General features: G+C 39.1%; 1 protein-coding gene across 1 annotated transcript; it reads right to left on the bottom strand.

The window, feature by feature from the left end:
* Positions 1-22,106: 22,106 nt before the first annotated feature.
* TINAG (tubulointerstitial nephritis antigen) lies at positions 22,107-64,916 on the bottom strand. Its single transcript, XM_034436662.2, has 11 exons — positions 64,505-64,916; positions 58,714-58,777; positions 57,713-57,802; positions 55,709-55,823; positions 53,983-54,106; positions 53,039-53,189; positions 42,085-42,262; positions 41,697-41,742; positions 37,707-37,821; positions 25,088-25,133; positions 22,107-22,626 (listed from the first exon to the last, which is right to left on the bottom strand). Exons 1-11 carry the CDS (start codon positions 64,854-64,856, stop codon positions 22,510-22,512), a joined length of 1,398 nt encoding a protein of 465 aa, XP_034292553.2. The 5' UTR covers positions 64,857-64,916; the 3' UTR covers positions 22,107-22,509.
* Positions 64,917-65,593: the final 677 nt, after the last annotated feature.

The raw sequence follows: 65,593 nt of genomic DNA, 5'->3' as shown, positions 1-65,593 counted from the left end.
TCTGTTGGGTTTTCTCATTACATTTCTGAAAATTGGATTATGGGTGTATATTCTTGAAGAATTTGGCAAGGGGTTACAGTCTGATCACAGCCGGCAAAATTTTGCCACAGGAATGAAAAAGCTACCCGTTCTTTTTTTTGAAACAGAAGCTTCAAAGGTTTGCAACCTGGTTGTGGAAATGTGAAAAGTCACCTACTATTTTATTTAGGAAAGAAGAGAGGCATATTTATGTTATTCAAATTTAAAAGTCTTCTGGAATTTACATTTGTGGGGGTTTTTTTATCTTTATCTGTAGATCTCAGTCTCCGGCAGCGTTTCATGAATAATGAAGATGCTGAGATGCAGGGCCGGATTTTCCTATAGGCTAACTAGGCTTCAGCCTAGGGCCTCAAGATCAAGAGGGGCCTACATTCAAATTGTTAGCAAAATTAAAATTACACTTTCACTATAGGTGAAAGGGCCTCATAAGTGGAATAGCCTAGGACTTCTTTTCATCTAAATCCGGCCCTGCTGAGATGGCAATGTCTTGCTTATTTGCCAGTTTTGATTACATCCTTTCCTCATCCCCTTTGAACCAAGAGAGGCCATTCCAGTTCTTGTCCTATGTAGAACTGAGGTGGTTACCCAGTCATGACAAAATGTCAGCCCACAATATGGACCAAACCAATAAATTGACTCCACAAGACAGCTCAAACTACTCATGTTAATACTGGCTACAGTAACAGAATCTTGGAAGTCTGATTTTGTTTCAGTTCCCACTCCGCACTTATATTCATGTAAATTAGGGAGGTGCCTGTCTGAGTCTTTTGAATATGCCTTCTTGTTTTGCACCTTTTTCGCCTTGTTATTTTGATAATGGATCAGGCCTACCACTTTAAGGTGTTCACATCATTTCCAGGTGCCCAGAGGGGGTGTGGAGACACAGCAGACAAACCAGCCTCGAGAAGCTCAATCAGTGTCCCAGAATCATACTTTCCCCCTGCCTGAATATCTGGCGATATACTTTGGAAATGGCAAGAAATCCCAGACTTGCATACTCATGTATCAGGCTAATATCACTGAACATTGACTTGTCACAGTTTCAATTTGACAAAAATATTGTAGGGGGAATAGGCAGTTCTAGAGACTTTATTGTCTGCATTATCTCAATAAATTTGTATTTTCCTATCTTTTTCTCTATTTAATAATAATAATGATGATGATGATGATGACACATTTTTAAATGTCCAGTTGACTGAGTCTCATGTTTAATGAATAAAAGAGATAATAATATAATTTTAAGAAGATTCTTGGTTGATACCTAGGATGTTGGCAGCAACCTTTATCAACCGTCAACGCCAGTCAATAATATTTGTGATGCATTTTTAAATGTTCAGTTGACTGAGTTTCAAGTTTAATGAATAAAGGAGATCATCATCATCATCATCCTTTGGTATTTGCCACCAGCATTCCACCGTGTATCCACTGACTTAGAAATAAGCCCCATTAAATTCAGCAGACAAAGTTCTGAGAAAGAGAAAGAGGGGGTATTTGTGTCATATTCATCCAAATGAGTCTTCCTACTGTACTGATAAACTTTTACTTCAAAGAAATTACTTTCAGTTATCCATGTTAAGAACTCGTGGACTCAACAGAGAAAACTTTAAGGTTGCTTGCTTGTTTTAACTGGTTATTTGCTAATTTTTGGCTTAGAAAGAACACTAAAAATGGCTTATAGTCCTATATAGAAATAAAAAAATATTAATGGGGGGGAATAAAGATAAAATATAAATGATGGATGTAGATAGTGTGTACTTTCTATTGATGAGGAAGATTATAGTATTATTAATTTAAAATAGTTACGCTTTAATTTCAAATCTCACGGTTCAGTTGTGTTTTAATATATGTAAAAGAAACATTAATTATATTAATGCTCCATTGTCCTTGGTATTTAAGAAGTTTCTTTGCCTTATATTTAACTTTCTGATAGACATATTCAGTGAAAAAAAAAGTATGTTCAATAATATTGATCAAATTTGGGTGACATCCTGATTAATGAAGTTGCTTCAATGTGAATTAGCTTCTATTTGCCTCAGCTGACTGTGAAATGTGTTACTCTTAGAGCAAGCTACATATTTGAAGAAGATGGTATTCATATTATTTCTGGTATCTAGAGGCAATGCAAAGAGGTGGATTAGAGAAATAAGATGATGATTTAACAAAGCAATTATATAGTATTATGAGATTGAGGGAAGCAGCTACATCTCCTGTCTTGCCACTTTTCAAATGTTCTCTTATCTGTCTGTGGATCTATTCAGCTATTACCAACTGCTGGACAGGATGAATTTAATAATTTAATTAATTCAACCTTATTGAGAGGTTGACACTTTCATTGAGCTATGAAAAACTTTCAAAAAGTCTCAAAAGTATTTTTGAAATATAATTGTAAAGATACTTTTTATCCTGTCTGGTGGACTTGGTGACAAAGTAAAATAAAATATTGGGGTCAGATTTTTATCTTAATTCAGAAGATTCTTAAAACAAATATACAATTGAAACCAGAGGTTTTTCTATTAAGATGATTGGATAAAGAACTTAAAAGAAAAATTGGAATTTTGTTGTTATATATTTTAACAATGATGAGAATCTTATATGCACAAAAATAGAAAGATACATCGGTCACCACAATGGAAGAATGGATGGTAAGGGTAGTGAAGTTGGCAGAGATGGTGGAGTTGACTTTTTTCATAAAAGAGAAGAACTTATCCAGTTTGCTTTCCAGTTAGAAACCGCTTCTGGACTTCATGCTCGAAACAGAAAAAGAAATGTTGATTTTAGGTTTTGATGATTAGACTAACATTGATATTATAAAAAATGGTTTGTATCTATCAGAAATGAAAAGCAAAAAGTTAGGTGTGTAACTTTTTTTTTGTACTCTGAAAAAAGTCTGAAGTCACTACTTTTTTTTCTTTTTCCTTGTTTATCCTTGCATTCTTTCCCTTTTCTTCCTTTCTTGAAATTTGTTTCTTTTTGTATTTTGTATTATAATAAAAACTTGATAGAAGAAAAAGAAAAATGGGCATCTTTTTCTGCAACCGGCAACTATGAGTATGAATGCTCAACCATTTACTAATTGTTGGGTTTTCAGTGCAAATTATTGCATGGCTACTTCCTACACCTCTCTTTTTATATAGGTACAATGAAGATGGTAATGGAAGGGATTGACCTTTGTTGATTTTTTCCCCCCAGGAAAGCAAAATAAAAAAGAAGGAAGAAAAAAAAAAACATAAAGTAAGCAAAAAATAGATTTTCAACCATCCTAAGTTTAAATAAATAATGTACACATTGTCAGAATGAAGTTGTAGTTCTAATTAGAATTAAAGAAGGGGCCACCCTATACCCACTGGCTGGACACTATAAAGGATGACACTGGGATGACCATCGCATATGTGAAGGAGGTGGTGTGAGACAGAGGGGCATGGAGAGAGCTGATCCATAGAATGGCTGAGGGTCAGATATGACAAGGACAACGACAACAAATTCTAATATTTAAATATCTTGTGTCATTTTAAAACCAGAGATCATTATTAAATTTAAGTGAATATGCAGGCATTAACAACAATAAATGTCACAGTATGAAATAGAAGTTGAAGTGAAAAATCACCTTCTCATTTAATGATTAAGAAATCTATTTTTATTTAACAAATGATCCATGACTAAGATTTCAGATGTGGTACAAGCCTGCCAGTAGAGTTATAAAGTCCCCCAAAATCATTTCCATGTTAAATTCTGTCAAATTTGTTTTTCAATGTAAGATTATTTTAGATATTGAGGCAAAACCTTACAACTTAATTTGCCATTCTGAAAATGAAGAAATTGTATGTACTTTCCAGTGAGAAAATCAAAACTGGATGGGATTTACAATGTTAGCACTCAGTATGAAACAACGATCCAATCTGAAAGTTATATTTGTTGGATTTTCACTGGTGTGTGATTATTTATTTATTTTATATGCCGCCCATCTCACTCTGCAGATCAACAATAACAATACTAGATTATGCTATTACATTAGACTTTCCATTCTGTTATCTTTCATTACCTCTGTTCTAGAGAAATACAAAACTGCATCTAACAAACTCAAATAAAATTTAATCTGTTCAATATTTACCGATGTGTTGATCAAGTCAAAGCTTTTAAATGAAAGAAAAATGTTGACATAGCTAAAAATGAATTAAGGACAGGAGAAAATGTTAACTGTTCTATTTGTTTATACCATTGTTAAAGAATTAACTATTCTAAAAATATTTGACATTGTGTTCACCTCTTGTTATGTTCTGTTCTGCTGACAGAATTTAACATTGCTTCTTACTGTAGTATTTTTTTCTAGAAATAATTATATTTCATGTTGTATCGCATTGTGGGATGAAAGTACACTGTGTTTTTCTAGAATTCCTATAATATTATTTAATATTCCTGTCTACTTTTTTACCACTGGAGTTTTTCCAGGTAGAATGAATTCATAAATCCTCTAACATAACTCCTCACTCCTGATGTCACTGAAAGTCCAAGTTTCAGTTCCTCATGCTTGACTTCATAAAATATTAAAAAGAATAATTCTCAGTAGCAGTTTTTGTTATTACCTTGGAAGAAGGAATCTGCCAGGGAGATTTTAAATTATCCTTCCTTCCGAGTTGGTTTTCTTCTAAAAATTGGCTTCCAATTGCTAATTTCCGGTCCTCTGATTCTTGAGTCTGATTTAAGGAACAATAAAAATGATTACAGATTTGATCTACCTTTAGATACATTTCTATTTTAAAAACTAGATTACACAATCCAATCTGGTTGGTCATCGGGACCAGAGGTTTTGTCTTCCGAACTTTCAGAGTCATGTTGAAGATGGGCTCCGGCACGAGTCTGAAAGCTCAGAAGACCTCAGAAGGTCACCGGGACAAGGTTGGTCCCGGTGACCAACCCAGATTGGATCCTGAAACATTATCCTGGGACACATATATTTGCCTTCATTCATACTAGGTTGCACACACAAAGAAAGTTGGGGGTTTATTGGGCTCTCACTGGATATTTCAAAAACATTGGTTATCATGCTATTTATCTGAAGCTCTCAATACATGTGAAAGAATGCTAGTGTACATTCATTGGTCTTATCCATCATTAGTTTTTGGAATATACATTATTACTGTGGTGAATCAGATTGGAGAGAAGAAATTAATTCAAAGATATTAAAGAAGGGGCCACCTTAGCACCCACTGGCTGGACACTATAAAGGATAACACTGGGATGACCATGGCATATCTGAAGGAGGTGGTGTGAGACAGAAGGGCATGGAGAGAGCTGATCCATAGAATGGCTGCGGGTCAGATACGACTGAATGGCTGATGAATTATGACCCCAAATTTGAAAGTTATCTATTTGTGAAGACCTTTGGATGTAACATGCTTCGACTGTTGCAAAAAAAGGATAGTTGTATGTTCTTGGAAGGACATACAATGTACATCAACTAAGTCTTCAAACACACAGCCTTTGAACTAGCTTTTTATTGATGGAGAGATAAGATTGGGCAATATGATTCCATATTGTCTCAGTTAAATTTTCTTTTTAAAATTGATTTATACTGATTTATACCATTGCGACAATATCTATTTTTTATTATTTTAATATTCTCTGCTAAAAGTAGAGAACTACTACACCACTACTGTATTGCATTTTTTTTAAGGACTCCATTTTTAAAAATATCTCCATCAATGTGGGAGGTGCTGGGATAATTGCCCCTATGCATGTTCTACAAGCATGCCTTGCTAAAAGTGAATATTGATTGGCCATCAGGCATTACACTTCTATGAAGATTGGGTGGTGCAAAAATCAAGCAAAAGAAGGCAAACCTGGGCATCTTCTCCAGGCCTCCTTTCACCAAGAAGAGGAGACTAAGAAGGATTGGGGAGAATCCATGGAAGGATAGCTTTGAGAGAGTCTAGAGTCCAAGTCTAGGAATACCTCTCTCAGAAGACAGACTTGGGAATTATTTCAAGCCTGGGGTAGGCTAGTATTGATGGGAGGGAGAGTCGATACATACACCCTAAAATGAAATAAACCTGTTTGAAAGCCTATTTTAATTATATAATAACAATTTGTTCCCATGTAGGCAAATGTTTGTATTTTTTTAATCTTCCCCATATTTCCTCTTGAAGACTTACACAATTTCAAAATCATTCAAGGGATTTACTGTTGGCTTCAGAAAAAAAAGTAATAAAGGAAAAATCCTCCATTCATTCAAATTCCCTCTCCCTCCTGCCCTCCCTCCCTCTTTCTATCTCCAAAGATGATAAATTATAAATTGAAATATTGTGAACATCCACATTTATTTATCAAGGAAAAATAATCATAATACTAGTGTATGCTTTTGAGGGCCGTGTACTATAGAAGAAGATATGGAAATAGTTTATTTCAAAGTATTCTATTCAGCAGGACTTCTTTCTATTATACTGTAGGCATCAGGATCAGCCTTATATAATATGTAATGTTGTTTTGTAATCTTACTGTAACTCACAAAAATAGAAGAAAACTTTAACAGCAGGTGACTAAGAAAGAAACATTTGATTCTTTTGATGATCTTGATAATCCAATTAGAAATCCAGAAAATGTCAAAGTTGACACCTGTGAATAATTGGTTTCCTCTTTACATCTTTAATTGCTTATTCAGAAAGCCAAGAGAAAATGCTATTCTAAAGAGTCAGGAAATCTCAGATGTTTTTTTCCTGCTAAGATGAAAAAAATTAGATTTTCAGCATTTCCCAAAAGACTGCATTTGCCTGACATTTATGAATAAGATGGGAAAGGTTGAGAATTGATTTTGGTAGAAGTTTCTCCATGCTCAATCTACAATAAATTCCAAAATAAGCAAAATGCTGTGTTATGTGGAAGCTTCGCAAACTCTGCATAGTCACAGTCAGTGAGTGGAGGTAGATCCTGCACAACCCAAATGATGCACAACAGATTGGACGGAAAGGAAGACAATTTGAGTAAGATAGCAAAATAGAAACAAAAACTATAGGTTCTACAGAATTGGCACAAGCCGATTCTGTGGATGTCTTCATAATGTAATTCTCAAATCAATCTATTTATGCAAATTCAGCTGAATTGTAGAGGGTTTAATCCTGAGGATCCTGGAAAGTACTGTAGGTGGGATACTTTGAACATTGATATAACTCTGATAGAATATATTTGCAATTGCAATCTCATAAAACCATATCCAAGTTTCTTCTTGATATCAAGTCTTATCCTAGCAGATAAATGTCAACAGCCTGGGAAAGTAAACAGGTTTAACAGGCTTGGCTGTTTCTTCTCTATCCTAAAGGTAAGGCTAGGTAATGTTGGGCTTGCCCCATTTCAGTTTCATTACAGTTTCAAAAGATTGGCTTAAAAAAAAAAAAAAAAACCTCCCTATTTCCATTCACTGGCATAGGCCTCCAGCAATCTCAATATAACTCTGGCAACACACTCAACGCATGTGTCTGATAAGACCCAAAAAAGAGTTAGAGAAATCCTTTCCAAAGTAATGGACATATGATGATTTGAAACAAAAGCCTCCAGTTAGTTCTTTCATTATTCACCCTTCTATTTACATATGAGCTTTCCATTAACATTCTCAAGATAGTAGGCCTCAATAGAAAGTTTTTAAAAAGCCGCTGTGAGATATATATGGTGAAGAGCCTTGGTGGCACAGCAGACTAAAGCACTGTTAAGCACTGTTAAGTAACAGCAGCTGCCTGCAATTACTGCAAGTTCAAATCTCACCAGGCTCAAGGTTGACTCAGCCTTCCATCCTTTCAAGGTAGGTAAAATGAGGACCCGGTTTGTGGGGGCAATAAGCTGACTTTGTATAAAAAAGAACACCGCTTTGGGGGGGGGCGAAGCCCTACTAAGCAGGTATATACAAAAGTATGAAGGCTATTGCTTAACGCATTGTAAGCCGCCCTGAGTCTCCGGAAAAGGGCGGCATATAAATCGAACCAATAAATAAATAAATAAATAAATAATAAATAAATAAATAAATAAATAAATAAATAAATAAATAAAGCATAAACCACTTAATCTAGAGTTACCACCAGATAGGAGCCACGGAAATCCAGATGACCACTAAATGGAAGCAAATGCATAGTTTGGGCTGCCACCTAGCAAATATGTGGTCTCTTGTAGCCCAGAGCTGATAGTTTTGCCTAATTAGGACATGAAACCAATGACATCAAAACTATTGATTATAGTATGCTGTTGTTTCCATCCTTTAGCTTTGCGGAAGATCATTACATATGTCTATTAACTAACCCAATTCCTCACAGTTTTGCCCGATGGTGGAGAAGGCCCTTCCCTGTGTTCAAAGAACTAATCCTTTGAAGATGGTAGTACAATGGGAATATATGGTTTTCAAGGATAGACAACATCACGGGGAATGAAATAATTCCTCAAATATACAGAATAACAGAGTTGGAAGGGACCTTGGAGATCTTCTGGTCCAACCCCCTGTTCAAGCAGAAACCCTATACCATTCCGGACAAATGACTGTCCACACTCTTCTTAAAAGCCTCCAATGATGGAGCACCCACAACTTCTGGAGGCATAGTTTTCCACTGGTTAATTTGTTCTGTCAGGAAATTTCTCCTTAGTTCTAAGTTGGATCTCTCCTTGATAAATTTCCATCTGCTTTTTCTTGTCTTGCCCTCAGGTGCTTTGGAGAATAGGTTGACCCCTTCTTTTTTGTGACAGTCCCTCAAATATTGGAACACTGCTATCATGTCACTCCTAGTCCTTCTGCTTATTGGACTAGACATACCCAGTTCTTGCAACCATTCATCATATGTTTTAGCTTCCAGCCCCCAATAATCTTTTTTGTTCTTTTTTGCACTCTTTCTAGAGTCTCAACATTTTTTTTCTATTGTCATGACCATATCTGTGATGACATATAATGGGACTATATAAAAATTATAGACCGAAGCTCAATGCTTGTTGAAATGGAAGCTTGGTTCAGAGATCATAGCTATAAATCAACTTGCAACTACTTTAAAGATGTAGAAATGTATAAAGTACTAGATAAGACCAATAGTCCGTATAATTTAGAGTTGTCTGCTACCTTAAGTCTTTTGCATTATCTGAACATGGCAGGATTCAGTGGAGGCTATTTAAATGCAAAGTGTGCGCCCTAGTATTTAATTTACTGAGAAACAGACAGAATTTCAGCTCAGACAATTGATGCAACCATCAATAGAATGCAATACAATGGTTGAAAGGAAATTATGGCATGCTAAATTATAAAGCAGTATAGTTAGAAATGGAAAGAAATACCTTACGTGGTTAGAAATGGAAAGTATCTTAAATAGTTTGAACAACATATTGAAGCTAATTTGAAAAGTTACTCATTAGTAATATTTCTTCCATTGGAAGTCTATCAAAAAGAAATGTAAAAAAACTACAAACCTGGCTTGAAACACAAAATACTGTCAATCATAAAAACTAAGGAACTCTAATGTTATTTCTATACATGGACAGATTAAATTTATGTTGAGTTACCCTTCTATATTACAATTGACTTTAATTCTGTATTTTTAAGCTCAAAACCTTTTCATCAGAGATTTTCCACACAGTAATATAATAAAGCCATTTACATACAATGTCCATCCAATATCTGCAAAATTGGGAACAGATGTTCTTTATATTTACCATTTTTGTCAGAATCCTGGAGTGAAACTTAAAATGTTCATCACTCTGAAGTTCTCATCTACTTTTTTAAAGCAATACATTAATTGCAGTGTATCTAATTTGACTTCAATAAGAAAGAGAAATAAATAAATCATGCATTTTGTTTATGTTATGTTTCTCTGATATACTTACACTGAAGTAAATCCAACTATGTTCAGGATAAGTTAGGCAAATGTGTAGGGTCACAGAACACGCTTATACATGTAGAATTCCACTGTCATAACATTACAGCCTCAGGTTTAATATTATTAAAAACAGCAAATAAGGAATATTTTATCTTCTCTTTCCTCAGAATATTAGAAACTGGGATTATGTCATGAAGCTGGGTGGTAGGAGATTCAGGGTGTTAAAAGGAATTTGCTTCAATAAGATGTACAGAAAGTCATAAACTTGAATGGGTTTTTAAGAAGATTAGATACATTCATAGGCCCAAAGCTGCTAAACCCAATGATGTCAATATAAAATATTTTCAATACCACAAGCAGAAGCTACTAAGAACAATATCAGAAGGTTTTTCCTAACATGTTTTTCTTTTGGCTATTTGTTCTGACTGTGCATTATCGGAATAGGTTATTAGGGAGGATTGGTTTGATCCGCTGCAGTGTGTTTGATGGTCTTATCAGTTACTCAATTCTTTTCCCAAAATATAATATCCTAACCTGTGGCTAACCTGAAATTAAATGGAAAATGAGTATTATAAAGAAGATTCTATTAATGTAATGTTACAATCAAGATTAGAGTTCGTACTTCTGGGCATTCTTCTTATCTTGATTATTTCCAGATTGTCCAGATGTAGGACCAGCAGAGCATAAACCTGAACAGCCCTAGAAAAACTAATTGGGTCATATAAAATTAACGTGTCTACACTGGTGTGATATGCAATGACTGTATTGACATTACCCTCAATTTCTGTGTGCAGGGACTCTATGAGTAGTCATAACTTACTCTCTCTCTCTCTCTCTCTCTCTCTCTCTCTCTCTCTCTCTCTCTCTCTCTCTCTCTCCCTCCTTCCCTCCCTCCCTCCCTCCCTCCCTCCCTCCCTGAAGGTTTCATTTTCACACCAGTCGTGACAGCATTCAGGCGGATTCTAAAACACTTGCTTTTCAAGTAGTTTTCTGCATGAAGATGTTTATTTGACTTCAGCCTTCAGGGTAAATTGTACCTTTGGGGTGTCTCTTGTAAACTGTAACACCTTCTAGTGACTATAAGACAATTCACCCCTAATAACTAGACAGAACTACTGCTACTTTGCTGACTGTATGGATGTGAGTGAGTTTGAATGCTGACAATTCCGAATAAATGTTACACTTAATTAGAAAATGTGGACATTTGCCACAATGGAAGAATCACTGGAAAAATTGATGGAGCTAGCAGAGATGGCCAAATTAACTGCTTTAATCAAAGAAAATAATGCATCCAATTTCATTTCTTCTTGGAAACCGCTTCTAAATTGCGATTTGCTGGTTACATAAATTTGGTGTTACAGAAATGGCTTATATACTAAGTATGTAAAAGTAAAAACTGCTGTAATGTTAGTAGCTGTTTTTTTGCTATGCTGGAAAGACTTCAAAGTTAATACTCCCCCCCCCACTGCATTTTCTTTTATCTTGCACATCTCTCTTCCCCTTTCCCCCCTCCCCCATTGTCCCACTAGCTTTACTTTTACTTGTACTTTATATCTCGATAAGTTTAATGAAAATTATTTTAACAAAAAGGAAAATTAACAGGTATTTCCCCAGGTTTCTCTTTTATAAATCAATGAACATAAATAGAAACTTAAACTTGGGCATTCCATAGTAAAACTCAGTTCAATAAGGGCTTGCCTTGAACACTGATTTAACACTGACTTTTTTTTAATACAATAGCAACATGTCAAAAAGTCATTTTTACACTGCTTTGATTAAAGTAGCCTGCATTAAAATTCATGAGTACAGGAGGAGAAAATGGACTCAAAAAAATACTGGCTACTTATTTGTGATGCATTGAGAGAGAAGTTTGAAAATTGAAAAAGAAAAGGACAACATGGCACTGACTTTCAGATATCAGCTGGCAAACTAATCAAACACTTAGCGAAAGGAACAGCCAGGAGAAATGTAGACTGGAGAACTTTGCAAAGCGTGCCTGTTTTCAATATTCAGTAATCTCAACGCAGCAATTCCCAGAAGATTTGAAGTGCCCGACTTTTTCCTGCCCGATCTACTTTTTCATTTATATCTTGACACTGCAGTGAGACATTTTCATAATTAGCTGATTATACCGTATGTCAGAAAAAATATATTAGTCCTAGTAAATATGAAAGGACGCAAATAAAATAAATATTCTTGGCCAGCACAGTAGCATTTTAGCTAAACTTTCAGCAAACATCTTGTGCTATCAGTACAAGTTCCTACAATGATCCATGCTTTTCCCCTTTTTTTCTGCACTCTTCCCTTCCCCTTCCCTTCCCCTATTTTTCCTACTATTTGTTTTTGTACTTTTTGTATTTTATATTATACACACACACACACACACACACACACACACACACACCTTCTCCTCATGTGTATCTTTGCCTCTTCTTGTCTGATAATTTTAATGTAACTATTTATTGATATTTTATTGATTGTCGCCTTGGTGAAATGGGCGGCATATAAGTTGAATAAATAAGAACAAAATAAATGTGTCCAGTGATCCAAAAAGACAGCGGAATCCTATTATATAGAAGGAAATGGCACATAAAGTGTTCCATCTGGCTTTCATCCTATGCTTTTTGATTGTCCTGCTACACTTTAGTTTGAGTATACATTTTGCCTGTCTCATTTTCAGACCAATCTACTAGGCAACTTTATGCTGCAATTAGACAGTCTAAATTTGATCCCCTTGGCAAGATAATGGCAATCCAATCTGGTATTCTACCAAGAATACCAAATAGATATTAATACCCAAGGCAATGTAAATATGTACAAAGAGAAGTTTAATGCTGGAAAGACATGTATTTATTTATTTATTTATTTATTTATTTATTTATTTATTTATTTAATTAATTAATTAATTAAATTTCTATACCGCCCTTCTCCCGAAGAACTCAGGGTGGTGAACAGCCACAAGATAAAACACATAAATACAAAAATTTAAAATAGATTAAAAACGAATTAAATAATTTGGCTGAATTTAAAATCCCCCATAATTTAAAACAAATTGAAATTTACATTTAAAAAGGGGAAAAGATGTATATCATTTGAACATGGAATATAGGAACTGTGAACTAAAACAAATGTGTTGTCAGAACAGAAACAACAAGGTTTAACATTGACATTATTGCAATCAATAACCTGGAATAGGCTACTTAATTTCAGAATTACTATGGATAAGAAAATAATAGAAGAAATAGATTAGCCATCATTATGAAGAAAACATCATCAAATCAATGTTCAGAGACAACCACCACATATTTAAAAATGGTTGAAGTCCAAGCCAAGTTAGTTAATCCATGTCTATGCTTAAGCCACAGAAGCAGAGAAAGTGGAAGTTGAACAGTACCGTGACAACTTACAGCATCTTGGCATTGAAACGCATTCTCAACGCATTATTGAGAAAATCTTGGGCTACAAGAAGAGCAAACCCTTCAATACTATTTGAAGTAAAACTAGACAGCTCACTAGGAGCACTAGGAGTAAATCTTTTCAGTTTTAGGCAATCCTTGGAAAGGGCTCTGAAGGTTAGAAAAAAATGAGGGCAATTGAAAAGGTGGCTGACAGAACGAAAATGTATGGGTTGTAGTTGACTTGTATGGTGTTATCCTTTTGCAATTGTCCTGGAGACATGCAGTGCAAAATTACAGACTGGGTATCATGATTTTTTAAAAAAAAGAATAAAGGAAGGCTTCCCGGCAAAGCAGTTTAAATTAATATAGAAGCCTCTGAGCTGTTCTTTTGCTTCAGCACAGAATAAGACAGATCAAAGACTGCTTAATTCTATTGTTGGAATTATCCCAGGTGCTAATTTTATTGCTTAAATAAGCCATATGATCAAAACATGCCTGTAAAATTAGATCGGGGGCAGAATATTTTGTTAAGTGCTACCTTTATATGGTATATCATTTGATTACCATCCTGCAATTTAATGCAGATCTTGCAAAGATAAATTTCAATTTGCAGCTTCATACATAAAATCTGTTTTTACTTAGAAAACAGAATAAAACTCAGTGGTGCTGATACACATACTAGACATATTTTTCTGTTCAAGTAAACAGCACTGCAGTTACTATTTTCTGAGTTTCTCCAAGCAAACCATAGGCCTGTTTATTTGTAACAATAATAGAATAATAGAATTCTTTATTGGCCAAGTGTGATTGGACACACAAGGAATTTGTCTTAAGTATATATGCTCTCAGTGTACATAAGGAAAATAAAATATATTCTTCAAGAACAAAAAGATACAACACTTAGTGATAGTCAAGGTTACTAATAAGCTATCAAATTGTACCAGGAAACAAATAAAAACAATATAAATTGAAAGATACAAGCAACATGGTTATAGTCATACGTGGGAGGAGATAGGTAATAGGAAGGAAGAAAAGAATAATAGTAATACAGTCTTAGTAAATTATTTGACAGTGTTGTGGGAATTAGTTGTTAAGCAGAGTGATGGCATTGGGGGGGGGAAACTGTCCTTGTGTCCAGTTGTTTTGGTATGCAGTGCCCTATAGCGTCTTTTTGAGGGTAGAAGTTGAAACAATTTATGTCCAGGATGTGAGGGGTTTGTAGATATTTTCACAGCCCTCTTTTTGACTCGTGCAGTATACAGATCCTCAGTGGAAGGCAGGTTGGTAGCCATTGTTTTTTCTGCAGTTCTAATTATCCGTTGAAGTCTGTGTTTGTCTTGTTTGGTTGCAGAGCCAAACCAGACAGTTATGGAGGTGCAGATGACAGACTCAATAATTCTTCTGTAGAACTGAATCAACAGCAGAATGACTTTTAAATATTAATTAAAAAAGAAAAAGAAATCCTGTTTCAAGGACAAGCTGTTAATAGCCAGAAAACTGTGGACATCCCTATAGGAATAAACAATTATTTCAAAGACGGTATTGCGGTATGAGGGTGAAGGTTCATTCTCCGAGCTGATGGGTTGGTTTAAATTATGAGCAAACATAATTTAATCATAAATATAGGTAATCCTCGACTTACAACCATTTCTATAGTGACTTTTCAAAGTTACAATAGCACTGAAAAAAGTGACTTATGGCCATTTTTCACACGACCATTGCAGCATCCCTATGGCCACATGATCAAAATTTGGGCGCTCAGCAACTGGCATGTATTTATGATGGTTGCAGTGTCCCAGGGTCATGTGATCACCTTTTTCGACCTTTCCAGCTGGTTTCCAACAAGCTAAGTCAATGGAGGAAGGCAGATTTGCTTGATAACCGCAATATTCTTACTTACCATACTTACTTACCAATACTTACAGTTGGTAATACTTACCAACTGCAGTGATTTGTTTAACAATTGTGGAAAAATGTCATAAAATGGGGCTCAGCTCACTCAACAACATAGCAGCTGTGCAAAATGCCTCCAGGAAATAGAGGCTTCCTAGATTGTCATTAACAAAGTTCATAGTGAATTTCATGTTCATTATTTTACTATGTGATCAAGCTCATAAGCCGCAAAAGTGGAAAAGTGAAACTAAAAACTCAGTGAATTGCCTTCTTCACAATTCGCAGCCTTGTCCAGTGAGGTGCAGCCCACTAGACTAGAGACTCTATAAACTTCTTTCTGCTTCTTATTTGGAACTTGAAAGACAAAAGTTGTGATGATGTCAGTATTTGGAAGATGGCACAATTAGAATGAGAATGGCAGGCTATATCCTAGTTCATCAAAGATTCCTGATAACAATTGATTACAGGTTGTCCTTGATTTATGACCACAATTGAGACCAAAATTGCTTAGTTTAGAGAGTCTCTAGTGGGCTGCACTTCACAGGACAAGATTGCAAATTGTGAAGAAGGCAATTCATTGAGTTTTCAGTTTCACTTTTCTACTTTTGCAGTTTATGAACTTGATCACATAGTAAAATAATGAACATGAAATTCGTTGTGCACTTTGTTAATGACAATCTACGAAGCCTCTACTCCCTAGAGGCATTTTGCACAGCTGCTATCTTGTTATAGATCTATGTGTATGTCAGATTTCATTTTTAACAAAATGAGCCATGCGTTTCAGTCTCTCATAATCACGAAGTATTGTTTGAAAACATAGTAAGACAGCGGACACCGAAGGAGCTAATGGAAATGAGATTATGCCCCCAAATTTTACATGTAATACTTTTTGGACAATCTAGCCCAGATTTTCCTTTGCCCAGAGTTCCCTAGCAGGCATGAATACTAGGAAATGAAGTCCACACATCTTAACATTTATGAGGTTGAGAAAAACTGATTTGGAGGACTGACATTTCAGAAACCCTCCTTGATAAAGCTCTGTTATTCCTGGAGTGACATAGAAAATGATCAGTGGAAGGGCTAGGATATGGGCATGTTTTCATTTGGGCTAAGAGATGTTTTAAAATTAATTAGAGAATGTCCCGTCAATCATAGAGGATACAGTTTTTTAAAAACACCCTAAACAGCTCTAGATATTCTAGTTGAATTGGGTTGTTCCCTTTAAAGTCAGTAAAAGTCTCTGCGGATGGTCAGAAACTTTCTAAGGTTTCCTTTTCCTTTTTTTTCCTTTGCTTTCTGTCCTTAATGCAAAGCAACTCATTGTGACAGGGGGAAAAAATGTCTCATTCCCATTCCAAATGATACGGACTGAAATGCTTCCTGGTTCTTCTCATTAAAGAACAAACGCAGAGGGTAATTATTACCAAAAAAACCAGATAGGAAGGATGAGCAAAAGGTAGTTTTGTCAGCTTTTAGTTGGATCTTATGCTTCTTTTTGATTCACTGCATTGGTGTCCAACTTTTTAGGATTTATTTTGACAAAATAATTGCTTGTAATGCCGACGACTCACGTCTTGTGGCTTTTTTGTGATACGGCCCCATATTTTGGAAGGGATGCAACGATGCCAGATGCTGTATGCAAATTTCACAGAGCAGCTACTTATGGCATCTCTATAATTACTCTTTCTAACAGTACCTATCTCCCTGACACACATCACACAGATACATACGCTAATTGCTATGCGTACTTGGTATTTTAATGTCTAATGGCACACATTTTTCATTGTATGGCAATCAAAGGCCCTCCCGAAACAACAGCAGGAAGATATCATCTTGTCTATTTTTTCCTTCGGGAAAATAGTTTTCCACTATTTAACATTTGCCCAGAAAGGGGAGGGGCAGTGCAGGGGGGGGCATGCTTCACTGCCATAACTTGGCAGCCATGTTTTTAAAAGGAAAAGGCATTTCTTCTCCAAGAAGAGATTTGTAAGTGTTCCTTGAATAATTCCATTCAACTCTATGTGATGTTCAGCTTGTTCTTGACTTATAATGATTCCTTCAGTCACTATCTAAAATTACAGTGATGCGGAATGAATGGTGGTTACAGATGGTCCTTTGAATGATGTCAATAACCCAACTTGTGCTTATAGACTTTCCTTATAGGACCGAAGAATGTCTATGAATAGCACCTTCAAAGAGTGTTTGAGATTTCTGCTTCTGTCTGAAGGGGAAAAAATGGTCTGGCATTTCCTGCTCTTGATGAGTCTATTTAAACATGAAAGTAACAGAGCAAGTTCTCTTTGCTTCTCTTACCTTCCATGGATTACATGTAATCCTCAATTTATGACTGCAATTGGGACCAGAATTGCCATCATTACGCATAGCAGCTGCAGAGCACGACACATTGTCTTGGCAATCCCTGCCGTCCCAGTTGTCAATGGTGAAGCCTGAAGGAAATTGCAAGTTGCAGATAACTGGCTGCTGCCAGGTGGGAGAGGGAGAGAGGGGATACATAGGGGTGCAGGGAAGGGTCGGAGAGGATCCATCTAGATCAGTGGTGAAATCCAATTTTTGTTTACTACCAGTTCTGTGTGCTGGGCTTGGTGGGCATGGGGTGGCTTGGTGGGCGTGGCAGGGGAAGGATACTGCAAAATCTCCATTCCCTCCCCACTTCTGGGGGAAGGATATTGCAGAATCTCCATTCCCACCCCACTCTGGGGCCAGCCAGAGGTGGTATTTGCCAGTTCTCCAAACTACTCAAAATTTCCGCTACCGGTTCTCCGAACTGCTCAAAATTTCTGCTAAAATTTCAGAACCTGCTGGATTTCACCCCTGATCTAGATGCATAAGGGTTGTGGGGGAGGATGAGGGAGGAGTTGTGTGAGAGGCATGGGTTGGAAAGGGTGCAAGAGAGTACAGGGGTATGTGAGGAAGTATAAGAAGTGCAGTTCTTATATTCGTCATGGAGGAATATAAGAGGTACAGTGCAGCTTAGGGAGGGTGTGTGTGAGTGCAAGGGTGTGTGTAAGGGTGTGCAAGGGGCTCATGGGGCACAAGCACAGGTAGGCTGAGTGAGGGTGCTTACCTCAGTGCTATGTAACCTTCCATGCTGGCTTCTCCATTGACTTCACTTGTCAAAAACCAACTGGGAAGGTTAGAAATGGTGATCGCATGATCCTGGGATACTGCAACCATCCTAAATACACTCCGGTTGCCAAGTGCCCGAATTTGATCATGTGAATGGGGTGATGCTGCGATGGCCATAAATGTTAGGCAAGTCACTTTTTTCAGTGCTTTCGAAAGCACTGTGGAATTGTTGCTAAACAAATGGTTGTAAGTCGAGGGCTACCTATATTTAAATGAAGGACTGCATAAAAGTTTATTCATGATTACACTTTGACACAGTTCTTCTCTTTACATCAATAATTTCTTTGAACTCTCTCTAGTCTAGGCCCTTGCAGTATGTAACCATACTAATTTTTAATGAGATTAACTCTCTCTTGGCTTTTCTTTACAGCAGTAAAGAAAAACTTCCTTGGGGTTTTTTCTTTGAAAATCTTTCGCTTCTTGTCAAAGAAGCTTCTTCAGTTCTGAGAAGAAGCTTCTTAGATGAGAAGGAAAACATTTAAAAACAACAACCACCAAGAATGTCCAGTTGCCTTTTAGAAAAGCATCTTTAGGACATCTAAGGCCTATTCTCCCTGGCTTTAGTACTTCAATGCCTGCCAGACGAAGTAATTTGGCTTCCTTTCTCCAAGGGTAAACAAGCTTCATGGTTGCCCTTTAGCTTCTGGCAATGATGCTTAAAACTGCTCCCTATGCACAGAATTCAGCAGAATTCTAAATCCTCAAGGAAAAAGCTTCTTTGCATCTGTTCCTGGGAAGGCCCGGCTGGGGGATATATGTATAAATCGGAAAAGCAGGGTGACATTTCTATGTGTAGCAAGGAAATATATGCTTCTATGGTTCTGTCTGTGCAAAGTTGATGGGAAAAATATATTTGAATCTTTTGGTTGACCAAAGTGTCCTGAATTAATTTAAGGGAAAATTTATTACAAGGTTTGCTTAGAAATCACTTTGGTGCAGTTGCTAATATGGTTGTAAAGGGAAATGGTCCTTTTTTAGAGAAAAGGAATGCATATGCATATATATGGATGCAATTTAATCTTAATACATTTATTGTTTCTCTCAATTGAATGTACTTTATTTTGTGAATGGACAGGCTGCTGTGCCAGATTAATTGCATCCCTAGGCAGCCATTTGGAGAGGGTGTCCCAGACACTTTATTAAAAACAGTAAATGTAGCAATAGCAATAGCAGTTATTTATTTATTTATTTATTTATTTATTTATTTATTTTATTATATTTCTATACCGCCCTTCTCCTGCGGGACTCAGGGCGGTGTACAGCCAGGATAAAACATAGCATATAAAATTTAAAAACATTTTAAAAACAATTAAATAATTTTGGCCCGAATTTAAAACAACCCAATTAAAACCGAAATTCGATGAAAAAACTAAGAGGATGGGATCAAGCCAGCCCAGCTAGATGGAACAAGTGTGTCTTCAGGGCCCGACGAAAAGTCCAGAGGTCTGATATCGTGCGTATCTCAGGGGGCAGGTCATTCCAGAGGGCAGGCGCTGCCACAGAGAAGGCTCTCCCCCTGGGGGTCGCCAGCCGGCACTGCCTGGCCGACGGCACCCTGAGGCCACCCTCTCTGTGTGAGCGAACCAGTTAGACTTATATACTGCTTTATAGTGCTTTACAGGTCTCTCTAAGCACTTTACAGAGTCAGCATATTGCCCCCAACAATTTGGGTCCTCATTTTACCCACCTTGGAAGGATGGAAGGCTGAATCAACCTTGAGCCTGGTGAGATTTGAACTGCCAAGTTGCAGGCAGCCAGCAGTCATAAATAGCCTGCAGTACTGCACTCTAACCACTGTGCCACTGCGGCTCATATAAATGTAGCTGTGGTTCTGAATCAAAAACATTTTTGTGGATCCCTTCATAACTCTCTGTCGCTACTAGGACCTAAAATCATATTGTTGAAGATGCAATAAAATTGTTTCACTTAATGAAGTGTCCAACAAATTGTTCCCATTTGGGAAATAAGGGATTACAAAAATTACCTCAATTCTGAGATTCAGTATTTTCAGATGTTAATATACTTCTGAAGTTTATTCCTACCACATGGACACTGACATCTGGACAGAGAAAGTGGTTTTCCAACATTCTTCTTTCAGTATTGGAAAGGGAAACATATGGCCCCAGCTATCCAATAGTCTGTCAAATTGATGTCACCAGCAATTTATGAACCACTAAGTTATCAGTATAGACTAGCTGTGGATGGCTGTAATAAATTATAGCTTCCATTTATTGAAACATTTATTGTAATATTTTAATGCATGTATATGTGTCCGTGAATATATGCCCTGTATGTTTCTGTTCTTTTCTTTAGCTTTTTTTTTATTACTTTATAGTTTTCTTTTTCTTTGCTTTATACCTGGGGTGCAGGGGTAAAATGCTCCCGGTTCGGACCAGATCGCCTGATCCGGTAGCGATGGCAGCGGGTGGTTCGGAGAACCGGTAGCAAAAATCCCTCCCCCCCCCATGCCCAGCTGAGCCACGCGATCATCAGAGGCTTTTTTAAAAAAACTTTTAAAAGCATTTTTGCTAAAACCTCTTCGGCCGAAGAGGTTGTAAAAAAAATGCTTTTAAAAGGCTCTGACAATCCCAGCTGAGTTGCCTGATCATCAGAGACTTTTAAAAGTCAGCCGCAGAGGTTGTAGAAAAAATGCTTTTAAAAGACAAAAAAAGCCTCTGATGATCAGGCAACTCAGCTGGGATCATCAGAGACTTTTAAAAGCATTTTTTTACAACCTCTTCAGCCGAAGAGGTTTTAGCAAAAATGCTTTTAAAAGTAAAAAAAAAAAAAGGTTGGCCACACCCACCCAGTCACATACCCCCCCCCAAGCCATGCCCACAGAACCGGTAGTAACAAGTTTTACACTTCACCACTGCTGGGGTGGGTAAATATCATTTAGTGACTGTTCAAAGTTACAACGGCACTGAAAAAAGTGACCGTTTTCACACTTATGACCGTTGCAGCATTCCTATGGTCATGTGATTTATATTCCGATGCTTGACAGCTGTTTCTTATTTATGATAGTTGCAGTATCCTTGTGACCCAGTGGTGGGTTACTACTGGTTCACCCCGGATTGGACGAACCAGTAGCGGTAGCGGCGGGAGGCTCCACCCACCCGCCTGGACGCTTCTGAGCATAAGCTTCTGCAGATGCACAGAAGCATCATGCGTGCACACGAGCGAACCGGTAGCAAACTAAATTGAAACCCACTACCGATGTGACCTCCTTTTGCGACCTTCTGACAAGCAAAGTCAATGGGGAAGTCAGATTCACTTAAAAAGAATGATACTCATTTAACAGCGGCAGCGATTCACTTAACAAAGTTGACAAGAAAAGTAGTAAAATGGGATAAAACTCACTTAATAAATTTCTCACTTAGCAACATAGATTCTGGGCTTAATTGAGGTCGTAAGTTGAAGGCTACTTGTATAGGCCCTTTACAATCTGTGGATTTCAACTCTCAGAAATCCTGACACAGGAATTCTGGAATTCCGGGAGTTGAAGTCTGTAGATCATAAAGAGAGCATAGTTGTCCAACCCTGCTTTATACAGTTAATAAAAATACTTCTGACAGAGTGGTGGGAGAAGAAAGACATGAAAGTATTCCTGCACTGTTATACTCCAGCAAATTTGTTCTCAGAGGCAGGAATGAAACAGTCAGCCATGATTATTCTTAGCTATCAATAGGTCTCCCTTAACTCCTGTGAAAGACATAGTCATGCAAAAAATATGTTCAAGCAAAGAAAGGATACAAAGGCATGTTATTATAAATATAATTAAATAATGATATTCATCTGCTCTTTTTGAAGCAAGCCAGTTCTGGTTTTTTTAATATGCATTTTTGTCAGGGACTCTGGTGGTTACACAATCTCACAAGACTAATCTTGATCACAATTCAGAAGAAAAGAAGGACACCAACCCAATTGTTCTCATTCCGTGTTTACTGCATTTGGACTGCTCCAATAATGAATATGATCATCTAAATACCAGTAGAAGTGAAGTTAAGACGGGTAATAGTCTTTCATCATGCTGGGCTGACATTTAAATGTTCACCAACAGTCTTACATCGGACATAGAAATGCAGCATATTTAGTGAAGAGAAAATAACAAATGTAAGTATGCCCATATTGAGGTTAGAGGTTATATATTCCATTTGTGCAGAAAATATGTAGAACAAAATAGTGGCTGTAATGAAAATCTCTTAAAGGTGACATTTGGTAGCTATGATCAGTTTTTCAATATCGCATTCATTTTGTCCTCGTAAAATCCTGAAATGACCACTTTCTCCCCAGGAAATTCCCCAGGAATTTGCAGCAATCTGGGGTGGAGAAGAGAAGATATTTTATTATAGCAGACACAATCAAATTATGATAAATGAGGAGAAAAAGAAAGCAAAAGAGGAGCTGTGGTATTCACTGTCCTGTCCTCATCCAGTTGTTAGATTGTCACAACTCTTCTTTTAAAGAGTTACTTGAAAACCTCTCATAACTATTTCTCAGGCTGTTGAATAATTAGCAATTAATGGGCCTTTTTTTATAATGCCAAGTAGATTATCTTCATCTGTATTGCAGTAAACAGGGGAGGTACAGACAGTTTAAAGTTTCCCTTCTCTACTGAGAGCCTAATAAAAATAGACTTCTTCTTGTGACACTCTCCAGACCTCATTAGACTAGACAAGGTGCTGATTTGGCCACTACATGTCCCATGATACCCCATTCTTTTAGAGATAAGACGGTGCAAAAGGAAATGCTGCAAGATAGCTTTATAGCAATGTTTTTCAAACTAGGCAACTGTTTGCTGTCTGGGGAATTCTGGGAGTTGAAGAGCACACATCTTAAAGATGCCAAGTTTGAAAAAGCTTTAAGTAGGGGTCTCCAAACTTGGCAATTTTAAGACCTGTAGATGTCAACTCCCAGAATTCCCCAGCCAGCATGACAGCAGAGACATCAACGTTTCCAAGAACCTTGGAGTTGATTAAATGACTAAGTCTAATCGGAGACTTCTAAAATTATATCCCTAAAGCAAATCTCCCTGAAGAGGTTAGCTGCTGTTGGACAAAACTGTGATCGGTTCATGGCATCTTTTTTTAAAGCTTAAGAGTCACCTGACCATTTTTTCTTTTGTGCTTGTCCCCTCATCTTTGTGTTAAAGCATAAGAATAATAAATAACTTTTAAAAAATGTTCAAAAACCTTATCAGCAACCAAGCAAGGCAATAACAGGGATTAGGGTTGACGCATGGACTGTTTTTCAGAATATGCTATCTGCTTTGAGTCCTTAGAATAAAGAGCTTGAGTAACAACTGTTGAAAAAGTCTGGTGGTTATTGACCTTGATACTTAGCTTTTATCCAAACAGAGCTATTAAGAATGTGGTAGAGAGGCTCACTTGGGAAAATTAGTGCAGGGGGAAAATGTCATTTAGACTAATAAGGATTCTACCCCCTGTAGTCCAGTTCCATCACAAGTGACTTGTTGCCGGAACTGAACTAAAAAGGGATTAACAAAATGGATGCTCTGAGGGGAAAACCTGTTTTAAGAATGTCAGTAAGGTGCCCCTTTTGGTTAAAATCCATCAAGAAAGACCATGAATTGGGACACGCACAAAAAGTGAGCACTTAGCTCTTACTTCTGTATTTATTTGTTTGCTTGTTTGCTTGCTTTGAAAGTTCAAAATCAAACTTCTTGTTGCTTTTTTGACCCTCAAACTTTCCTGCTGGGGTAGTGTGCAAGGATTAGTTTGTCCACAAAATGACTTAAGGGGAAGCTTAAATAGCTTTTCTCCATCTGTATTACATAGCTGATTTAGATAATTAAAAATGTGGAGCTGTGTGTGATAGGTACTTTGAGCTATATAGTGGGATGGGATATAGAATACATTCTGTGGACCTTTCACTTGTTTAGTTGAACTGTAGTTGAACAATGATTACTATTATCTAGTGAGAAAAAAAAATGGCATTTTTGTCCCCCAATTTGGTATGTACTGCAAACTCAACACAATATCCCCTGTTTTGATAGTGATGAGCAATTAAGGCAATACAAATTAAGGTTCAAATTACAAACATACTGCAAATAAATAAAATACAAACAGTCCATTGAGGTTAAATCAAAAGGGGATTTACATGACTCTGTCTTCACTACAAAGTAGTTTTGTTTATCTATAGAATGACAGAGTTGGATGGGACCTTGGAGGTCTTCTAGTCCAACCCCCTCATCAGGCAGAAAACTTTATACCATTTCAGACAAATGGTTATCCAATCTCTTCTTAAAAACTTCCAGTGTTAGAGCATTCACAACTTCTGGAGGCAAGTTGTTCCATTGTTCTCACTGTCAGGAAATTTCTCCTTATTTCTAGGTTGGTCCACTCTAGTCGTGGGTTTCAAATATTTTCGCTACCGGTTTGGTGGGTGTGGCTAGGTGGGGGGTCGTGACTGAGTGGGCGTGGCCAACTTGATGTCATTCACGCCAATGCCCACTCAGTCACATGACACCTCCCCACCTAGCCACACCCATAGGAAAAGGTAGGACTGGTTCAGGGGCGTGGCCAACTGGCCATCACTACCGGTTCAGTGACCTTGGTCAAATTTCCGCCAACGGTTCGCGCGAATCGGTGCGAACCAGCTGAATACCACCTCTGGTCCACTCCTTGATTATGGAGTGGGTATATATTTTGCTGAAAACTGAGTGTGCTTGTTAATTACAACTACTTTTTCTACTGATTTCAAAAGCAAACAAGCACAAATAACTTTATTTGGATTAGAGTTTTGTTCCTAAGCACTTACCCAATATTTTTGCCATTGTCCTTCAACATCTTCTAGCATACCCCACCTATTCAAAGAGAAAGCATTAGTAATATACTTCTTCTTTTTTTTTATTTTACATCTTGGGGGCATCTTTAATCTTACAATTCAAATCCTTTTTTTTTTTATTATGTTCCCAAGAGTAAATATGTTGCCATCATTCTGTGAGCATCCAACAACCCTCTTTTTTCCATTACTTGCTTTATATTTTAGAATCTTTTACATTTAGAACAGCATCTGTTATAAAGCATTTGTTTCCAGGTGTTTGGTTTATAGGCAAATAACACTTTGAATTGCACTTCTTTGAGAAATAGGTGACTTTGTGTTATAGCCAAGCTATGTGGGCAGCACAAGTAATTTCATTTGATCTATTAGGCTGAAGGATTTCCGCTCTGTGTAAGTGCAGCCATGGTTTCCAATGGCTTATTTCATATTGCTCTATCTATACAGAAATCAGAATGCATAACCTTGGCCTTATTTGTATTCTCAGTCAACCCCACAATTGCATCTACCCAGCTTGAATTACCAACAATAAAGCACAATAACAAAATAAATCATGGAGTACATTGCTTTCTCTTGAAGCTAATCTATTACAAAACCTAATGACTAATATTTTATCTTATTATTAAAAAAGAGACACAGACCAGATGATAAGAATACTAATTTTTAACACAAGACATGTGCTCCAAGGACTAATTTCAGAGGCAGAACACAGGACATGCCAACAGGATGTCCTACTGGGTTTGTCTAGTCTAGTGCAAAGGACTGGAGTGATATGATAGCAGTGTTCCAATATCTAAGGAGCTGACACAAAGAAGAGGGGGTCGACTTATTTTTCAAAGATGACAAGCCTTCTTGTTTTGTCATAGAAGACAAGACAAGAAACAATGGATGGAAACTAATCAAGGAGAGAAGCAACCCAGAACTAAGGAGAAATTTAGAGTTAGAACAATTAATCAGTGGAATGCTTGCCTTCAGAAGTTGTGGGTGCCCCATCACTGGAAGCTTTTAAGAAAGCCACTTGTCTGGAATGGTCTAGGGACTCCTGCTCAAGCAGGAGGTTGGACTAGAAGACCTTCAAGGTCCCTTCCAAATCAGTTATTCTGAGACAAAATCAGTAATTACCCTTATCAGCACTAACAGTATTAAACTCAGCATACCAAGAGCTTGACTGAATAAAAATATATTTCCATTTCTACAGTCGTGTCTCACGTAGGAAAATGCAAGATGTAGGATCAAATCCTACAACAGTATTTCAATTTCAATTCAATTTCTAAGTGGAAAGTGAAATTGAAAATAGGAATAGAGGTGTGCGATATCCAACAGAACAAAGAAAACTTGAGCTTCCTGTTTAAAGAGTGTCCTACAAGCCCTGCTCTTGGCAGCTCCCTCTTCCGCACCATTAACTCAATTCTCAACATTCACACAAGACAAGATTGTTCTGTCCCCGTCCCACACGCACACACACCAACAGACGTTCAAGAGTTAAAGACCAAACCAGCCGGCAAAATCCTTTTCCTTATGATAATGGAACTTGGCAACAACCTAGTGGCTGCCTGCCAAGAGTTTATTACTTACGAAGAGGAGAGATAACTTCTCCCCGCTTCTGGTACATCAAAAGAAACAGCTCAATAATTACAGAGTCAATCAAGTCCAGAGATAATCCAGCAAAGTCTATAGCAAAAGTCCGGCAATGCAGAATGGCATGGAAGCTTTCAGCTTTGTTCGTCACAAGGTTTGACTGGCCACCACGCTCTCTTTTATACCTTGTGGGGTGTGGTCCAGTGACTCAGCCTAATCTCAGGCACGCCTTTTCTTCTGTTGCGCGCGCTTATCTCTGCGACGCTGGCGTGGATCCAGCCAAGACTCATTACTCTCATCACTGTCCACCTGTGGCTGCGTGGATGTGCTTGGCCCCGGCCCTATCTCTGGCCCTTCAGCAGACACCGAAGGCATTGCCAAAGAGGAGGGTCCTGGAGAGGGAGGCCTTGCCAACTCCTCTCCTTCACTCTCGGAGTCCTCTCCTGCCGATGACACAGGCTCAGGTAACGGAGCCACAACAAAGATATATATAGACAGACAGACAATTTCACAAAAGGATGGGATCAGGGGTGAAATACTACCGGTTCGCATTGGTTTGCCTGAACCAGTAGTGATGGCGGCGGGTTGTTCAGAGAACCAGTAGTGATGGCAGCGTGAGGCTCCGCCCACCTGCCCAATCATTGCTACTTCCTGGTTTTAACCAGGAAGTAAGCTGTTTTTTACCCTCTACGCATGCGCAGAAGAGTTTGTGCATGTGCAGAGGGTCTGCACACACACATGCACTTCCAAACCGGTAGGGAAGGTAAGTAGATTTCACCCCTGGATGGGTTAGGAATTTATGGCCTCCAGTAGTCTTCCTTCATGGTGCACTAGAATGGCTGCATCTCCAAACTGCTAGAACAACTTTCCAAGAGGGGGAAAGAACAGGCTATTTCAAAAGAAGGCGTGTTGTTGCTCTTGCCCAAAAACTCTCCAATTTATAAGGAAGAATAAGCGTGGTGGAATCTTCAGCTAGATTGGAGGCCGAGTGTAGAGTCCTTGCACTGCAGAAAGCAGCAATTATATGGAACACCCCCCCCCCGAATACTTAAAGCCAAATCTAACCAACCCCAAGGGAATATAGTCAGTTTTAATGAGATTCTTGTAACACAGGTGACTAACAATAAAGGTTCTGCTTGAGAACTAACTATTCACAAGTGGTTGTGGTTGCTTGTTGTGTCTGATAATAAGGCAATGGCTGTCTTAAACAGCAGAAAAGGCAGTCTTTTGTGAGTTATTTAATATTATCAACATTGTAGTTTTTGTACAAGAAGAGAAGTATCTCTGGAAGTTCCCACCTCAGATAACAGAATAACTTAGATAATTCTTTGTGTAACTCAGATTAATTAAATCAAGGAAGGACCATTTTTGCTTCTTCTCAGGCAGAACAGAGAAGACAAAACATGTATAATGAGCTATCTCCAATTTTATAATATTGTATGTGTTTGTACTCATGTCTTTTAATTACTTGTTTGTCTTATCTGTGTATTAAACAGGATATGAGGTGAAATTTCTGCCCAGTTTCAGGCAGAGAAGATTATCTTTGCAATTGATATTCCCTCCTTACATGAGGGATGAAACATTCTTGCATTTTAAAAAGCACCACAGTGAAAGACTGAATAAGCGTCTTTTAAATATGTGTATAAAATGTAAGCGATATTTTAATAATCCATAGAGTTCTCTTTCTTCTGAAAATCATTAAAGAGAACAATTACGGTATTTCTTCCATTTTTTCTGTATTCATTAAAAGAAACTCAAGTCCTAAGAATAAGAATAAAATAATACAGAATGAAGTATTAAAAAGTAAATATCTTAATGTTTCACTATATCATATAAATTATAATATCAACTTCAAGAAATTCAGAGTATTATTTTGGCATCCCCAACTGAAGTTGATGTGAAACTTGTCACTAATGTCTATGAATTTGTCCTTAAATTTCAGAGTAGCAAGTTTCTGCAATAAGAGTTTTTAGAGACAGCAATACAGGTAGTCCTCAAATTATGACCACAACTGAGCCCAAAATTTCTGTTGCTAAGTGAAACAATTGTTAAGTAAATTTTATCCCATTTTACGATGTTTCATGCCACAGTTGTTAAGTGAATCACTGAAGTTGTTAAATTAGTAGCATAGTTGTTAAGCGAAGCTGGTTTCCCCATTGACTTTGCTTGTCAAAAGGTTACAAAAGGTGATCGCATGACCACAGGACACTGCAATCGTCATAAATACGAGTCAATTGCCAAGGCATCGAATTTTGGCCACGTGACCATGGGGATGCTGCAATGGTTGTAAGTGTGAAAAATGATCATAAGTCATGTTTTTCATTGCCCTTGTAACTTTGAATGGTCACTAAATGAATTACTTTAAGTCAAGGGTACCCTGTAGTGAAAATACAAATATTAAAGTAGCCTGATTAATCAGAGAACAGCCAGAGAATGTATAACAAACTGAAGATGGCTATGCAGAAGTGGCGTCAAGAATTGCTGCAAAGACCAAGGAACTGCTGAGTAGAGCAGTCCCTTGGAACCTCCCTGGATAAGTTTTAGGAATTAAAAGGGAAATGCAAATGCTAAACCAAGAGAATGACCTGGAAAGTGTTTTTTATTGGTTCTGCAAAAGAGGCTTGTTAAAGCCTTGAAGAAATCTATGCAATGGGATAAAGAAGAATTTGAGAAAGATCAAGTCCTATGACAATATTTGATTGAATTGAAAATTAAGACTACAAAAGGAAGGAATATAAAATTGGCTTATTTGATTTTACAAAGTACTGGCAACCCTTTATGGACTTTTTGCTGGCACCAGGATTGGGGGTGGGGTGGGGGATCATTTTATGCTTTTGCTTCAGGGGTGGGTTCTAAATTTTTTTACTACTGGTTCTGTGGGCGTGGCTTATTTTGTGGATGTGGCTTGGAGGTCATGTGACTAGGTGGGCGTGGCTAGCTGGTCAGAGTTATTTCTGGAAGGTCCTCGCACTTACGACCAGTCCTCGCACTTACGACCCGACTCATTTGTTTGCTTTTAACACTGATCAGCTGTAGGACGGCCCTTTGAAGCCCCGCGGCAAGAGTTTAAACAGTTTTTTTCCCTCTAGTCATCAGCTGGGACTCAGGAGGCAGCAAGAGATTGGGGGTGGGACCAAATAAAAGGTAAGCGAACGTCCTGGAGCAGCGCAGGCCGGCCCAGAGGCTTAAACCCCGGGAGCCCAGGTGCCAAACCCCGCACAGCAGAAAAGGCATGACAGCCGGTGCCCAGTTCCTTCTGCAGCCATCCGGATCAGCGCCCGGGCTCGCAGGCGAAGGGTGAGAGTGCGCAGCGCACTTTCCTGGCTTGGCGCCGATCCGGACGGCTGCAGAAGGAACTGGGCACCGGCTGTCATGCCTTTTCTGCTGTGCGGGGTTTGGCACCTGGGCTCCCGGGGTTTAAGCCTCTGGGCCGGCCTGCGCTGCTCCAGGACGTTCGCTTCGGGCTCCTTGGAATCGCTGCCGGGCGGTTCTTCCCATTGGGGCGATGGTGGGTGGCAGCGATCGGCGTCGATCGCTGCGCACTCCCACCCTTCGCCTGCGAGCCCGGGCGCCGATCCGCTTGGACTGCGGGAGCCACGGCGGTGCTGGCCGGGCTGGGTCTGGTGCGGTGGGCGGAGATGAAGGAGCAGCCTCGGCGGTAGCAGCAGCAGCAATTACAACGGGAAAAGCTGTGGGGAAAGGAGGACGAGGAAGATCTGGCAAGGCGGTGCGAGCACTTCATGGCTCCTCCAGTGAGCGGATTGCGAGAGCTGCGCGACTGGGGCGGAGACATGCGAAGTCTCATGGGGCTTCTCATAATGGAGACGCAGAGCCAGGTGTGCAAGGCGCTGGTCCAGGTCGACCGTGGCGCCGCTTTCACCGTGGACCTCCTTGGAATCGCCTTGGAATGCTGGAACCAGCTGGTTGCTGAGCGGAGCTTCCCCCAGGCATCTAGGGGGATATTACCGACGCTCTGACTTCCCCAGACCGGTGGGGCTCACCATCAGTGGGGGTCAGCTGGGGAAGTCGGAGCGGTCGACCTGGACCAGCGCCTTGCACACCTGGCTCTGCGTCTCCATTATGAGAAGCCCCATGAGACTTCGCATGTCTCCGCCCCAGTCGCGCAGCTCTTGCAATCCGCTCACTGGAGGAGCTGGTTCCAGCATTCAGCAGCATGCAGCCTTGACTAGATCGGCACAGCTTCCTGTCAATGTTGTCGGCGCTTCCGTAGCGTCATCAGTCAGTGCCAGCAATTCAGATTCATGAAGCTGTGCGGATCTCGACAAGGCTGCATGGGTGAAGGAAAAAAACCTGGTACAAAATAGCCCTCTTGCCACCACACGTAGCATAGCCCATTACCTTTCTCTACAGTACAGCAACAATACATACAGTACAGCAACAGTACATACAGTATAGTATACAAATATAACAGTCAAGACCCCATCATGGCTCCACCAGCAAGAAGAAAGAAATATGAAGCCAGTTTTAAACTTAAAGTTGTAAACTTTGCCATGGAACATAATAACTGTGCTGCTGCAAGACAATATGGAGTAACAGAAAAAATGGTTCGGGACTGGAAAGCAAATGTAAAAGCATTAAAGAGTATGCCAAGGGGTAAGTGTGCATTAAGAAGAGGCACCCCACATTGGCCAGAACTTGAAAAACATGTAGCAGACATGGTGAATGAGCATCGCCAAAACGGTTATGTAGTTACACGAAATAAAATACGTTTGTTTGCACTTCAGTGGGCCAAATCTAACCCAGATCACAGCAACAGATTTAAGGCCACTGTATCCTGGTGTACTAGATTCTTGGAAAGGCATAATTTGGTTCTGAGGCAAAAGACGAAAATTGCACAAAAATTACCTGCAGATCTTGATGCCAAAGTAAATAGTTTCCATCGATATGTAATAAAACAGCGCAAGAAACATGGCTATGCGTTAAGAAATATGGATGAAACTCCAATGAATTTTGATATGATTGGAAATAAAACTGTCCATCCAAAAGGTGAAAAAACAATTTTAATTAAAACAACAGGACATGAGAAGTCCAGTTTTACAGTGGTACTAGCATGCACAGCTGATGGCTCCAAACTGAGACCAATGATTATTTTTAAAAGAAAAACAATGCCGAAACTAAAGTTCCCTGTTGGTTGTTTTGTACATGTGAATGAAAAAGGCTGGATGGATGAAGAAGGGGTAAAGCTATGGCTTGATAATATATGGAGCAGGCGACCAGGTGGACTTATTCAAAAATGTAGTCTACTGGTGTGGGATATGTTCAGGGCTCATTTAACTCCCAGCACCAAGCAAAGGCTTGCAAGAATAAACACAGATGCGGCAGTTATTCCTGCAGGATTGACATCGTTGGTACAGCCACTGGATGTGTGCCTAAACAAGCCATTTAAAGATCGCATTTGAGAACAGTGGAATGAGTGGATGGTTAGCGGTGAAAAGTCATTCACAAAAGGAGGAAACATGCATGCTCCACAGTTGGATGTTTTGTGCAAGTTTGTCATAAAAGCCTGGAATGATATTGATGCAGAAACAGTAATCAAGTCTTTCAAGAAGTGTGGCATATCAAATTCATTAGATGGTATGGAGGACGACTACTTGTGGCAAGATGAAGAGGAAGCCGAAGCTGAGACCACACCATCTGATACGGAATTAGATCCATATGATGACTGCCTTACAAATGTATCACAAGATGTCCTTGATGTACTTATGACATCAGATGACGAACAGGAGGATTTTGAAGGCTTTTAAAGGGAAACTGTCACGCCAGCAAAACCTGTAAAAATAGCTTGCAGTTATGATGGGCGTTACTGACTCTCCAGGGACTTGCCCGGCACTGGCTCTCTATTGTTTGTTATCTTCCTCCTATCATAATCAGTTCCAGTTTGGTTGACAGCTTAGAAAACAAACAGCATGGCAGCTCCCATGGGTTTATTGTCTTATCCTTCCTTTCAGCTTTAGAGTGAATTAGGAAAAGTTTAATCCAATTGTACTGTTTTATGTTGACATGTTTGATGACAAACAGCCTTATGTTTATAAGTGACAGTTTTCCTGCTAAGTACCTGCGTGTCATAAGCATTTGAATTAAAATTACCATATTGAAATCAAATCTGATGTTTTTTAATTTTTATTTGGTGTGCGTTGGAAGAGGGGTAGTCTTATACGGCGAGTATAGCCCAAACCCTATATTTTAACAGGAAAAGTAGGGGGTCGTCTTATACGCCCAGTCGTCTTATACGCCGGAAAATACGGTACCTATATTGCTTCTGACTCCAGCCTATTCTGTACAGCTAGTCACCCAACTCATTCTTTCTCCATCAAGAAAGATAAAAGACAATGGGTTCTAATTTATAGATGGACTTAGGTAACTCAGGATTTCATATCACCACAGTGTTTTCTAAGTTACGCTTAACTATCTATATCTATATCTATATCTATATCTATATCTATATCTATATCGGTAAAGGTTCCCCTTGCACATATGTGCTAGTCGTTCCCGACTCTAGAGGGTGGTGCTCATCTCTGTTTCAAAGCTGAAGAGCCAGTGCTGTCTGAAGATGTCTCCGTGGTCATGTGGCTGACATGACTAAACGCCAAAGGCGCACAGAACACTGTTACCTTCCCACCAAAGGTGGTCCCTATTTTTCTACTTGCATTTTTTACATGCTTTCGAACTGCTAGGTTGGCAGAAGCTGGGACAAGTAACGGGAACTCATCCTGTTACACGCACTAGGGATTCGAACTGCTGAACTGCCAACCTTTCAATCGACAAGCTCAGCATCTTAGCCACTGAGCCGCCACGTATCTATATCTATATCATCTATCTATCTATCTATCTATCTATCTATCTATCTATCTATCTATCTATCTATCTATCTATCTATGTATATCTATCTATGTATCTATCTATCTATCTATCGTATATAAATTTTCTGCTGGTCAAGGAGATAAGTAATCCATCACTGCCACCTCACTGCACAGTTGGAAAACACACATAATGGACTGTGGCCTGAGAATACTTGAGCAACAATGGTAATTTCACCCCTCAGAAAAGAGGATGCACAGCAGATCACCCTCCCACTTGCACAAGGGCAAGAACAGATGGATGAAAATTTGATTTCATTTTCAAAAGCCAAACTCATCTCCTGAAGGAGTCGCTTCCAAGCGTAAAATAAAATAGAACATATAAAGTGAACCAAGGGGATAAAAGAAATATTTCTGATTAAATTGATACAAGTTAGAATGTTCCACATTTAGCACAGAATTAAACCCTAAAATAAAGTGCTCAAAGTCCGATGTTGAAGCTAGATTGGAGAAAATGTCAAATATAACCCTTTCTTGAGTGCTCAGAAGAGAGCTATGAGTGGAAGAAAAAAAAATTATATTTAAAGCATGGCAAAAATGTTTCTGAGCTAGTTTTCTTCTTTGGTTCTCCTCTCCCCCCCCCCCCCGCTCATTCTCACACACACATACACAGACGCTAAACAATAACTTTACAGGGAATAGAAGTATTTTTAATTTTTTAATTCCAAACCATTTCATTAGAAAGATACTTGTAATATCTTACAGAAGTAATTCAAGTTTTTGGATAATGTAAGGAATCTCATCTTATTTATCTTTTACCTATGTATTTATTTATATCCCATCTTTATAACTCAGGACAGCAAACGTAACTAACAACCTCCTATTTTCCCTACAACAACCCTGTGAGGTGGGTTCGGCTGATTAAGAGGGACTGTCCCAAAGACACTCAGCTGACTTTCATGGCTAAGGCTGGACTAGAATTCCTGGTTTCTAACTTGGTGCCTTAACCGCTAGACCAGTGTTTCTCAACCTTGGTAGCTTGAAGATGGGTGGACTTCAACTCCCAGAATCCCCCAGCCAGCGCTGCTGGCTGGGGGATTCTGGGAGTTGAAGTCCATCCATCTTCAAGCTTCCAAGGTTGAGAAACACTGCGCTAGACCAAAGTGGTCCTTCTTACCTCTTCTAGTAACCTATCTGTTCTCCAGAAACATCTTCTCCCAACCTTCCTCAGATACACAGAAAGGTCCACCCTGCTGGCTTTAGGAAAGACCTGGTATTTGAGTGGAGACCCCTTTTACTGTAGTTATTTTAATTGTTTGGTTTTCCATTTTCTATATTAAAAAAATATACTGTATTTTCAATGTTGTGCAATTTTTACTTTTACTTTATTAATATTTATTTTTGTTGTGCATCGCTCAGAGTCACATTGTTTGAGTTTGGTGGGCTTATAAATTCCCAAATTAAATCCAACAATAAATAAACTCTTATCAAAATTAGTGTCATTGAAATATGCTGTAAATATTACTCTGAATAAAGATTCAGATTAAGAGATAATTTAGCTCTGCTTCTGAAGGATGGTAGTGTTGCCTCACTTCGAAATGTAATTATTTTATTTATGCTGTGCTATAAGAAGCACTCCAGCATAAATAGCTCTGTGAGAGATAAAACTAAATCATTTTTCTTATGCTGGGCTGTTTGGTATAATAGTTAAAACACCAGGCTAGAAACTGGGAGACTGGGAGTTCTAGTCCCACCATGGGAACAAAGCCAGTTGGGTGACCTTGGGTTGGTCATTCTCTCTCAGCCCTATGAGTGAGACAAGGCAAACCACTTCCAAAATCCTGCCAAGAAAATCACAGGGATTAGTTTAGTGGGACTAGTTTAGAGGGACGCAGTAGCTCAGTGGCTAAGACGCTGAGCTTGTCGATCAAATGGTTGGCAGTTCAGCGGTTCGAATCCCTAGTGCCGCGTAATGGGGTGGGCTCCCGTTACTTGTCTCAGCTTCTGCCAACCTAGCAGTTTGAAAAAATGCAAGTAGAAAAAATAAGGACCACCTTTGGTGGGAACAGCGTTCCGTGCGCCTTTGGCATTTAGTCATGCCGGCCACATGACCACGGAGATGTCTTCAGACAGCGCTGGCTCTTTGGCTTTGAAAGGGAGATGAGCACTGCACCCTAGAGTGGGGAACGAATAGCACATATGTGTGAGGGGAACCTTTACCTTAGTCTAGTGGGGCTTTGAACATTTTGGTTTGTCATCTCCAGGATGAAGTTCATCTCAAGGCTTCTGACTCTTTCTACTGAGCCCCTCCCTCTCATGCAGTCACAACACCAGAAGTCCAGCATTCCAGTTGAAATAGGACATTTCTCAAGTGCTTGCCATTTCTGGTTAAAGCACTATCACAGACAGTGTTAACTAGTTTGCAGGCAAACCTCATAAATATTCTGAGAGATAATATAAAGAACATTCTTATGCATTCCATTTTTTAATTTTATTGATAAGGTTGTAAGTTTAATCAGTTCATAAAGTCTTCTATTCTATTCTTACATATTGGCTGTTTTATCACCAGCCACATAGTAACGTAACTCCTTGTCCCTAGCTTTAAAAGCCTTGTTTTAAGTCTGTGTCTCTGTGTGGAATCAACATGATTCATTTGGTACTTAGATGATGTCCTCTAATCTAGATTCTCTACCTCCACTTCAAGAGGGAGACAAGGGACCTTAATATGTATGTCTTGAGAAAGAAGTCACTTGAGAGGAGTTGCCTTCGAAGCTGTGTGGAGGAGAAAAATATGCCCTTAAAATCTGAAGTATTTTCTTTACCAAGTTCTCCCTTAACAATGTGCAGCCTGCTGAGTGTTTTATTCTTTTTTTTTCTTTCATAGAATTGACTTTATTTACAGAAAGAATTCTGGGGAAGTTTTCATTTTAAAAAAGTGATGTAACAATCTTACAGGGACAACACCTGTAACCACTTCTGCTGACTAAATTCATGTTACAGAATCTTCAAGTGTTCAGTCACTGATGGCCACAGCAGTGAAACTGCTGTCTTCACCTTATTACTGTTGAGTAAAGAGAAGCTGGATGGATACGGTTAATGCCACAAGACTGGGGGAAAATATAAATTCACAAATTATTGGGCATTATCAGCAATCGATTCATAGGGATAAGTAAAATGGGCAAAAATGTCTTGCATGAAAGACATTGCATCAGCCATTACATATGGCAACACAATTGCCTTCGGGTAAGAGAAGAAGGATCAACTATACAAGCACTTATGCTTGTTGAATGAAAACCAATAATAGCCGTGGCCAATTTGGTCTAACTGAAATGGTACTAGAAGGAAGTATAGAGCACAGATTATCAACTAGTAGCTGTCTCAGCATGCAAGCAGCACAGTCCTTGATAAAGTGTTCCTCATCTTAGTCCCTACTTAAGCGGTAAAACTTAGCATGCAGCATCTGTTTGCTTTGTGCCATGCATCTCCTGAGCTACTTTTCACAATCTGCACACTGTAGCTTCACATATAAAAATCTACCCATCCTATTATGAGATGGCATTGTGTAGATGAAATTTGACAGCTGGATTGCAATGGAAAGGAAAGTGAGAAAAGACGTGTTGCATTGGCTGAAATCCAGTTGCACAGCATGTATCCTGTTATATAAACCATCGTCAGTATAGTTGCGGTCAATTTTAGCCTCTTAAGAAAGTTTCTGTCTGCTTAACCCTAACCTTCAAGCATCAAGAGAAGGAAATGTTCCATGTTCCTATGCAAAATTCATTGTCTGCCTGTTATTTACAGGTAGTCCTCGACTTATGATCAAAATTTCTGTTGCTAAGTGAGACAGTTGTTAAGTGGGTTTTACCCCATTTAGCAACATTTCTTGCCACTGTTGTTAAGTGAATCACTGCAGTTGTTAAGTTAGTAACATGTTTGTTAAGTGAATCTGACTTCCCCATTGATTTTGCTTGTCAGACGGTCACAAAAAGGGTTCCCGTGACCCAGGGCACTGCAATTGTCATAAATACATGCCAGTTGCCAATTTTGATTGCATGACCATGGGGATGCTGCAACAATCATAAGTCTGAAAAATGGTCATAAGTCACAGGTGTCAGTGCCACTGCAACTAAACGAAAAGTTGTAAGTCGAGGACTGCCTGTATTACGGAAACGACAAGGAGAAACAGCCATGGATTCACTTACCCAACTAATTTGACAGAATGGGATCTCTCCTGGGGCTCATGCTGTGGTTCTTCACTGGTATGCCTATAAATCCCGCTCTTATAAAGGAAGAAATCATCGTATACTTTCATGATGGCTGGAGGGTAGCAGTGAGTGCAAAAGGGCAAAAAAAGATAGCTGTAATTCTAATTTTAACTAGTGTTCATTACAGAGACATCGTTTTAATATATGGAAATTATTTCGCAATCCTTTCTAAGACTAAAAGCTTTAAAGATAAATAAATAATTCACAGGAGACCTCGGTGTTAGCAGAAAATCTATAAGGTCTCTGGTGTATTCCTGCCCGCTTTCTCCAAATTTAAATATTTTATGCAGGAACATGAATCCACTGTTTCACTTGATTTCGTCCACATCTTAGGTTACCTTGTTCAGACTGTTCTGAGGTTTCACTTAAAACACAGAAACCAGTGAGACTCCTATTCTGATTGGTAGATAAAAGAGTGTGTGATAAGTGTCTGTTGTGGAAAGAAAGGAAATGATGATACATCCATCTGATGCATTGACACAAATGATGTGGTTGATCTATTTGCATCAGACATCATGACATGATTATAATAAGTTGCATCTTTTGCATGATAATGGCACAACACAGGTGTCATAAACCTGATATCAAACTTGATGATGTAATGCCACTGTCTGTGAATCCTTGTTGTACACTGCAGCCTGTGTTGTAGTCCGCCAGCAGCCTGCGGAGCTGGCAGCAGAGTCGGACAGTGATGAGACTGAGGAAGAACATGGGCCAGTCCTGAAGGCTGGGGAAGACCCGGATGAGGGCTCTGTGTTAGAGGCAGAGATGGGGCCAGGGCCATCGGGGAGTGAGGGGCGGACTCCAGAGCCTCCAGAGACTGATAGGAGTGAGGCAGAGGAACAGGAGGAGCCTGTTCCTAATGCACGCATGAGAAGAGCTGCCAGAAGGCAAGAGCAGCTCAAGCAAAGAGGACAACTCAGGAGTAGGGCCAAGAGATGATCGGCCCCTCCCATAAGGCTTAAAACAGACCAGGAATGGCGTTTGGGCTTTGCCAGAAAACAACATTGGTAGCTTCGTCTTCTCCTTTGTCTACGTCTTGTATTTATTTTTGTATCTGTGACTTCTGAACATTTGCCAAGAAAGGCCTTTGGCAATTTGCCTGATTGGACCAAGGTTTGCGATAGGACTGAGGAATTTGTGTTGGGAGGAATTTGCTTTAACATAGTTGAACAATGCTGGGAAGAAGTAATTCTCAGTTGTTCGAATAAAGTATGTTTGTTTTTTCACTGACTGATTTTCCTACTATTTACTTGGGCCTTGGTCATAACAGCCTGATGCATACATATAAGGAAAGGAGTCAGCCAATAAAGCATCATTCAATCGTTTTGAGAAAACAGATTATTTGTTTTCCTTCATTTTCTTCCTTAATTCCTATCCAGTCAATATGGAGTGTTCCTCCCTTTACTCTGCCTTATTTTTATATCTTGGCTTTTGCTGCACTCCTTTTGGAAACATCTGCCTCTGTCTTATCCAATCCCTCTCACACCTACAATCTGTTCTTCCTTACCATTCCCTCAAATCTCTCATGTTAGAATCTCTTCATTTCTTTCATGTTCAGACTCTTATTGGAAATCATTAGAATGTAAGAGAAGATTCTGCTAGACCTGGCCATTGGTCTGTCTAGTCCTGTATTATATGTCATTCAGTCATCAGATGAATGCATTGAAAAAGCTCCTGTGTGCCTAGACTGGATAGTTGTTATCCCTGTTGCTTGTAATAGAATCATATCATAGAATCTGAAGGCCGGAAGGAACCTCAGAGGTCTTCTAGTTCAATTCCTTGCCCAAGGCAGGAGTCCTTAAACCATCCTGGACAAATGGTTGTCTAATCTTTTCTTGAAAATTTCCAGAGATGAAGGACCCACAAACCTGGGAGGCAAGCTATTCCACAGATCGTGGAATTTATTGTCAGGAAATTCTTCCTTATTTTCAGGTTGGATCTCTTTCTGACAAGCTTCTACCCATTGCTTCTTGTCCTCCCCTCAGGTGCTTTGGAGAATAAGCAGATGCCCTCTTCCCTGTGATAGCCCTTCAAGTATTAGAAAAATGGCTACCATGTCTCCCCTGAGCCTTCTCTTCATTAGGCTAAACATACCTAGTTCAGTGGTGAAATCCAATTTTTTTTACTACTGGTTCTGTGGGCATGGCTTGGTGGGCATGGTGTGGCTTGGTGGGCATGGCTTTGGCATGGCAGGAGAAGGATACTGCAAAATCTCCATTCCCACCCCACTCTGAGGCCAGCCAGAGATGGTATTTGCCAATTCTCCGAACTATTCAAAATTTCTGCTACCGGTTCTCCAAACTACTCAAACTTTCCGCTACCGGTTCTCCAGAACCTGTCAGAACCTGCTGGATTTCACCCCTGACCTAGTTCCCTTTCCTAGTTCCCTTCCCACCAGTCAGTATTTAAGGCATGCTGCCTATAATCCATGTAGACTGTCATTAGCATTAGACATCATAAATTACCTCATCCTTCACGAACTCTTGCAGACCCATTTTACAATCATCCAATTTGGCTGCCATTATCTGTCCTTCACTGATAGGGAATTCCAGAGTTTAACTGTGGGCTATGTGAAAAAGCCTGTTTGTTGTTTCTGAATTTCCCTTCATTTGAAGAATTTATATGCTAACATATGGGAGAGGGAGAAAAATATTTGCACAGGTGTCTGTGGGAGGACAGGGAGACGGCAACAGCTACATGCAGAAGCTGTATTTAGTAGTTTTCTAAGACTGCTCACTCATCAAGGAATCTGATCATATAGGTATGCATCAGACATTGTGATGCAAGTACATACTTGGCATTTGCAGAATGACTCATGTGCAGATGTCATTGTTTAAGCATAATTGTTATGGATGCCCCTTTCTCCATTTGTGTTTGCTACGAATGATGTCATATGCCTCCATCACTCAACCTCTGACTCAACTTCATCCAAGCTAAAAAACCTCAATTGTCATAACATTTCTTTGTAAAGAAGCCTTTCTCCTTTTCTCCAAGTCTCTAATATCCACCTAAAGATGCAACAGTCAGAGGTGTCCATGATGCTCCAAATGAAGTCTCCTCAGGGTTTAGTTTTTTAAAAAAAGTGTCACTTCTTAAACCTCCCTTTCTGAGGAGCCCAAGCATGAAATGACTTCAGTACTTCTAAGGTTGATTTTTCCCTCCCATCAGCTTGTTCGCCAAGCTAAAGTGGCATCCTTCTATTTCTATCCCTCAATTTCATAATTTAAAATTCCTCAGAGAAAACTGGTGGTGGGTTTTCCTATGCCCAGTTCAGGACTTCTTAGCTGTTACTTGATTACAATAACACACCATTTCTATTCCGCCATTTCTCCAGCGCTATTTGAACCCAACCTGCCTGACATCTTTTGTAGCTCCTGCTGGTCTCAGAGTGCTGAAGATGTCAAGAACCAGCCAGTGCTTTTTCCAACTGACCAATAGGCAAAAAATTATCGTTCTCTCTTGTGCTGATTGATTGTTTCCAACACAAATTGAGCTGGGACTCCTGATTCTTCAAATATTGCCCATTCCTATCCAATATGATGGTATTGAGGCTACTTTCCCCCACATTTAATACCCATAAATATAGATCTAGACATTATTAATCCATGTGATATAGTTGTGAATGATCAGTTTCACTGAACCTATGGCACTAGCTTCTGAAGAGGAGTACACTATAAATCAAGCTTTGCTATTTTGTTGTACAAGATCTTCGTTTAGGATTGTAATAAATCATCTAAAGCAAATACCAGGCAAATTGAAACTGAGTCATGTAGTAGTATATGCGGAACCTTAGGAAGAATGAGTGTTATTCCCAAAAAAATAATAACACAAGACAACTAATATTCTTAAGAATTGTCTGTGGTAAGAGTTGGCTTTTATGCATGTCATGCTTATTAATTTACTTTAAATCAAGCTTTTCTTTACCTTGCACTGGACCATTTTCTCTGATTTCTCTCATTATATCGGCCTCCTAGAATTAAGGAACAAAAAAAATGGTATACTTATTTTTTACATCTATTTTCCCTATTTATGTTTCTGAATTGGACACGTTATTTAGAGAAAAGGGCACACTGCATTTATTAATTATAGCAAATCGTTTGATCTGGCTGCACCCTGATTTGACTACATTCTCCTTAGAGGAAGGATTTCAATTCGATATCCTTACCCAGTGATGAATCCATTTTTAGAAAGAAACCTCTGCATGTGCAAATATATGTATCAATGGACTTTGGGAAGAACCAAGAAATTGCCAGCGTTTGAAGTAACAAATGTAAACTGCAGGAGTTGAAATTTACTCACACTGAGCACTTACCTTTGAAGGGATTCGGTAGGGAGAGCCACACTGATAAATGCGGTTTGATGTTTCAAACTGATTTGGACATGGCTTTATGGCCCGTCTTTTCCCTTCAGCATCAAACACACTTGTAATGGCACAAGTCATCGGGTGAAGCTGGTTCCAGAATAAAGGGTAGCAGGCATGGGATACCAGCCTATTTAGATTAAAATACAAATCAATGGGTTTTTTTTAAAAAAAATATTTTTTAAATAGCCCGATTCCTGATTTTATCCAAGGAATTGTTTTTAAGGAGTGCGTACCTTTTGGATTGCTGGTGGGCAATTATTTTGTAGGTTTGGAAATACATCTATTATCATTATCAAAAGAGGATGAGGGGAGGAGAGTGGCTGTAACTCACAGTGGCCTCCAGCAGGTCCAAGACAGAAATTTGGATTCTTATTTAGGAATGGTTTGAATGGTGATTAGTCAAGTGGGTGCTTCATTAATGGAGATTTTTATGAAGAGATTGGACAACCACTTTTCTGAAATGGTTCATAGGGTCCAGTGGTGAAAACCAAATTTTTTTACTACCGATTCTGTGGCTGGGTGGGCGTGGCTTGGTGGGCATGGCAGGGGAAGCATACTGCAAAATCTCCATTCCCACCTCACTCCAGGGGAAGGATACTGCAAAATCCCCATTCCCTCCCCACTCCTGGGGGAAGGATATTGCAAAATCTCCATTCCCACCCCACTTGGGGGCCAGCCAGAGGTGGTATTTGCCGGTTCTCCGAACTACTCAAAATTCCCACTACCGGTTCTCCAGAACCTGTCAGAATCTGCTAGATTTCACCCGATAGGGTCTCCTGCTTGAACAGAAGGTTGGACTAGAAAACCTCCAAGGTCCCTTCCAACTCTGTTAATCTGTTACAATAAGCATAATGTGTCTATTGGAAGCTTATACTTTAAAAAAAATCGTAAAATATATTGGTGGCTATGTTATAATATAGTAGTTTGGAAGTGGAATCCTTAGAGCCGTGATGGCGAACTTATGGCACGCGTGCCACAGGTGGCATGTGGAGCCATATCTGTGGGCACGCGAGCATTGCCCTAGCTCAGTTCCAGCACACATGCATGTGCTGGCCAGCTAATTTTCTGGCCTTCCGGGCCCACCGGAAGTCGGGAAACAGACTGTTTCCAGCCTCTGGAGGGCCTCTGGCGGGCTGGGGAAGGCCGTTTTTGCCCTCCCCAGACTCCAAGAAAGCCTCTGGAGCCTGGGGAGGGCAAAAAACAGGCCTATTGGGCCCACCGTGCCATTGTGTGCCAAAAGCGGGGAGAGCACAGGGGTGGGGCGCATTGAATTATTATGACCCCCACACACAATCCCCCCGCTTTTGGCACACGATGGCAAAAAGGTTAGCCATCACTGCCTTAGAGCCTCTGGCAACAGTAAAAGAGAGGCTGGAAATTTGCATTCACCTTCCATGTCATTGGTTGCATACATGCCTGTGTTAGAATATAGTTTAGATTCCTGTTCAAGAGAGGCCTTTCAAATTAATGTATACCTTATAACTTGAAGGAAAACTATTTTTAACATACAGCATAGCTACCTGGAATCAAATATAAGTCCATCTTGATCAGCACTGTGCAAAGAGGAGGTTAAGCTCCTTCTTACTGCCAGAATATAAGCCCTGTTTGAAACCGGCTGCTAAATCCTGTTTGCAACTCTGAAAAAGTGAATCCTGGTGACTGAGGCCACATTGTGTTTGTCCTTGCTCTGCAATCACTCTACTGGTATCTGTATGAAATATCCCATACTAGGTGAGATTTATCAAAATGAAAAAAATCTGATCTAAGCAATAGGTTAGTAAGAGGATATGATCAAACCTGTAACCTTAAAAAAAGAAGGTAGTCTATACCTTATTATATTCTTTTTTTTTTTACTCTTAACTTGAAAGTATTTATTGCATTACTTATTCCTTTTTTTCTGAATCACTCAGAAGTCAGGAAAGCTTTTATAGCCCACAGTTCAAATGTATACCCTATGAATCCTTTTTATCTTAAAGAAACAGACTCCTTGCAGCCACCATGTCAGATGGGATTGTTCTGCAAAGCAACAGCTCTGAAATTCCATTCAAGAAAGTTATTTCCTAACAAGCTATTTTATTAGGTTTTGTTGGCTACTTTGCTGGAGTCAAGATAAGGCAGCTACACTGGGAATTTTGATGCAGACCTTCCATACAGTCGACAGGATTCCTGGGATCTAATTTGGAAAGGGTTACAATAGATTGTGATCTGTTGGTAGGATATTAAATGTTTTATGGAGGAAAACAATGTGTTTTATTTTTCTGTGTTTTCTTAACAGTGGCAACAAAAAAAGCTCTTCTTAAATAGTTATTAGATTCTATGATCTGTAATAATAATTCAGTGATAGAGTTGTACTAATATATGAATCATTCTAGCATACGGCTGAAACAGCACAGAACGTAATTGAATTAATCTCCTGTCTGAACTAATGTTTTGTGGATCTTAATCTTAGTTAAATAGGATCCACAACAATGTAGATCTTATACTTTTGAAGTCTGCACTCTCATCTTAGAGATGCCTTCTTCGAATCCAGGTGCTTCAAGATATTTTGTAATACAGTTCCTATCATGAATGAAGGCAAATATACGTGTGTCCCAGGATAATGTTGCAGGATCTAATCTGGGTCAATCGCTGGGACCAGAGGTTAATCTAGCAGTTCCTATCATCCAGGACCAGGGATGAAATGCTCCCGGTTCAGACCGGATCACCCAATCCAGTAGTGATGGAGGCGGGTGCTTCGGAGAACCGGTAGCAAAAATTCCTGCCCATCCCCCCATGCCCAGATGAGCCGCCCAATCATCAGAGGCTTTTTTTTTACTTTTAAAAGCGTTTTTTCTACAACTTCTTCGGCGGAAAAAATGCTTTTAGTAAAAAAAAAAGGCCTCTGATGATCGCGCGGCTCAGCTGGGATCGTCAAAGGCTTTTAAAAGAAAAAAAAGGGGTTTTTTCTTTTAAATGCCTCTGACGATCCAAACTGAGTTGCCTGATTGGCAGAGACTTTTTTCTTTTAAATGCCTCTGATGATCAGGCAATTCAGCTTGGATCGTCAGAGGCATTTAAAAGAAAAAAAACCTTTTTTTTTCTTTTAAATGCCTCTGACAATCCAAGCTGAGTTTCCTGATTGTCAGAGGCACTTAAAAGAAAAAAAATCTCTGCCGATCAGGCAACTCAGCTGGGATCGTCAGAGCCTTTTGAAAGCATTTTTTTACAACCTCTTTGCCGAAGAGGTTGAAGAAAAAATGGTTTAAAAAATTTTTTTAAAATGGCCACGCCCACCCAGTCACATTACCCCTCCCACCAAGCCACGCCCACAGAACCAGTAGTAACAAATTTTAGATTTCATCACTGTCCCGGACTGTTAGTTATGCTGATTGCAACTGAAGGAACTAGGCTGCAATGCCTAGAAAGTGTTGGTTGAGGAATCTGGGAGTTGAAGTTGAAGCTCAACATTTTAAAGTCACTGAGGTTGACTTTAAACACTGATTTAGATAATTCTTCAAGCACTATAAAGGATTTAAGGCCTAAGGCAAAAGACATGATAGCATCTCATACTATTTACACAGCAGAAGTTGGTCTAGACTAAGAGTTGGTTTTTATTTTAGAACCAGTGATGCAGTAGTGAGATTCTACCGGTTCAGATCAGTTCGGGCAAACTGTTAGCTCCGACTTTCAGCCGTGAGCGAACTGGCTCTCTCTTTCTTTGAAATGGGCCCACCTGCCCCTGCATTATACTCACCTTTATTTCTGCTTCTGAGTGGATTGCTGCTCCTCAGCTCTTTTCCTTGCTCTCAGCAACACCGAAGTTCAATTTTCTGCAAACTGCACACACATACACACAGTGTGTGTCTGGTGTGTGCTTGCTCAGCGAACCGGTTGTTAAACCGGTAGGATCCCACCACTGCAGTAATGGTACAGCATCCTGCATCTCACTTTAAGGACACTTATTGATGATCTCAGGGACAAGGGCTACACTATCTGGAACAGAGAGTTTGACCTTCAAACAGAGACTGATGTTCATTATGCTGTTGATAAATGTTTACGGAGATTCTGGGTCATCCAGGTCATGGTTGTCTCACGGATGTTTTTTCAAAAGGCAACTAGGACTTTGGTTTTTTCCTTGAAGATGTTTCACTTTTTATTCAAGAAGCATCCTCAGAACTGAAGAAGCTTCTTGAATGAGAAGAGAAACCTCTTCAAGAAAAAACAAAGTCCAGTTGCCTTTTGAAAAAGCATCTTTGGGATGCTGTTGATAATACTGCTTCCATGCCACCCAATATCCAAAATCACCATCTCACTCTGGCTAACAATAGAACTAGCCTTTTCATGATCCCAGTGACTTGTAGACCCATGGACATGCATGCATATTTTATGACCCTTGTCCTGCACATGTCAAAGCTTCATTCTTTGGCTTCAGAATTATTTACAGTTTATTTGCAGTCTCTGAATGGCAGATTATACTGCCATTATATTATATTATACTGTCAATGTGCAAGCCAATATATGTGAGGGTAGATTCTTTGAAGAAAGAAACAAAATTAGTAATTCCCTTTTCATAATACCAAATAAATAGGGGTTCTGTTCAGTACTGCTAACAAGATTCCTGTCTTCCCTCCATAGATGAATATTGAAAATATTTAGAACTCAAGATACAAAAGGATTAAGGCTTCCTATTGTTATGCAGCTATTATTCTGAAAAAGTTCTTTTAAAACCACAGATGTGGGAAAGTTCTGATTCATATCTTGGCCCATCTTCGTTTCAGAATTAACCACTAGCAATTATCTGTGAACAATTTTGAGTTGAGAAAAAGAAAACAAATCCTTTCAGAAAATCTTTAGTATCTTCGTTCCACTTTGGTGAATAATACGGTGGCTTCTGAAATCCTTAAGCTTCAAATACCTTTTGAAGTAAACGAACAATTGAGAAAGGCATTCATAACCATCTTCTTTGTCATTTGTTTATTTTGCTCTGCTTAAAGTGGCACAGTGTCATGGAAACACGGAGAATTTTTTCCCCCCAACAGGCTGTAGCTGGAAACTGATCATTCTGAATAATGTTAAATGTTTGTTCCATACAACTACAAATCTGTAAGATTTAAATTGATAAATATTTGACAAATTATCAAATGCTGCAGGTAAATTACAAGCTAGAAATTTTATAAACTTTACCATAAAACTAAGGAAAGCAAAAGCAAAGCAATTCCACCCAAATAAGCCAGTGACTTGAGATTGTCTGTGGAGAGGAGGTTATGTGTCAGAAAAACCAAGATGGCAGCCACGGTTGCATGACTGAGCCAGAGCCCTTTTCTGTGTGATGGCAATCACCTGCATGTGCAAAGAAGTGGAGCTTCTGCCCTGTACTCACATCCACTACCTTAACATTTTTGACCTGGTCTTGCTGGTCTTGTTAACTTTGTCCTACTCTTGACCCCTTGAAATGATTGATAAATTTGTGCAAAGCCTTCCCCTCCTCCTCTGAATAAAGCTAGTGATTTATTTAGTTGAGGTTAAGATGGGATCAGAAATAAATCTACTACAGGTAGTCCTCGACTTATGACCACACCTGAGCCCAACATTTCTGTTGCTAAGCGAGACCACGATTAAGTGAATTTTGTCCCATTTTTATGACCTTTCTTGCCACAATTGTGAAATTAATCACTGCAGTTGTTAAGTTAGTAACGCAGTTGTTAAGCAAATCTGGCTTCCCTATTGACTTTGATTGTCAGAAGGTCGCAAAGTTGATTACGTGTCCCTGGGACACTGCGACCGTCATAAATATGAGTCAGCTGCCAAGCATATGAATTTTGATCACATGACCATGGGGATACTGCAATAAGTGTAAAAACAGTCATATGACACTTTTTTCAATGCCATTGTAACTTTGGTCACTAAATGAACTGTTGTAAGCCAAGGGCTACCTGTACTTCCTTTTAATATTTCAAGGCTTCTCAAACATTGTGGATGGGCTCACGCAGGCGAAGCATGGAGTAAATTTTGACAGTGCTGAAACTTTGTCTATGCAAGCCTAAACAGTTTAAGCTGATCGTGAGCCCTGAGTTCTCACAACCCATAGTGAGCCCTGAACTAAGCTTTGAATGAAGCCTGGAAAAGAATGATAGAACATCCAGACAGTTCTGAAATCACCATGGTGCCAGATTGTCTTCCCTCTTGATCAATAAGCGGGAAGCCAATCTTTTTTTTTTTCCTTTGGAAAAAAGTTGCAGAATTGGGGTGCTGTTGTTTCTGGAAAAGCTCTGCTTTGAACATCCAGCAACTCCCTTCCTGGGCAATAGAAGAACTAAAGGAATTGATTCCAAGGCTGCCATGACAAGGAACCAGTTTGACAAAAATCAAAGTGCCACCTTTTGAAGACCTGCGATTTCCAGTTTTCAGGGATGGTCTTAAAAATATATAAGGAATAACTGATGAAGGAATGAATCACTATGACTAATTCATGATGATGATGATGATGATGATGATGATGATTTTGATTTTGATTTTGAAGATTCCATTCAGCCAAGTCTGACTCTTGGCAATTCTATGCCCAGGTTTCTCCACATCTTCTGATCTTGCACTATTTTTTAGTTTTTCTATGCTCTAGCTGGTGTCAGCCCCTGTAATCTTTGACTGCCTGGTTTCCTTTTATCATTTACAGCCAATTCTTACCTGCTCACAAAAGGATGCAGCTGGCACCCCAGATGATCCTGAGCTGAAGTTTTGCAACTCCTATCAGCTGAGAACAGCACTGGAACCACAAGCTCTACTTCACGTCCTTTAAAGGCATACTTTTTTTAGAAGAAGATTGTACTTCAGTTCCAGTTCTGGGAATATATAGATTCCACTGACCTCCATCATGTCTTCTTACTTGTCTGCATATCGGAAATTAACTGGATCTGTTAATAAGCACTCAGCAGACAGAGAGCTATCAAGAGTTGGAAGAATCGTGCAGAATTGTTGAATGTGTTTTCAGTCAAGGCACAGCTTAAATGCACAAGGGCCTCAGGATTATTATTTTTTTTATGGATGGGAGTCTTCAGTTTGCCCGAACATCAGAAGCATGAGAAGTGAAAACAAACTCCCTTAGTTTAAACTTTAATTTCCTTATGACTCTGAAACAAAAGTGAACCCTACGTCCAGTGGTGGAAAGAGGGAAGACAAGTGAATGGAATAATAAAAGAGAGGAAAAGGTGCTTCCAGGGACTTCTAACTTGGTACTGCTAGATTACCATGTGGTCTTGGACAAAGAACTCCCAAGAGAATGTACACCTTAACCCCCAAAATGTTTCTGGCCCTTGCTCTGCTGTCCTGGCACAATGACCTTGGCAAGTAAGGCCTTTGGCAGGGTGTCAAAGAAGATAAAGGTTGGTGATTATCCCGAAGGACTTCTTCTGAAGGACTCGTTTTGCAACTAATTGGGACTCAGCTGGGAATGAACATAATTCTTAGCTGTTACAATAAAATAGGTTTATTTGGGACTAATTGTGTCTTGTAATGACTCAGTAAGCCTAGGTCATAACAGCAACTAGAGAGCGATACTTAAACAGCCCTGTATGTATCTGTTGAGAAGTAAGTTCTATTCATTATGATGGGGCTTGTTCTCAGATGAGTATTGATTTCAGCTATCTAAATATTGATACAGGTTGGGACTTCCAGGGAAGAAATGGTAAAATGAATGTATCTCCCCTAAAAGCAGAGCCAAAGACTATGGTAGAATAAAGACTGGCTTTTTGAAATTCCTCTCCAGCCAAGGAGAGAACTTGAGATAGCCCATAAGTCTTCCAGACAGTCATGAGATGACTGCGAGGCGGTGGTCTCCAGTAGATTTAGAGTTCTTGGAAATGAGGGAAAGTCACCTTCATTCAAATCACAATCAACACCTTTAGGAACACATGGTTTGCAAATGACGTTTTCTAATCATGTTTAGAAATTACTTGTTAACTGCCTTTCAGTTATTAGGAACCAAGTAAGTTTAGTTTTTAGTGAAATCAATTTTAGTTTAAGGGTTTTTAAAAAAAATCTTTTCTTTTGGAATAAACAACAAGAGGGTGATTAGACCAATGGAAAGATAAAATGGTCTAAAGGTCCAGTGGGATTTGAAATAAGATTTTGAAGTTTATTAAGAATCCTTCCCATGGGAAAACAAATGCTGTTGTTTTGAATTCTAAAAAAAAAAACCCATGATCAGATGGGACTTTAAAGATTGAACACTGAGATTGGACAATTAAAGAAGAACACTTGAATTTGATTTACTAATACAGGCTGGAGCAAAATACTTCAACATTGGATGTACTGAAAGATATTTGTGAACAATGAATCAAGAACTTAATTTTAAGAGTTTTTGCCTGTATAGACAGACTGCATTTAGAAGATGTTATGGAAGAGGAAGTAGCATTACCAGGCAAAACTGAGTCTGATTTGAAAGTGGATTTAAACATGAGAGGTAACAAGAATGATATGGAAAAGATGCTATACTATAAATTCAAATGAAACTGCCTTATGTCTTAGTAATGAAAAGGGCTATAATAACAAATAACAAACCAAAAGTGACCTGGATAACTTTCCTGCCTTGAATTTGCCAAATAGACTTGCTAAACTTTTGAAGAACTATGTGAGAAGGGACAGAGAAAATTTATTTATTATTTATTTATTAATTTTATTTCTATACCGCCCTTCTCCCGAAGGACTCAGGGCAGTGTACAGCCTGATTAAAAGCACAAAGACAGACAAAATTTAAAAATAATTTAAAATTATTAAATAATTGGCTCAATTATAAAATCCCCAAATTTAAAATCCCATATTTAAAACCAATTAAAATCTTTACATTGATAGCCCGGCCTGGCGGAACAACAAGGTTTTGAGGGCACAGCGAAATACACAGAGATCGGAGATCTTACGAATTTCTGGGGGCAGTTCATTCCAAAGAGCAGGGGCTCCCACAGAGAAGGCCCTCCCGCTGGGTGTCACCAGCCAACATAATTTGACCGATGACACCCTGAGGAGACCCTCTCTGTGGGAGCGGACTGGCCGGTGGGAGGAAAAATGAAAAGAAATCAAGTTTTATTATTTGAAGGGATTAAAGTTCAAGTTTGCTAAAAGTAAAAGGAAGGAATATATGGTTGATTTATTTGACCAAGGTTAACATAGATACATTGTTATGTTGCGTAGCCCTTAATGGACTTTTGCTGACCAGAACTGAATGAGAAGGCTTTAAGAATTTATTTATAGATAAGATATGAGACATGGAAGGAAGAGATTTTTGTTCTATTTTAAGAGAAAGTGATAAGTTACTAAAATTGTTTACACTTATTGTGATGAAGGGGGAAGTCATATCTTTACATATTTCATTTTTTCTTTACTGTATTCTCTTTTTTTTTACTTTCTTTTCTACTTTTCTATCTTTTCTGCATTTCTACTTTTTCTATTATTATTTTAGTTTATACTAGTTTGTAACTTTTAGTTGTTATATTTAATAAAATTAGTATAAAAATAAATATTGGCTGTACTTTTTGTGCCAGGGAGAGAATGAGTTATATGTTCTTAAGAACCTTGTCAAACCAATTTAGAAAATCAGTATCTCATTGGCATAAACTCTATTTTTATGTCCATCATTGTGAATAGTTGCATAATTACATATTATTCTGTTTTATTCACAGCTGCAAGAGAGTATTTAGCCTACAAGGAACAAACAGGCAGAATTCAGATCTGTTTTTGAATGGCAGCTATAATTTTCTTCACCTATAATCTGTCACATCATCCCATCATGTCTAATTACAAGCACTGATGAGGTTTTGTCACTGTTGCAGGATTACTTTCTATTTAGATGAACTAAAAAATATGTGCTACAAGAAATCTTTTTTATCATATTTTTGTGTTACTGTTTGGATTTTTCTTACTCATATTATTGTATGTACTTGGACAATACAAAGGGTTTAGAGTACTTAACATTTATAAAGAGTAGTGAAATGAGTTACAGTTGGAGAAAAGCTAGTATGTAATTTCTTTTACAGGATGAATGTAAGCTTACATTATATATAATAATATATATTATTATATACATTATTATATATAAGCTTTTGTAGGTTGATCTATGCATTCCAAATACCTCAATTAACAATAGGTAATTCCATATCCACATTTTGTTGACTACACACAACATATAAAACCAGAAAGTGCGGTTTACAAATCACAGAGGCTCACTGTGATTTGCAGACAAACACTATATAGGAGCAGCTATGACTCTGTGCCAGTTTTTTAAAAAGCAACCTTTTGCATAGCTATAGATATATTGTACTCTATGAACTGCTAGGGAAGGGCCATCTTAGCTTTCTTCCTGCCTACCAGACATTCCAAGCTCTACTGTCTCTTTGGGAAGCAGCAGCCCCTTCTTCCTGAGAGTCCAGATTACATCCCACCATCTGATGGTGAACAGAAATCAGTTGGAGTCTTAAAGCTTTTAACAACTTGCACTCAGCCTGTAAACATAGGTTAATATACACTGCTCAAAAAAATAAAGGGAACACAAGCAGAAGACATCCAAGATCTGAATGAATGAAATAGTCTTATTAAATATTTTGTTCATTACATACAGTAGTTTTGTGTTCCCTTTAGTTGTTTGAGCAGTGTATAAACTACCGTATGTAAAGAATAAAGTATTTAATAAGGCTATTTCATTCATTCAGATCTCGGATGTGCTTGTGTTCCCTTTATTTTTTTGAGCAGTATATTTTGTATCACAGAAACAATACCAGTCACACAGTCTGTTTTCCAATGAAAATGAACCCCGAGAAATAGCTGGTATCCATCCGGAAACTTCTCATCTCTCTAAAATGGATGCTATGTGCATCATAATATTGTTTTATTTACTTGATCCTTTCTTACTTCTAGGAATAGTAATAACAATCCTACTTACCCATGTTTTTTGATATAAGACCAAGCGTTGCTTATGCTTCCTCCTTTGCAGCCATGCTGATTCTTGATGGCACAAGAGACCAGATTCTGAGGCGAAAGGTTGTCCGTGAAACGGCCTTGGGAATGAATTGCTATTCTGTCTGCAGCCACACCTATTCAATGGGAAAGGATCAGGTGTCAATTATAAAGCTCCCTGCGTGAGAGGTAGTACTAAATCATTGAAATGGAATACATAGAAGCAGCCAGCATTCCTTAATTTTGGTAGATTACTGTGAAGATACAAGAGCCTTTCAAAGGATTCTCATAAAATTGGGGATATTCTTTGATCGTTAGATCAAAGAGAACCAGCTGTTTGGTTTTTTTTTTTTTCAGAATTATAGAATAACAGAGTTGGAAGGGACCTTGGAGGTGTTCTAGTCCAACCCCCTGCTCAAGCAGAAGACCTTTGGCCAATGGATAGTCAAGAATTAAACCTATGATGCCCCAATATAGTTGCCCTACAAGAAATGCCATATATTTACTATATCTAACAAAATTCTCTATTGTTAAAACTGGGTTACATCAATATGGATGAGTTAAGAAGTTAGTTCCATTCCATTTTTATAAGATCTTATCCATAGTCACAATATTCTTTATACAGAACATCTATTTCCTGTATCTGATTGCATACTTTTATTGCATATTTTTTATCGCACATAAAGAATCTATTGAGTTTGAGGCTAGCATTTTTGATTTTTTTTTCTCTGAAAGGGTTATAGGGGAGAAATACTCTTGCTGTTCTTTTTCAAAAGAAGCAATCTAAAAAGGAAGGAGAAACAGAAAATAAACTGGAATTGCATGCTGTCTTTTTAAATGCACCTAGCAAGAAGTCAAGAGTAAGTTTAACGCAGGTGTAGTTCAATCACAGTTCTAGGGATCAAGAATGTAGCCAAAAGAACACATTACTTGCAGTGGAAAACGCCCAGGATGCTGCACAGTTTCTTTGGTCCAAAGGATCATGAATCCAGCCTGGCCATTCATAGGAAGCCACAAAGAATCCGGGGAAGTCTGCAACAGCTGCTGTGTTTTCCTAAAGAAATCAAACATTTGGGTGCAGAACACTATAGGACTCAAGGCTGCCCCACTGAAGTACCCACAAACAGAACCATCTCAGAAAGTCTTGTTCATCCTCTTCCCCTTCAAGCTGCATATACAGACTGTCATTACTGACCACTGTGAACATCCCCCATATATTCAAGCAATGTTTGTCCTTCAATGTCGGCCAAACAATGTCGACTGGTGGCCCCTAGGGGGAGAGCCTTCTCTGTGGGGGCACCTACGATCTGGAACGAGCTCCCCCCGGAGATACGGAGGATCCCGGATCTGCGCACCTTCCGTCGTGTGCTCAAGACTTTCTTATTTCATCAAGCTGGCCTGGCCTAAATCTTTTCCCCTTTTAAATGTAAATTTTAATTTGTTTTTAAATTATTGGGTATTTTAAATTTGTCTCAGCCAAATTATTTAATTTGTTTTTATTCTATTTTAAATTTTTGTATTTATGTGTTTTATTCTGTGGCTGTTCACCGCCCTGAGTCCTTTGGGAGTAGGGCGGTATATAAATCCAATAAATAAAATAAATAAATAAAATAAATAAAATGAACTAGTTGTGTGAGGCAGGAGAGGGGCCACAATAAAGTAGCCATGACCAAACAGGTGGGTGATAGGAGAGAACAGAAATTTCTTACGAGCTGTAGAGATTTTTCATGTGCTGTGACATGATTTTTATCCAAATGAAAATACATGCCAATACATACAAGGCAATAAATCAAAGAGATACCAACACAGAGCAACAGGTTAACAGTAAACAACTGTCTAATCAAGAACCAAGACAATGCCCACCAACACAGACAAAGCAAGCCACTGGTATATAAAAAGAGAGCAAACCCCATTCCCTGCTAGCACTGATGGCATTACCTAGTTTGATACTGAAATGTCTGCAAGAAAACAACCAAGCTCAGAGATTATCAAGGACCCCACAAAAATCATTTTGAAGACGTTTGGAACATTTGGTGTTTTTGGATCCTCCTGGAAAATCCTTTAGCAAGAAGGCTTTGCACATTGTTATTAGCTTTGTGGCAGTTTACAAAGAGCAGGGGAAATGTATGACTTTCTGATGTTGAACTATACTTCCAATCCTGAAGGACGAGAGCTGTACTTCAACAACATCAAGAGGAAAACAGATCCGTTATTCTTGAGCTTCAGTGAGGGGCAGATATAATGGCACTCTCAAAATAGGAAATAGAGGAAAGTCTACATTTCATTACAAATATTTATCCGAGTAAAAATAATCAAGTAGGGGTGGGGGGGGAAACAATAATAGGAAAGATTTGTGGTCTTGATTATCAACTGCCTATAAATGATACATTCTTTGGGTGTTATACACAAAAAGATCTATTATCTACAGCATGAGTGTCCAACATTTTGGCTTGCTTGGGCTGCATTGAGTGAAGAGGAATTGTCTTGGGCCACATAGAGATATATATGTACATAAATACATAAGAATGGTAAAAGTTTGTGGGGCTACATTACTAGCTATCCAGGCCCACCTGCCGCCTATGGGCCACAGCTGGGACGTGCCTGATCCTTAAGTGATGTTTGTACTTTGAATAGAAAAGAGAGAAAATGGAGCTACCGTGACAGGTCGCATGTCCAGCAGGGCAGCCGATGGATGAAATGTGCCAAGGCGATAATTGAAACCTTCTTTCAAGCTCATTCCCCAGAACTGACTGTAGTTATCAGCTTTCCATCTGTCTCACAAATAGATAGAATGCATCAGGTTTGTATGTATATTTGTATATAAAGGTGTTTGTTTAAAACATGGCTGTTTTAAACTGCATACTTCAGAGGTGCTATCATTTACAAATCTTTTTCCAAATTTCATTTCGTGCAACTAGTTGATGCTAATATCAATAAAGATGATTATTTTTTCCTACAATCAGTGTGCTTGAAATCAACACAATTATTTCAGGATTCTGGAACTTATGAAGCATGATGGTTGATAGTATGAATCTGTCCCATGATTTTGCATTTTTATTTTTTCATTGATAATTTTTGATTTGACATGGACCTAAACAAACAAACAAAATTGTGGCCCAGGGGAGGGATGGGACCATCCAGGAATCCTTAAAAGGTCAGTTTCAAAATTCGACTGATCCTAAAAAATTCTAAAGATTCCGTAATGATCCCATCCCTTCATGTGCTAATCACCTTACGAACGTTCTTCAAATAATAAGAGCAAAAATGGGAAAGCTGCGATGAATTGCAGGATCTCCTTCTCTTCCACCCACATCATAGCCAGTAGTTGTGTTAAAAGTGATCTGCTTGGCTAGGTCAATTAAAATTCAAGCAATTGCATTCATTCACACCACATGTTGAGCTTGGTTGATTTGAATTTTTATTAGGGCTGTTTTGGGTAGAGGTAGTCCCCAACTTACAACCATTAGATCAGCAACCCAGGGCTTCCCCCACCCCTTATGGCACCCCATGTTCTGCATAATGACTGCAATGGGGAGAGATACACAGGTGCCTTGCTTAATGACAGCAACAACCTAATGACCCTAATTCTGGGTTCAATTGTGATTGTCAGTGGAGAACTACCTTTACGTGTTTGGCTTAGAATACTCTGAGAACAAAGCCTGCTTGGTTAGTTCATGATTCAGTATACTGTGTGTATTTTAAAAAATGGTGTAATTCAGTTACAAAGTTGGACGCGTTGTGTGAACCTAGCTGATGCGAGGGTGGGGTTGTTTTTTTTTTTTTCCTTTTTGAAATTTAAAGTGACTCACTCAAAATTGCATATTTTGAACACCGTCTCAAACAGGTCTGCCTTGTAATAAAACTGCTCAAGATTGCAGCCACAATTAGCTATGAAAGCCCCTAGTTAACATATATAAAAAAGGAACAAAATTTGATCACCGGTTGTGGTTGTCACCTGGACTTTTTCTATTCCCCTGATCTGATGGCACCATATTTAAAAAGTTGGTGGCAGTGTAATCTTTCATATTAATAAATAATAGAGCTCATTTCTTCAGATGTATAGATGATTATTCTCAGTTAATAATTATAAATTCATAAGGACAGAGTATTATTAGAAAGTGAAGCCAAAAGAACTGTAAATTTCTGATAAGAATTTTTTTTTTTTCTGGATGGTGGTGCATAAACCTATCAAAGAAGGTTGTTATCACAGCAGGAAACTAAAATTACGATTGATGTCAATATTTTTCCCCCTCTCCTGTGAACTCAATTAGATTAGAAGTGGGGGGGGGAGAAAATCTTGGTAATGTGCCTGTAGCACATTCTGTCATTACATGATTAGGAGGACCACATAGATTTCTATCTCACGGAATAAGTAACGAGTTGTGGAAACAGAAAATCATTCCTTTTTGCAAATTTCTAACATTTGCAAACCTAGAACTCTGGATGGTTTCAGCTTTGTTGCTGTTTGGTGATTAACTGATTTTGTAGATTTATTTCTAACATTAAAATACGTTAGAAAACCTGCATGTATGCACAGAATTCATATGTAGCACAGGCATTCACAAGAATTAGTATATCCTAACAATAACCCACTTGATACTTTCTCTGTAAATAAAGGGGAAGCTGTTTGCATCAGAGTCACACAAATCAAAATGCTTACCCGTAGGTCCCACTGTTGATTTGCTCAATTAATTTGGGCTGAATGAGGCACATTTCATTTGTGCATCTCCAATGACTGTCTACACACTCGCTGAAAGGAAGGGAACACAGAATAGCTTTTAATGAAAAAACGAAATTATGAAGAACCAAACACTGCATAAGTAGATGATTCTGAAGGGATCTGCTTGTGAAATTTTCATGCTCACATAGCAATAGCAATAGCACTTAGCTTTATGTACCACTTCACAAAGCTTTATGGCCCTCTCTAGGCAGTTTACAAAGTCCTCATATTGCCCCACCATCTGGGTCTTCATTTTACCGACCTCAGAAGGATGGAAGGCTGAGTCAACCTTGAGCCCGTCAGGATCGAACTCCTGGAGGGAACAGTGAATTACCCCTGCAATACTGCATTCTAACCACTATGCCATCATGGCTCTTGTATGCCACAAACGTAAGACTTAGCCAGGAAATCTAGTGCACCTTTTGAAGAGCAACTATCCTAATTGGGAGGAAGTATCAAGCAGGGAATTAACCTGGACTCATTATGTAAACACAAGATCTGACACCCCCTGAATGCCTTTGAGCTTTATCTAGTCTTTCCCAGGAGAACCTGCCAGTCTGGAAAGATTCCTATGAAATAGGCAATAGAACAATAAAATAGCTAGCTTAAACTCTTTCGTGTGTGGGTCTGCCTGACAGCATCTTACTGGTTTTGGTGTCTTTTCCGTTTCTTTTTCCAGTGTAAATATTTATTAGGGTAGGCAGCTTCAACTCCAAATTGCGTAAATGTACTCCTACAGTACCAGTTTATCCGCATTGTAGCACCAGCAGTACAGCAAGATATTCGCAAGTAATTCATGGGTTGTTTTGATGCAGGCTGGCGACCCTTTACAAAAATGCTTTCTCTTTAATTTGTGTATATTAATGTGAGTGTAGGATGATAGGCGTTTTAATCACTTGTATCAATGAAGATTTTTTATTCCTTTCTCTTAGGGACATTACCAACGGTTGCAGTTATCTTTAAATGTTGCTCCTTCTTCATAATGCTGGCCATCTTTGAAGCAACCTGCCAACACAATACATAGAAAAAGGAGGTAATAGTTAGAAAATTGCTAGTGAGGCTGTTGTGTGCAATCAACCCCAAAAATAGCGCTCCCACCTTTGGTCATGTCAAGTAGAAGGCTTAATTTTTTGCATCAGTGAACTGAATTAATAATTCATCCTTGCAGAAAAAGAATGAATTAAAGAAAAAGAATATCTGAAAAGGGTGCTCAGAAACATGCCCTCTAGTGCAACCCTTGTAATGGTATTTAAGAGTCATTCTACTTCCATTAACGTTGCTTCTATTGCCTTCCTGAAGTACAGTTTTCTGAAAATAACTTCTACTTTTCCTTCTCTAATCTTATGCTTTGTTCTTCTTTTAAAAAGCCAGTTTGGTGTAGTGGTTAGGGCACCAGGCTAAAGACTGGGAGACCTTGCGTTCTAGTTCCACTATAAGCGCAAAGACAGCAGGATGACCTTGGGCCATTCACTTTCTTCCAGCCCTAAGAAGCTGGCAATGGCAAACCACTTCTGAAAAACCTTGTTAAGAAGGACTGCAAGGACTTGTCCAGGTAGTCTCCAAGAATCAGACACATTTGAATGGGGAAAAAAATCTTTAAATAAAACCTTGAAGATATTTACAAGTAGGGCCTAAAACATATTTACTTCTTGTTTAATTGTGGATGCAGTATAGTTGGCAATGTAGTCTGTTTGCTGTGGCTCACAAAATGTAACTATTAGCACAATCTGAACTCCAGCATTTGGCAGCTAGACATAAAGTAGGCAATTGCCCTCCTAGTTGTCTTTTTATCTTTTTCAGAGCCCAAACATCTACAGAAATTACCTAGAGAGATAGGGATTATGACCTTCCTTTCCAGCCCATGTGGTTCTATTTGATTGAAAGTGTCAAGGTGAGATTCAACTATGCTTGAAGGAACTAGATCAGTGATGGCGAACCTTTTTGCCGTTGCGTGCCAAAAGCAGGGGGGCGCAGGGGGGCGTGTACACATGCCCACACTCATAATTCAATGCACCCCACCCCCCACGCATGCATGCGTGATCCCCCCACGCTCCCCACTCTTTTGGCATGTGATGGCATGGTGGGCACGGTAAGCCCGTTTTTCGCCCTCCCCAGGCTCCAGAGGCTTTCTAGGAGCCTGGGGAGGGCGAAAATGGCCTTCCCCACCCCCCTGGAGGCCCTCCGGAGCCCGGAAATGGCCCATTTGCTGACTTCCAGTGGGCCCAGAAGGCCCGAAAATCAGCTGGCCGGCGTGCGCATACGCCAGAGCTGAACTAGGGCAATGCTTGCGTGCCCGCCGATATGGCTCCGCGTGGCACCTGTGGCATGCGTGCCATAGGTTCGCCATCTCAGAACTAGATAATAATCCTTGGTTATCTCCATCTCCCTCCTGCTTAACCATGAAAGCCAGCTGGGTGACCTTGGGCCACTCATTCTATCTCAGTCCAACCCACCTCACAGGGTTGTTGATGTGTAGGAGGGGGAAGGTGTGTTGGATATATTTGCCACGTTCAGTTATTTGTAAAAAAATAATAGCAATAGCACTTAGATTTATACACCGCTTCATAGTGCTTTTACAGCCCTCTCTAAGCAGTTTTACAGAGTCAGCATATTGCCCCCAACAATCTGGGTCCTCAATAAAGCAGGATACAAATAAATAAAATTATATAGTTCTCCCCATTTAGCAGAGAGCCAAGTCATAAAACTTCCAGGTTTAGCATTTTGCAAAAAGCCCATTTTTTCTGTCCCCTAAAAATAAATAAACAAATAAATAAAAATCTGGTCCACCTCCTAAGATTTCATATTAGTCCCTTAATCTCTGTCCAATATTCTGCTGCCAAACAATCCTATCTCTCCATCAGAATTCCCAGCACAAAACAACAATATCAAAATAATAATACATTAGTGTGGCATATCTGTAATGAGGTTATAAACACATTAACTGAATCCCCAAATGCCAGCACACTCACATGCCTCCTTCAGGGGTCTCCCATGCATCTCTCCTGTTACTCTGATCATGACTTCTTCAAATCATGATGGCCTTGCCTGGCATGTTGCCGGCCAAAATGGAGCTTCCAAGTGGCGGATCCACCCCTCTGATGCTCTGTTTGGGCTTCCAGAGGCCGGGGGAGGCCTACAGAAGCCCAAACGGAATGTCAGAGGGGCAGATCTGCCCCTCGGAAGCCCCATTTCAACCTGAAACATGCAGGATGAATGTTGCAGAGCCTCAGCAGTTGTTTGTAAGGGTGAACAACTGTCATGGAGTTGCAAGATTCGTAGTTTCAGGACTTGTTCATAAACACTAGGGGGCGCTTATTGTGTAACTTCAAACATTCGCTAAGGGAATGCTCATAACCCAGGGATTACCTGTACCTATGCCTTTTCTAGATTTAAGGCATAGAGTGTTGTAAGTTCATCAGAAACAGTGGTGGGTTGCCCCCAGTTCGGACCAGTTCACAAGAACCGGTAGTAAAACCGGTGGGAGGCTCCACCCACTGACCCGGATGTCATCATAGAAGATCTGCGCATGTACAGAAGCTTCTGTTCATGTGCAGAAGAGTGTATGTGCAAGCAAAGCGTGTAGGCGTGATGCGAACCGGTAGTAAAGATAAGTAGAACCCATCCCTGATCAGAAACTAAACTTAAATTCATGTTCTCATTTATTGCTTCCCTGTTTATATTCCCTATGTGCTGCTATTATTTCTCCTAGCTGAAATTTTGGATTGTAAGCACTCAGGGGATCAACCAGCTCTTGGCAAAACATCTGGAAAACTGATAATGTTAAATAAATGTGTGGAGGAACACAGTGTCTAATAGAATCGTTTTAGCTGGACCAGGATCTTTAGTAGTAATAAAATTCCTATCATTTGCTGGCCACTGTGGAAACATTTGTAGATACTGCAAAATCAAAACAATAATAAATCCCTGCCCTCTACCAAAGACGTTCTCTTGTTTCTTGCTTGAATAATTTTATATTGTTCCTTTTTTAGCAGATCTTTTTTTAAAAAAAAAAAAGAATCATTTTTTTGTGCCCATGCCTTACTACAGGTCCTCAGGAAGTGTGACATTCTTCAGGAAAGTAAGTTCCATTGAATTTACTAAACTTACCAAAGATCTGGACAGGAATCTTCTGATATGATTCTAGTCATACCAGGAAGCTTCAGCCCCAATTAACAGTAATTAAACATTCTCCAACCTGGGCTTCTCTTGGCAAGGAGAGCTGCACAGCAGACTGCCAGCTTGAAGAAAATGCACTGATGAGGTTGGGCTATCATGCTTTGGGAAACTGCCAAATGCAATTTGTACTCAATAGGGATTACAGAGCTTGATTTAGGAGGAGAGAAAGTACCTTTTATTTATTTTTTGCTTTTGCTTTTCATGAGATTCTAGTTGTAGCCAAATCAAAACTTTTTTCCCCCATTCCTCATGAGCAACATCTGATATGTAGGGCTTTTAAAATACTGTCCAAGTTTTTATAGTTTTAACATGCAAGAAGAAAGGTACTCATGCAATTCTCACGGTGATTTTTCCAATCTGATGTCCTTCAAATTGAATTATAGCAATAGCAATAGCACTTAGACTTACATACCGCTTCATAGTGCTTCACAGCCCTCTCTAAGCAGTTTACAGAGTCGGTCTATTCCCCACAACAATATGGGTCCTCATTTTTTCGACCTTGGAAGAATGGAAGGCTGAGTTAACCTTGAGCCAGTCAGGATTGTACTCCTAGCTGGGGGCAGAGTTAGCTTGCAATACTGCATTCTAACTACTGCACTACTATGGCTTTTATGGGAGTTGTATTTGGAGAAGCCTGCAATATGAACGGAAATTCAAACACCACCTAAGAGTTCCTTTCAATGTATGGGGACCCCTTTCTCCATCCCTTTAAAAATCATGTAACATGTATGCAATAAATACTGTATTATGTACAGAATAGCTGACTACTGCCAATTATGAGTGAGGAAATTGTGGTATTTCATAACCATAGTTGAAAACTAATATACTTTGCTTAAAATGCTAATTAGTGTACTTCTGCTTACTCCAACATTTCTTACAGTTTATTTAGAAGTAAATCCTGCTATGTCCCCTTCATTCGAATTGGTTTCGGATTGCAGGAAACCTGCCTCCCTTCATTTGGTAGAAAGCCACAATCAGTCTTCTTCCAGTAAAATATTGTAGAATTGCAATTTGTTGGTATAAGACTCTGGAAGCCATAGACAATATTTGAATGAGAACCTATAACTCCATGTCAAAAACCAGTTTGGTTTAGTAGTTAAAACAACAGATTAGAAACTGGGAGGTTGAGAGTTCTAGTCCTGCCTGAGACACACAGCCAGTTGGGTGACCTTGGGCCAGTCATTCTTTCTCAGCCCTAAGAAGCAAGCAAGTGCATACCACTTCTGAAATGTCGCCAAGAAACTGTAGAGTCCTGTCCAGATAGTTGCCAGGAATCAACACTGGCTCAAAGGCACACAAAAAAGAGAAGAGAAGAGAAGAGAAGAGAAGAGAAGAGAAGAGAAGAGAAGAGAAGAGAAGAGAAGAGAAAAAGGCTCCATGAGAGAAGATATTTTCATGCAAAAGATTTTGGATTCAACTAGTAAATCAAGACAAAAAAAAGGCTTCACTAAAACTCTTCTAAAATAAAATAAAAACAAATTTTAAAATCCCAGGATATCAGACCAATGACCTGACTCAGTTTAAATATGTCAGAGTTGATAAACTATAGCCTTTTAATCTTCAGATGCCACATGTAATATGTGGTCAGATGATATCACTGTTATTAATCCTCAGTTATCTTGCTATCTATTCGGATTTCAAAACAGCTGGCATAATGTCAAAAGAATTCTCTTGAAACCAACAGGAAACATATCCAGCAATATTTAGTTTTTAAGTTAAAAACAAAAGAGAGTGGAAAAGACCAGTTTAACAGTTAAATTGGACATAAATAGGAGCAAAGTCATTCCATCTGTCGCTATTCATTTTGGGAACAGTTGTCTGAAGGCTGTTTATAGCCTTCAGTCACTTGTGGAGTTGAGAAGATAGAAGATAGCTATCCATCTCAGAGGGATAGCTCTTTTTTAGCCCTTGCTAGGCACGTTTTAATTTCTTTCTTTTTTTTAATGAAAGCAAGAAAGACCCAGCTTCCCAAATGAGCTGAATTTATTAAAAGAACTGAAATAAAAGCTTCAAGAGTCTGGTAATAGCAGATGAAACAGTCATGCATGGTGATTCTGAATTTTAAACACTTTATTAGCTTGTATTAATAATGCAGTTTATCATCTTCCATTTTCCCAATACTGCTTTTATAAAAAAAGAGGAGTGATGTATTTTCTAATAAATGTTACTAGTATTTTTTTTTTTTTTAAAAGACAAATGCAGGAAACTACAGTATAACTTCCTCTCCCCCTTCTTTCTTTCTGCACATTTACCGACCATACCTTTGGCAAGCTCTTGAGAATACTCATAACAGAATAACAGAGTTGGAAGGACCTTGGAGGTCTTCTACTCCCATCCCCTGCTCAAGCAGGAGACCTTATACCATTTCAGACAAACGGCTGTCCAGTTTCTTCTTGAAAACCTCCAGGGATGGAGCACTCCCAACTTCTGAAGGCAAGTCGTTCCAAGGCTCATCTCCAAGAGTCCGAACCTTTTTACAGCATTCAGCCGGTCATATTCCAGAAGGACATCAACTCCTCTGTCTGGTAGAAATGGAGGTGGGAACATAACACTTACCCCATTGCTGTACCTGAGGTCTTACATGCTCTGGAGTATGCTTGTGGCAGGCCAGCCAGAAGTCTGGGCAGCAGTCAATAGAATCAGGAGGCTCTGAAGTACAAAATTCATCACAGTAGCATGTGGCATTTCTGACATTGTATTGAAAGATGCAGTTGTCATCTCTGCCTGGGCAACAGCCTCTCAGCCAGCAGTAGCTTCTCCTGAGTGGAATTCTTCTGACTCTCTTCCTTCCAGAACAATCTGGAGAACAGTCCTTGTGTAGGGTATTATTTCTGGAGGCAAATAGTTCTTCTGTGCAAATCATGATTGCAAAGCAACATAAAGCTAAACTCCAGGCCCTGGCCCACATTCTTGAGTATAACAACAAATTGCTGTCAGGGTGGCTGCATCTGATGTTGTGAAACTCGGAGCAGGACTGTCTGAAGTGTTTATCTATGTCTACATTGATGTCAAAACTCCTAAAAAAGAAGCCACACAGATTCAGCCTGCCACAGGAACATTCTTGGTGATGGGGAAAACATTTGTACTTTAATCATTAGTCAGAGATGCTATAAAATGCATTATTTATAAAGTTTTTTTTTTTTAAAAAAAAACTTAGGCACCATGGGGATGACAAATGCAAGCTGTTTCCTGCAAATGACTGGGAGTCTTTTTAAGATCATTTGGAACAAAACAATTGAGCAAATCCTTATTATAAAGTCATTATATGTGAAGTTTTTTATCAGTGTTTCTTGAGCTTTATCTCTACATAAAACAGCACATCTTAAAGTATATGAAATTACGGAAATTAAATCAAGACTTAGGGGTACAGTACTTCACTTACAAAGTCAGTTTCGAAGGTTTTGCTTACAAGGAGAGGAGAGAGTGTTAGGGAACATCCTAGTCAACTTCTGGTAAGTAATTGTTGTTACTTGTAGCAACATGGCAGCCATTTTGTGGCATATATTCAAAATTCTGAGTATGTCCACTAAAAACCTCACATATTTATTTATTATTTATTTATTTTATTTTATTTCTATACCGCCCTTCTCCTGCGGGACTCAGGGCAGTGTACAGCCAAGATAAAACATAACATATAAAATTTAA

Source organism: Pantherophis guttatus, chromosome 1 (assembly GCF_059756535.1).
Source record: "Pantherophis guttatus breed Tessera chromosome 1, ASM5975653v1, whole genome shotgun sequence".
Classification (NCBI taxonomy): Eukaryota; Metazoa; Chordata; class Lepidosauria; order Squamata; family Colubridae; genus Pantherophis; species Pantherophis guttatus.
The sequence above is the reverse complement of the archived record's forward strand: the minus strand, read 5'-3'. Positions and strand labels throughout refer to the sequence as shown.

Bases quoted from the DNA above. Each gene is read 5' to 3' on its own strand.
- TINAG (XM_034436662.2), bottom strand. From the start codon at position 64,856: ATGTGGGCCAGGGCCTGGAGTTTAGCTTTATGTTGCTTTGCAATCATG. The intron at 42,263-53,038 runs GTAAGTAGGATT...TAATCTAAATAG, and splicing joins TCTTATATCAAAAAACATGG to GCTGGTATCCCATGCCTGCT. The intron at 22,627-25,087 runs GTAAGTGCTTAG...TCTCCACCCCAG, and splicing joins GACAATGGCAAAAATATTGG to ATTGCTGCAAATTCCTGGGG.